A 61,846-nucleotide genomic window follows, 5' to 3' on the forward strand; every position below is an offset into this window, starting at 1 on the left:
TCAACATCATCGATCTGTGAGCCAGAAGGCCCTAAGACTCGCCAACTTCTACGTACTACTAATATATATAGAGAGATTACGATGTCCTCAAATATATCCTATTCAAAGCTTAGGCTCGATCTGGCTACCAGTTCGTAAAACAAACTCTTTCCAAGAGTGCCATCAGTACTCTGCACCGATTACAACAAGATCTCCTGGGACGATTCCGCACTTCACCTTCCGGCTCCTCCGCCGCTAAACCGGCCGAGACGAACGGATGCCTCAGCAACATCCTCGCCGTCCACCGCTTCGCCGGCTCGTCTTCCAGACACTTGCTCAAGAAGTCTTTCCCCTCCTCCGACACCGTCTCCGGTATCTTCACCACCAGATCGCCACGGCTGAGCATGAGGAACATGGAGGGCAAGTCTACCTTGGCCGGCAGACTCCTCGCAGGCACTCCGGTCAGCATCTCGATTACTGTGCAACCAAGCGCCCATATATCGCAAGGCTCCTCATACTCGTTGTGGTCAAGGGCCTCCGGCGCAACGTAGAGCGGCGTGCCTCTGAGCGACATACGCGACCTCTCCCCCAACCTCTTCGCCAGACCGAAGTCGGTTATCTTCACCTCCTCCGAGTTCCATATCAATACGTTATGCGGCTTGATGTCGCAGTGGACGTAGCCCTTGCTGTGTATGTGCACTAAACCCTTGAGCATGGATAGGGTGAAGCGTCTCACTTGGCTCTCCGAGAAGGCGGCCTTGGTGGACTTCATGTAGTCGAAGAGGCTGCCGGAAGGGGCGTACTCGAGGAAGATGCTGTACGTTTCTCTGCCGCACTCGTCGGCGGTGATATGGTCGCCGTAGCAGTGGATGATTTGAGAGCAGCCCTCGAGGTCTTCCAAGATTTGCTTCTCTCGCTTCAGCGCGTAAGAACAACTAGGAGATGTTGGGGTCTTCATGGCCATAAGCTTGGCCGGGATTGGCTCCTCCTCATCGTCGTCGTCGTCGAACATGGCCAGTCTCACCGTTGAACTGCCTCCCTTTCCTAGCACTGCTCCTATCTTCCACTTTCGCGAAATGACCATAGCTAAAACTAATCAACTCTTCGCCGCACTTAATCTCTTAAACTGCTATGCATTATCATATACATATACATATATATATATAGGCCGGCTCAATCCCAATCCTAATGCGATTCGCACGAGCTTAGGAAGATCCCAATCCTATTCCAATACGTACGTGCGATCTTATTAAATTAGTTTTTAGAAATTTTATGGAATAAGAAGAGAGATAATGAATTATAATACTAGAGTAAATTATTGCTTAGTTACTACAACAGTGTAAGAATACTTATTCGAGAATAAGACTATTTTTATTCTAAAAATGAAACGGGGTTAACTTATCAAATAGATTGACTTGTATAGTCCCATTTAATTTCATATTTCTTGCTAATATACTATATTTGTGTTGAAAATGCTTAATTAATAACATACTGTTTTGTTACTAGTCAGAAATCAATCAATATGATGTTAGTTGTGATATGAAAAACCATAAGTTTTAGAAAATTTAGTGTTGTTAAACATAAAGATTAGTTATAAGTAATTAAAGACATACGTTAGATTGCTTTTATAGAATTTTATTCTAGTTTTTAGGATTATTTAGAACTATATATATATTATTTAAATATCTTTTTAAAAAAACCAGCGATCATATATTACATTGCTTTGATAACTAGGTGAACCATCAATCGATGACCCAACGAATTGACCTTTAACTGGGTTAGCGCTTTAGTTCTATTGTCATAACTATAGTTATTTCATAAGCAACTATACGGTGAAACTAAACTTCCAACCAATTAATTTTGGTAGAGTTAGTAGATATTTTCTCCATGACTAAGAATGTTATAGATTCGATTTTAATCTTAAATAATTATTATGAAAAAAAAAATTATTTGGTGATTTAGTACTCGGTTGATGACTTGATGATGCAGTTAGCTTTGAGAAGCAGTTAGGTAGCACAACACACATAATTTGAAGCATAGACTAAGCAATTTACTATATTGGCTATAGTTTGATGGGATCTAAGTATCTTTGTATCTAGATAGGGTTAGCCTCCCGTATCTAGTCTTCAGGCTCATGAATGATAAAACATATACTTCTAAAGCAATATCTATGAGCTAATATAATATTAGTATTTTGACTCATGACACTACTACAAATAGACTTATAGTGGCATTACTAAATGCAACCTAACATATCATTTAAATTTTATAGGTATTTCTTGCTTTTGCGTCTATATGTCATCTGTAGGTGTAGGCAGGGGTGTCAAAATAAACGGGCTGCTTAGGCTCGGCTCAGTTAAAGCTCAAGCTCGACTTGGTTTGGCTTGAGCTAAGCCGAGCCCGAGCCTTATTTTAAGGCTCGATTTGAATTTTGAATTGAGTAGCTGGAACCAACTCACTTAGGCTTAGCTTAAGTTTAATATATATTATATATGAATTAACCATTAGATTTTTGAATTAAAGATTAGATCTTTAAAATTAACCATTATATCTTTATCCAATGGCTACCATTAGATCTATAATTATATTAACCCTAATCTTAAATCTAATAAAAATATCACAACAAAGCCACCCAATCTCCTCCTCCTTTTCTCTTCCTCTTTCTTCTCCTCTTCCTTCTCTTTTATCAATCGGCTACTTCGACCTTCTCCGATGACCTCCTCCTCCATCGACATCAACCTCAACCTCGGCGTCAACATCCTCATCTTCCTCCTCCTCCTCCTTCACCTCATCCGACCTCCTCGTTCTCTATCGACAAGCCATTGCCGCGTTCTCCTTTTCGTTGGGCTCACCTCCTCCTCCGGCCTCAGCAAGACGTTGCCTTCTCCTCTCCATCAGCCTCTTCCTCTTCATCCGGCCTCCTCATCCTCCTTTAGCCTTGTTGATTGTCACTTCATGATTAAATGAGAAACTTACTTCACCTTCATAAGAGTACTCTTAATTGGAGACGGGGCTCAGCGCTCCTAGTTGAGGGTTGGGCCCTCCGGTTCAGATTAGTCCTTGCAAGAAGGCTGAACTTTGTTGAGATCGAGACTAACTCTCTCAAATTACTGAGGATCATGAAGGCAAAGAATTGCTTACCAAGGAAATTATGCGGTCTAGTTACTAAGTGCATGCTGCTACTTAGCTCTTTTTCGAATTATTATTTGTTACATGTATTAAGAGAAGAAAATCATGCAGCTCATTGGGCGGCCAATTACCTTTTCATCCTAGAAAATAAGTTTTAATTCTATTACCTTTTCATCATTGAGAGGTTGCTTGGTACACCATTTTCATCCGACATATGTACTCTAAAAGATTTTTTTTCCTTTTCTTCTAGCCATGCCATCGTACTTACAATTTTATACGATCTCATACTTATGTTTCATATCATTTAATTCCTTCTGCATTATACCCTCTCCTTCTCATTTTATTTTTCAGTCTATGAGATCATCAGAAAACATTCTTTGATTTGGTTTTAGGCCCCACATCCGAATGAGATGGACCCAACCTATAGCAAAGAACGTTACCACAACGATCTTCCCCCGCTGCTGTATCAAAAATGTCATTTTCGGAGGCATAACTTTTAGCTATGTCAGGATAGAAAAATGCAATTTATTCTACCATTTTCCTTATGACAAACACATCCTTGTCTAACCTACAAGAAAATTTGTTGCTTTAACCAGACAAAAATCCATACGCAAAGTTGTCTCTCTAGAATTTTTACCTTAATCCTTTCTTAATCCATATATAAAGTTGCCTCTCTTCTTCTCTGCTAGCACGTTTTTGTGCATATAAATTAATGACTACTATCTATTATCATAGATCCTACTTAGGGGTGAAAATATGTCCGATTAACTCCGATCTGATCCGCTATCCGATCCGATTCGGATCGGGATTCGGATACGGATATAATTTTTAAAAAAACTTCGGATACGGATACGGATATCGAATATCCGTTTACCCGCATATTTTTTTAAATGATTTACAGTTTTTAGTTTGCTTATTTAAATAATAAATATTAATATTGTTACTAATAAAACTTTATATATTATTTATAGAGATTAATTTCTCTAATTTTATATATTTGACATACAAAACAATTATTTATTATAAAACTCTTAATAATTTTGTGTTAATTATATCTAAATAAAATATTATAATTATTTTAAATTCAATCAATATCCGTTGATATCCGTCTAATTAGAATATAATTTTAAATTTTAACTAAAATTATGGATTCGGATAGATCCGAATCCGATCAGTTTTTAGTCCTACTTCCTTTGTGTGATCTCAATAGATTCTCTAAATTAGAAACATTCATAACCCAAATTCTCTATCTCACTACTCTTCCCCTAGGTTCCCCACCTTTCTCTTTCGTCTCCAAAAGCTACCCAAGAAGAACAAAACTCGCTGCATCAAAGAAAGAGATCTTCCACCAGACAATACCACATCATACCCTCTCTCGATCTCTCTATCTAGATCTCTTCATGGGAACGAAGAGTACACCTCCAATCCCGAGACCATCTCTTCCTTATTAACTACCACCACCAGTACCACTACCTCCCCCTTGTGTTCCTTCTTAAACTGCCTCAGCTCCTTATCAAAGAATAGAATGGATTAAACAACCAAAGTGTGAGAAAATGAGTCAATATTTTTGACAAATCCCAAAAGAACAATCTCTGCTGAAGTAGTAGAAACATTGAATCTATCGAGAGATCTCATCACTTCTTTTATCCCAAGAAACAAGAAAAAGTAAAAAAAAAAAACTGTATATACAAAAGAAATCAACAGATCCTTCGATCCTCACCGTTCTCGGCCGCGGATACAAGACTGCGCGCCGTCGTCGCTGGTTAGGGCTTGCCGCACCCACTCCCTTTCCACCGTCCCGAGCAAGGTTTGAGAAGAAATAGTGGTTTGGGAATTAGGAAGAGAATTATTAGGGGTTTAGGTCAAAAAAAAGATTATTTTGTTGGTTTTTTCTTTAATTTCTTTGGGTGAGTAGATCTGGCAAATTTTTGCCTGGCCGCGCAAAGTTGGTGGTGATTAGTTTAGTGGCATTTCTCTAATACAACTCGAAATTTATATTTAATATATTAAATAATAAATATAGATAACGAAGATATTTTACATAGTAAGTTATCTGTGATATATATGCTGGTATTTCACATTTTTTGTTACTAAAATAATATATTCACAGTATTAATAAGAAAATATTTTTGAATCCGTCCGAGCTTATCCGGTCTTCGAATCTAAGGGAGTTGATTTATAAAAAAATACTTACTTTTACTTATAAAAATCAGGTGCCTGCTAATCAGGAGTTAATTTACCTATATAAAATAATACCAAAGAAAGAGAAGGGAAATTTTCATTTAACACCCTATCTTTATATATATGTTTATATTTTACATTCCTGTATTTTTGATATTTATAAATCGCACCCTATAATTTATTCTAATATTAGAGGTTCCTCTCTACTCTATATGACCCAAAAATGTATATGCAAATCAAGCTTAGACATAAACAAAGATTAGCAGTTTCCCAAATTAGCAAACTATATGTAGATGTATAAATGCATCAACTTTTGTGTATACACATGCATATAAGCAGCATATAAGCAGTGAATTTTTTTCATGACCGAAAAATAAGTGTGTACATCTTTATAGAACATCTTGAATAAGAGTGTTAATCACATCAACCCGGTGGTGCCATATTAATTCACCGCACTATTTGACAAACTCAATTACATCTATATGATTTTATATTATATACCAACAGCAATGTCCTCAAATATATCCTATTCAAAGATTAAGCTCGGTCGGGGTGGAAGGTAATGCAACTGAGATGCCACCATAAACTAATTATCTTGATGACAACCCATTAGTAGCTATGCCTACACCGCGTCCAACATGACCGCTCGCCAGGAGGAGGGATGCACGGCGACGGCGACGGCGACGGCTGCGGCGACGGCGACGGCTGCAGCGACGGCGACGGCTGCAGCGACGGCGACGGCGACGGCGGCGGCGACGGCGGCAGCGACCTCTGCGCTGCTGAGCCTGAGGAGACGAAGGGATGATTCAACAACATCTCCGCTGTCCACCGTCTCTCCGGCTCCGTCAACAGACACATCCTCAAGAAGTCCTTCCCCTCCTTCGATATCGTCTCCGGTATGCTCCTCATCAAACCACCACACCCGATTTGAAGCAACAACGTCGGCATATCTGCATTGTCTGGCACGCACCTCGCAGGATTTCCGGTCAGCATCTCGAAGACGGTGCACCCGAGAGACCATATATCCGAGGGTTTCTCATACACGTTGCGAGCTGGACCCTCCGGAGCAACGTAGAGTGGCGTGCCTCTGATCGTCGACGTGCCAAGCGATCTCTTCCCCGACCTCTTCGCCCACCCGAAGTCTATAATCTTCACCTCATCAGAGCTCCATAACAGGATGTTTTGCGGCTTGATGTCGCAGTGGACGTAGCCCTTGCTGTGTATGTGCACCAAACCTTTGAGCATGGAGAGGGTGAGGCGTCTCACTTGGCTCTCCGGGAAAGCAGACTTGGAGGACTTCATGCAGTCGAAGAGGCTCTGCAAAGGGGCGTACTCGAGGAAGATGCTGTACACTGGTTTGCCGTATTTGTTCACGCTGAGATCATCGCCGTAGCAGTGAACGATTTGAGAGCAGCCATCAAGTTCTTTCAAGATTTGCTTCTCTTGCTTCAGCATGGAAGAATAACTAGATTTTGCGGACTTCACGGCAATCAACTTGGTTGGGATTGACTCGTCGCTGCCGCCGTATATGGCGAGTCTCACCGTTGCGCAGGTTCCCCTCCCTAGCACTGCGCCTATCTTCCACTCGGTCGAAGCCATAACTAACTCCTCTGCCTACTACGATCTCTCCTTAGAACCTATGTAGATTCTTTAAATAGGCACGAATCCCAAATCCGATCCTAATCTGATTCGTATTCGAATTGCAACAGCGAAGACATGATTAGTTGCCTATCTTTATCCACATTATATATACGTAAATAACTAAAATCTGCTTAATTAGTTGCTTATCTTTATCCACATTATATATAATTACAGCGGAGACATGATTGAATAAAATTGCTATGCTTCAACCAGCTAAAGAGTACGGAGTCATCATACGTGAAGTTAAGCAGAATATCCCAAGATTACTTTATCACATACAAAGAACGAATAATTTGTAGAATTTCTTCAAACACGAAGCCCTAATCAGCATTTGATTATAGAACGATGTCTCCAACAAAGAATTGGATCAAACTTCTCATGCAGGCCTTTCTAATTAATTGAATATTGGAAGAACTTCACAGGTATTTAATTGAATGCTGGAAGAACTTCACAGGTATTGTTGGTGGGCAGTGTTTCTTTGCCACAGATTTATACTGCGGAAGAGATTAAGATGAACTCTTAAGCCCATATCATAAGCACTAAAAGAGTAGCAAGGAAAATAACTCAATTAATTACCTTGTGCTGACTATATATACTTCTCTCTGGTTGCCTTCAGGTTACTCATATGGCTGTTAGAGAAAACCCAATGCAGCGCCTTCACGCAGTCACATAGTTGAGAAGGTTTATACGAAGTATAATGACAGAGTGTAGTATTCTGCACTCAGTATTGCAAGGGAAAGAATAATCAGCATCATATAGTACTGTAAATTGTAAAATATAACTTAAGAAGTCTTTTTAGCTTGGAATAACTAATTTGCATTGTGGCAACAAATCGTGCTTCCTACTAATAGCTAAACGTATAATTTGGTTTAATTAGAGAACAATTTGCTAGTCTACACCCAAGGATTCTTTGTTGGCTGAAGTATGAATTTGCCAGGAAGATGAGAATGTTGCTAATATAATGAAGGAGAATAGGAAAGTAAACTGTACTCAAGAAGTGATAGCTCTGCAACATAGTTTGCTAAGAACTCAAACTGTAAGCAACCAGAAAACAAAGGCCACAAATAAAATGCAATGCGAACATAGTAATGCTTCAAAGTTGAAATACCTCATCACATACTTGAGCAGCACCAATAAATCTCCTTTTGCAAACAAGCAAAGAAAATCAGAAATTATAACAGTAAAAAATGATTACTAGAAAATAAACTGATGGTCAATCAAAGAAACATTACCACCTCAAAAAATATTTACTTGTCACTACTTTCTCGTTCATCTTGGATCACGTGATAATTATTGTCTGAGAATCTTTGACTCTGATACTAATATTATGAATCAAATTTGAATCGATTTGGACGTAAGAAATTTATAAAAGTTTATATGACAGTATCCTCGGAAATTAGGGTTATAATAGTTTTGGCTTCATACAAATCGGAGGTCAGGATGAAAAGATATAAATAATATAGTTGAGAAATATCAAAATGAGATAAATCAGTAATATCCGACATTACAGGAATCATTGGAGCGTGGCGGGCGGCCAAGATGGTGGTACACGGCCATATAGTAAGATGGCACATGATGGAGGATGATGGCTAAGATTTTGAATCTTAAAAGAAATTCTATGATTAAGATTTATTCCTATGAAAATAAAAATAATCTAACGGCTACAATAAAATAATAAATACGATAATAATTAATTGGCTAAACTCAATAATTTTTCAAGACTTGGATACTTAAACAAAAAAACTAATTTATCTATTTATAGAGATTGAGTACAATGAGTTCTATTTAGATCAGCCCTAAAAGCTTATACAACTCGAACTAGGACTTATCTTTGAGGCTTACATGACTTAATTAGACTTATCTTAATTGCTTACATGACTTAACTAGACTTACTTTAAGGGATTATATCATGAATTAATTAAAAGATAAATAGATTCAATCCATCGAGCCCAATGTCCCTAGGATGCAATCTTATCAGTCCCAAATCGTATTAGGTTGAGATCATGGAGGAGAGTAAGGCCGCAACTTTATCATGAATTTGTACCTTTTGGTGCTGTAAAGAGCGAATATTTTACTCAGCACTCAGTGGTTGTAGACCTTGGAACCAGTTATCTTTGACTTCTGAAGTACGTGGATGAAGTTTAAACAAGAACGTTGAGCGGTGTTGTTTAATGGAGTTTGCGTGCAACCAAGCTCGACGTTATAGCCAATGATGGGGCTGTAGTGCACGAAGGATCTCTCATGCTTTCTTCAGCTGAGATCAACGAAGAACGAGCCTAGTGCATGTCCAGTATCATAATAAATTTATCTAAGTATTGGATCATGTCTTCACTAAAGGCTTTTGGATAGAGTTTTTTAGATTGTAGGACATAATTGGACCTCAATTCAGCCCATCTTTTCCAAACTGCTAGCCAAACCTAGGTGGTTAATCATGACATCAAACAATACTTTTGATACTTCATGGACGAGCACCTGATGCGCTGATTGGAGTTCTTATCATGGGTGTAGTGGTCCTACAACATCGCCCAACACAGTATCATTGGCATAACACCTTTCGAGGTACGGATAGGTGGCACCAACATTACACACTTATAATCTGGTAGCTTCATTAGATTGGAAAGAGGCGGACTTAGCATTGATGGATCAAGATGAGACCTTGAGGAGGTTGTATGCACACTTGAAGCTTGCTCAGACCGCATGAAGCAAGTTTTCGATGCACCCATCGAGAGAACGAGTTTGGGGTGGGTGACATGGTGTTCATCCGATTGCAACGATATCAGCATGTGACGCTGTGCTCAGTACAAAATTAAAAGCTCATACACCACTAATTTGGGCCATTCCAAGTCTTGGAGAAGATTAGGTCAATGGCATATCATTTGGAGCTACCAAGGGGATCGAGGGTGCACTCGGTGTTTCACATCTTCTTGCTTAAGGAGAAAATTGGCTTGGATTAAATAGTAGGGACAACATTGCCTAAACTCTTTGATGCTATAGATACCGTGGAGTAGGCCTATGTGCTGGCTAGACGACGACGCCAGTATGGGGCCAGATTGGAGATTGAAGTATTAATTGAGTGGCTTGGCAAACCATCTAATGAGACAATATGGGAGCTGGAGACCAACATGATGAAGCGATTTTGTGACTTCACACCTTGAGGATAAAGAGGAGGAAGCATGGTGAGCTGATATGGAATAGTTTCTTAGTTAAATTAATTTTCTTATTTTGGAGTTGAAGTAGTTATTTGCTTATTTGCTGAAGAATAAGATTCCATATTAGTTAACAATTCAAGTCTCAAGTAGTGATAAAATTAAGGGGGTTTTGGCATTCGAACACCTACTCGAGAGCAAAATGAGGGTAATTTTTTCTAGCCTTTTATTAGGTAGGTTAATCAGATGTAGGTTACTTGAACTCGAGCATGTTCGATTCAGCTAGTCAAGTCAAATTAGGGATCCACAAATAAATAGATGTGGTGCACACTTGATTAGTCACTTTGGAATTAATCGACTCTTCTTCTTTTTCTCTTTTCTCTTTTTCCCTCAGCCTTCCCTCAATCTAGCCAATCACCATTGTTAGCCGAGCTCCTACCCCTTCCATTTGGCCACCCATCTTATCCCGAAAAAATGACCGGCTCACTCCCTTCTCTTCTCTGTCTTGTGCAACAACTTTATCGTACACACACCACCATTACTCCACCTCCACCGACTCTAGCTGAGTTCCACCTCGTCCACCTCCACCTACACACAAATCATTCAATTAATGATGTAGTAGCTAGATATTTGAGGGCTAATTTTAATTCAAGAAAAAATTATATTTTAAAGAAACATTCTTTTATGTGTGATGTTGTGCCTACGTTCTTAATTTGATAGTATAAAATGGATTGAAAGATATTTAGGTAGTGATAAATAATATTAGAAGGACCGTGAAATATTTGAACAAGCTTCTTAATCATTTATTTAAATTTAATTGCTAGACAACTTTGCTTAAATACAAGAAGAAAATTATGTACTAATGTTTCTATCAAATAGAACTTTACATATGATATATTTAATTCTGCTTTCACATATATAGCTTTTAAATAGATAAAGATCTTGATTATATGTTTAATTATAGGTGATTTTTTGCTGAGGATGGCTGTTGCAAGTTTGAAAAAAATCAAATGATATTAACAGTCATAAATTATATGACTAATTTATTTTCTAGATGGAATATTCTTTCATTCAATTAATTCCTTCCAGAAATTTATAATATTAAAAAATTAATGGAGTCAAATTATTCTTGATGAATACATAAAGTCAATGACAATAATGAGAAGTAAGTGTGATAAATATTGAGGCAACTGTAATATATTGATGACAATAACATTTATTTTAGATACAAGATATAAAATAACCTTTGTTGAATCATTTTCCTCAAAATTTATTCCACATATACAAGTGAGGTTGTTTGTATTATTGCTTTAATTCAAATTACTTTGGAGAATCTTTACTCTGTGTGCTAATTATTACTCAGCTACCAACAACATGGTTTAAATGCATCAAATATGGCTACAAATATAGGCTTCACCATTGTCAAGTAACAAGATACATATTATAATAATCACTTCAGAATTTGATGACTTCCTAAGGTCTACTAATAGGTGCTATCAAATCCCTTAAAATTAGAGTTAGAGATATATCTGTAGGAGCCAAATAAAACATATGATCTCAACACTTTTAATATATTAAATTGGTGTAAAATAAATACATTGAATTTCCTATTATATCTAAGTTGTCATATTTTTTCTATATTAATTACTACTATTGCATTCAAATCTATCTACCGTGCTACCGGATGGAAGGTATTATATGATTATCGAAGTTCTTTACTCCAAAGGTAGTAAAAGATTTGGTTTGCACTAAAAAATAGATTAGAACTATTTAAAAGATAATGAAATGTCTATATATAAGTTATTAAATTAGTACTTCTATTTTCTTTACTTTTTAATATTAAATAAAAGCTAAATCGTTCCACTTTCAGGAAGAAAATATTAAAGAAAAGGATATCTATTAACTTCCAAATGGTTCATCACATATCTAAGAATAATATTTTTAGTATATTTTCTTATTTTAAGATAATTTATATAATATATTCATATCGATAGTGCGAAACATAATTTTGTATGCATATTAATTTTTTTTTTTGACTAACTTTTTTCTAATTGCTCGTAGAGCAAAGATGAAACTAGTGACCAAGATTTATTGTTGGCAAGCATGGAGTGTATCAATTGCTTAAACATTTTATAACCAATTGCTTAAAGATAGAATGAAATCGACCATAATGAAATGTTCCTCTTCCAAGCTGACCTCCAGCAGTCTATGTGAGCAATCAAAATTCTCAACACAAATGATCATTTGCTTCTGCAAATGATCAAGTTTCTTTGCCCAATTGCTTGAACATTTATTGTAAGAACATAAATTAATTGCTAATCTTGTAACCATTGTGAGGATTTTTGTTAGCATTACATCTTATAATCAAGTGAATATTCAATTGCTTGAACATATGTAGTTGATTTTAACTTGCTGGTTTTGACAACAAGTAATTGACGATTCTTTATGTTGTAAGCATGTATAATTTTATGTGATCACATATTTGTTTCTTATTAGTTTCGGCAGCAAACACTTGGATGCATTATCTTGTATATGTTAACATGGTCTTGGCTTTTAGTATATTTTTGTTAATTAGTATCAGTGTATCACTCTATGTGATAAATTTTCTTTTTTGGATTTATATTTTTCAATTGCTTGGCTTTCGAGATATTTTATTATGCCTATCAAGCTTTATCCTATTAAGCTCATTGAGCTGTTGAATCGAGTTCGAGCTTATTTGAGCTAGAGATGAGCTAAGCTAAGCTAGATAGTATTTTCTAGCTCAATTCGAGCTCGAGCTAAGGTGACCCAAGAATAATCTACAATTAAGCTCGAGTTAGGTCAAGCTTGCTCAAACTTGACTCATTTACACACCGTGATCTCTGGTAAGCACATTAACCTTTTCTATATATTAGGGCTAATATGGTATGAATATCTCTCATGTTCATGCTTTCCTCTCAAATACCAATATTCCTCCCATATATTTCTTATTTTGCCATGAATATTTATGAATATCTAAGTTGCATTAAATGGATATAAATGTATTAAAATTTTAAATATGTTTTAACATAATGTTTGTGGTGTAATTATTTTACCTCTACTATATTAAACTAGAAACACTTTCCTCCTGAATTTTTTTTTATTGTTAATATTTCTTCCTATATTTTTAATTAAACTGTAAATAGGAGTAATGTTAATAGAGACAAATTATGCTTCTATTAATTAAATAAGTTTGGGATGGTATAATTTTTAATCAAGCCAAGCTGGTAATTATGTTTAAATTAAAAAGACATGAACACAGTTAACATTGGATTAATAAGAACTAACAGGTACAACTTAATTAAAAAATACAAAGAGGTATAGCGATAACAAATTATAAAACCAAGTTAAGAGAGATCATATAATTTTAGTTCAAAGTACGAAGTAAACTGATCAATTGAATGAGCCAAGCTTGATCACAAGCAAGAAAATTGATCAATTTTGCATTTAGTTTTTCGATTTGATTAGGTTTAATTTAGTTATATATTTAATTTGATTTTATAAAGTATAGACCAGCTATATTTTATTCCCGAATTTGGTTCGAGTTTAAAATAGACTCTAATTGAAATTAATCAATTCATCTTTGATCCTTACTTTGAAATTAATTTTAACCGGTATTTTTATGGGAGTCATACGAGAAAAGTAACAAAAACTTTCTTTATGATCTCTCGGTTATAGCTAGGGTTAACCGGAGATGCTTCGATGAATACCAGGAGATGCTTCGATGAATAATTGGGATCGTGTCGTATTATTCGTATAATAATCGGATTGTATTCATGTCTACCAAATATGACCTGTTTATTAATCGTATTGTGTTCATGTTAAAATGAAGCTGACCCCATTTGAACCCGCTTAACCCAACTCGATCGCCATCTAGAGATATTTTTGACGAATAAGAGCTCTAAAATATAAATATTAAAGAGACAGGGTGTGAATTATAAATTCATGGTAAGGTAAGGTGTGATATGCCAATATCTCTACTAATTTATTTATTTACATTTTTATCCCTGATTAGTGGAGGCCCAATCCTTGGTCTACGGCCGAGCTATAATTCGCTCCCGCCACGCCTCCTAAACCTTCCAACCGTCCGTTCGCTTTGCCCCCTTCTTCTCCTCGCGACCATTTCCATCGTCTCCGTTCCCCCTCCCACGTCTTCTCTTTCTTCCTCCCTTCTCCCCCTCCGCTTGAATATTATTCTCTATTTCTGTGTCCTTTTCTTAAATTTAGCAATGAGCTCAAGGGTTCCATCCATTGGTTTATTTGCGGTTTATCTCGTCTCAACACGCCCCTCTCCTTTTCTCTCCTCTCGTCTCCACGCTTTCCTCTCCCAGCCCCATAATTTCCACCGAGTTCCTAAAAACCATTGTTGGGTTCGCGGGAGGGGGATTTGGCTGTCCAGACCCAGATGGGATTTTCCGATTTGGTCTTCTTGGGCACAGATTTCTAGCAGCGACAATTTAGCCAAATCTATTTAGGACTGAATGAAATCTCAGCTTTTGAAGACATTTTAGGAGGGATTTCTAGTTTTATCGGTAGGTCGTGATGAAAGTTTTGTCTTTTTTGTCAATTGTGGTGATGGAACTAGACTCACTGTTAAGCTCACAGCTTGGTGTTTTTGATGTTTGGTGGCTCTTTACTAGCATTTAATTACTTTACGTTTCTGCAGTATGATATAGATGTGTTTTTATCTTTCTGGCTGCAGGTAATTGATTTACTCCCTTTTTATATGATGTGATCAATTGTTATGCCAAGTTCTACAATTTCTTTCTATTTGTTTATATATATATATATATATATATATATATATATATATTTGGAAACTGCTCTATGGATACTATGCTACATATTTATGTGCTTTTAGCTTATTAACAAAGAGATTATATGGGTACTAGTTATAGATATAATTTCTCTTATATGGGTGGCACTCGCCTTTTCTGTTTCTGATTTCATGTTAGCTTCTTAACAGCGGTACGTTATAATTCTAGTATACTTTACTCTTTTAAATGGGAGATTAACCTAATTTCTCCTTTTATTGGGAAAGTGTGGGCGTCTGCATTGTTGGGAACATCATGGTCAACAGTGATAATTCTGTGCAAGTTGATACGGAGTTGTTTTCAACTACCTCTTTTGTGACAATTATTATTGGCCTTTTCTGGTAGAGAGCAGTCTGTGGATAATGAGTATAATCTTTTTCCAGCTGAATCATAGTGAATTTTACCAAAACAGAAGTATGAGGTTTATAATAATTCATACCTTTACTTTAAATCTTGTTGCACACATTATGAGTTTAGGAGGATTCTTATGCCTTTATCAGCTGGTATTGGGTTTTGAAGATAGTTAAATTGTTCATTAAACATCATTCCGCGGAGGAAATAAAGTAATATTTCAATTACCATGGTGAAATATAAGATATTCATGGAACAATTAGCTGAATGAGTATTGTCATAAGAGTTATTTCACGTCATTAATTTAAATATTTTCTTTTAAACTTGTTTCACATTCTCTTGAGTTTGATATGCTGTGTGCCAATCTAATTTTTTTGATACATTCTGATCAGCTATCATATGATGTTTCAGATGAATTCTATGTCCTCAGATATACCACCATTCAATGGTAATAAAATGGATATGGCTACCATTAGCAGTATGGAACCTGCAAGAAGCTATGAAGTTGGTCCTGCCTCTGGCATGTTTATCAGTCCATGTCCAATCTCCAAACCTTTTGCAAATACAGAATCTACATCAGAGAAGCCATCTTGCCACAAGAAAAAAATGGATCCGATTGACAAAAATGGTATGTATTCAACTAAGAATTCATCCCCAAACACAAGCCACTACTCAAGCCCATGCCCAAGTCCAAAATTACCAACAATCTCAGAAATAACTTCAACTTCACCATCTTCTGCAAACTTTCTGGGAGAAAGTACAACAACCATAAGCACAAAGACTAGCGATGCAAAACTTAGCGATACTCAATGCGGTTATGACAGTGCCAGGAGCGACAGCATAGACAGTGACACTTCTATGCCCATCAAGCGGCATACTGGAGGTGATTGTCGCTGGGAGGCCATTCAACTTGCAACTTCAAGAGATTCACCCCTTACCCTAACACATTTTAGGCTCCTTAAACGACTGGGCTATGGTGATATCGGTAGTGTGTATCTTGTCGAACTCAGAGGTACTGGTGCATTTTTTGCAGTGAAAGTGATGGACAAGGCTTCCATTGTCAGTAGAAATAAGCTAATCAGGGCTCAGACAGAACGGGAGATTCTTGGCCTTCTTGATCATCCCTTCTTGCCAACCTTATATTCTCACTTTGAGACAGAGAAATTTTACTGCTTGGTCATGGAATATTGCAGTGGTGGAAACCTCCATTCTCTTAGACAGAAGCAGCCTAATAAGTACTTCAATGAGCAAGCTGCTAGGTGAGTTCCTTTTAGCATGTACTAGATGTTGTCCAAATAAAATGCAAATATCTTCACTTTATTTGTATATAATATATCACTTAATTCAATATTAGTATTTTGCATTTTGTGCCTTAGATTTAATTAATTTTCTTATTTGCTTGTTTGATATAGTCATTATTTCTGCATGTTTGTTTTTTAAATTTTGCTGCAATATCTAGATTATGTTAAATGCATATATTATTGGAACAATGTCAAATTTTGCAAGATTTGGTAGCAAAATATTTCCGTCTTTATTGCCAATCAAATCTCTTTACTTGAATGATAAACAATAATATGCACAATATTGCTAATTTCAAAGCGAGAAGTTTGAATTTTATTTGTTATAAGTCCTATAAAAAAATCAAATTGTTCTTTTAGTAAGAGAGGGCTTATATGTTAAGCCTCTTAATTTCTCTTTCTTGAAAGGGCATTGCAATATCATGTGAAATAAACAGAATAAGTGCCATAAAATGTATCAAAGTGTAGATATTTAGTGATTGATGATGAATGTACAAACAAAAAGGTGTCGAGAATAAAAGTTTCATATGTAAGATGGTAAAACAAATTAGTGTCTTTGGAGGAGCAAGCATAGATATCAAGCACTTGCAGATGCTTTATAGAATCAGGTTAACTGCAATACATTTGAGTTAAACATAGCCACTTACATAACAAATTATGCCTCCATGAACAGTGAGATAATCATATTGTCTTACTATGTGGTACTGATAACCACTCCAGTCCACATTATGCATCAATTTGTCAGATGGACATTTGCACATCTGTTTACTCTTAGGTATGCTAACAGGCACCATCCCTATGAGATTACAATGTAGATGAATCTTTGATTCAATTTTGGGTGTTTGGCTTCCACCTGAACTATAACCTTACTAGATAAAAAAAAAAAAAAAAAAAAAGGTCAGGCCAAACTATTGTGCTTATACATTATATTCGCAGATTAAGATCTTCTCTATATGTGTGGTGCGTGCGTATTAAATGATGCTCTGTAGCCATCAAGTCTGGCTTTTATCACCAGCCGTGAGCTTTCATCTTCTACACCAACTTTGGCCTGTGAAGATTTAACTTGGTTGCTCCTAACTTCCTTTATGGTTGTCTAGCATGAGTGTTTTGCTAATGTCAGCTGGTCTCTGATTCTTTGATTGGGAGTCTTAATTATATTATATTAAAGTTGTAGTACTTTTTCAAATTCATGTATAATTATTTTAAATTTGAATAGCATGTTATATATATCACACAATGGTTAAAGTCTTAAAGAAGTTAATCTGTCCAAACATATGCTAACTCCATAGTTACGTGCAGTGAGTATGATAACTATAGTTCTTTAAATTAGCACAATTAGCTATGTCCAGAATTAATCAAGATATTCAGCTTCTGCAAAAGTTAATGAATGGCAAGCTCTAAAATAGATTAGCCATTTACAGTGTACTGTATATTATATGGAAGAACTTTGAATTAATATTTCTTAATCATAATTTACAAATTCAAATCTAAATAACATTTTATACACATCACACTAAGGCTAAAGAATTTAATTTGTCCATACACACACTAACACTATAATTATGTTCAGTGATTACAAGAATTATAGTTCTAGTAACTAGTAACAACACTAATAAATTACATGATATTATTTCTTGAAATTATTTGTAGATAGTCATGTATAAGTGAGCACAATTACCTACATCCAAAATTAATCAAGATATTCAGTGGCGCATGAGTTAGCAGAAGTTAATAAAAATCCCAAGTACTAAACTAGATTAGCAATTTACCATGTAATGTACATTATATGCCTAAATCCCTTCCTAAAGCTCCTTCATCAAGATATTGTCTTCCAGAACCATTTCACCCATAGAAGCATTCCTTGAGGACAGAATTATCAACTAGTTTTTTCAGTTGTCTAGAATCAGTTCTTTTCTTTCTTTTTTTTAAATTTTAAATTTCCTACTCTTTTGGTGTATACAATTTGTGGGAGGAGGTGGGCTTATCATAACAGATTGGACAAATATATTGGAATAGAGTATTGTCTTCCAGACCCATTTCCTTTTATGATCTAGAATAACAGAATATATAAAGTGAGCGAGTGATCTTCTGGAAAATTGTTTCAGTTACCCAATTTGTCATATATGTCATATGTGTCTTCCAGATAAATCTCCCATAATGTTCTGTACATATAACTCAATTTTGTCCATCTATATTTGGATGATTTTGATTGGCTATGGAAGTTCAGACTTGATACCCCAAGTCCCAACACAACTCTTTGGCGTGTTGAATTTTTTGTGTGTTAACTTAACTTTTGGGATCCTTGTTCATGTTACATTTTGTATGTGTAGATTTTATGCCTCCGAGGTGTTGCTTGCTCTTGAGTACTTGCACATGCTTGGCGTCGTGTATAGGGACTTGAAACCAGAAAATGTACTGGTTAGGGAGGAGGGCCATATTATGCTGTCTGATTTTGATTTGTCATTACGATGTTCTGTAAGCCCAACGCTTGTCAAATCCTCATCAGTTCATGCTGGCAGCAATGGAAGTAGTAAAGGGATACTTGACAATGAGAGTAATATCCAGGGTTGCATGCAACCATCGACATTCTTTCCTCGTATACTTCCCAAGAGAAATCGCAAGTCAAAATCAGATTTTGGGCTCGGCAATGCGTCATCCTTGGAATTCATGGCAGAACCAACAAATGCTCGATCAATGTCATTTGTGGGAACTCATGAATATCTTGCCCCAGAAATCATTAGGGGGGAGGGACATGGAAGCGCAGTGGACTGGTGGACATTTGGCATCTTCTTGTATGAGCTGCTGCATGGGACAACGCCTTTCAAGGGATCAGGTAATCGCGCCACCCTTTTCAATGTCGTAGGGCAACCATTGAGGTTCCCTGATATTCCATCTGTCAGCAATGCTGCCCGAGACCTCATTCGTGGCCTACTTGTAAAGGATCCTCAAAAGAGAATTGCATATCGAAGGGGTGCCACTGAAATTAAGCAACATCCTTTCTTTGAGGGCGTAAATTGGGCATTAGTGAGGAGTGCCAACCCACCACATGTCCCTGATCCTGTGGATTTTGGACAGTTTGCTAGCAAGGAGAAGAAGGCAACTGAAGGTGGTGATGCTGGAGGAACTGGAGGCCAAAGCAATGCCAATGATTCTTCTTACCTCGACTTTGAGTATTTTTAGGAACAGTTACTATCATTTTTGCTGCTTTATATGTTCTCTGAGATATTTGGACAACTATTTCACGAAAAGGAGATCTGAACAAGGAATCTTCTCCTGAGCAACAGAGAAACAAATGTTGCATTTGAAGTGATAGATTTACCAAGAGGCTTGTCTTGTCCATGTTCAACAAAATGAGTAGCTTACCTGATTTTGGCCTTGGTCACTTGCAGAATCATCCTACTTTTTCTTGAGAAAGGCAGGATCATTGTCTTGTTGCTCTTAAGTCACAGAATGTTGGAGTTTCCTCTCTCCTATGAAAACCAGCATATTGTTTTCTTGTAAATAGTGGTTTCTTATTTTACAATTCTTTTTTTTTTTGTGGACATTATTCAAATGTGACGACCACTTAAATGATGACTTTTTTTGCTATGTCTCGACTCTAGGCCCATACCATCAAATTATATATCATGTTTCAGTTTTCCTCTTTCACCTCTATTCTCACTGTGTACTACAGTCGTGATATAGTTATCATTACTGAACATCAACAAATAGAGAAGAAGTCATCAACTTATCCTTCTCTTAGAAAGAAAAGGCCCTTGATGACCTTAATTTTTCGAATTACTCTACAGGTCTCTCAAAGAGAAATATTTATTCAGAAGTATGCCATTTGCAGGCTAGACAAGGCTTTCTTTTTATATTGCTTGCTAATTGCAATTGCTGTAGATGATTCTGGAGAATCCTCTTATGCCTAACTGATGCAATGAAAGTTTTATCTTTTCCTGATAGTATGGGGCTTACCAGCTTGATGAGGGTTCACTTTTATAGCCTACATGTCCAAGAAGTGTATTAGCAATACAATTTTGGATGTTTCAGCTGATCTGTTTTAGATATTATCATCTTTTCCTCAAGTTATGAGTGGATTCTATGATTATAAATTCTTGAGCTCATGGTTGGGTATTATCATTATGGTTTTGGTTCCTCCTATGGATACAATGGTTGATATTTGATAGATTTTTTTTATATCAGAGTTATTATATCCGTATTGTTTCAGTTTATTATGGTATGCTTTTTAGAAGAATTGATCTAGTTGTCTAATATATATATTAGGGATGGTTAGCCTCTTTGTTTAGCATGATACTTATCGATTAAAGAAAGAGAAAAAAGAAAAAAAAAATTGTGGCAGATAGTGTCTTATTAGTTAGAAAAAAGTTGTTCACTCAGAGTAATAATTAGAAAAAAAAAATTGTGGTAATCACTGTTGATGGAGAGGCATCAATATTGTTTAGAATACAATGCTTCCAAAATTTTTTGGCAGTGTATTATTTATGAGAGAAGAAAATTCAAAAAGAGAGGAAGGAAGTTCCATCAATGCTCTCAAGTTGTATACTTGTCAATAATTGATAGAGATTTCTTTGGTAGAATAATAAGATTCTTCTTGTTTCTTTTCTTTTCTCCATAAATACAAAGAATTGTATGATCAAAAAGAGTATAGTTTTATTAGCTAGTATGAAAGTTCATCAATCTTGGGCAAACTTCTATCCTAGTTAATATGAAATTTAGGATATAACATGATAATATGCAGTAGTCCTTGGGGAGAATCCTTCAACTATGTCTCTTTGACACATCTCCCATTTCCTCACATCTGAAAATTATAATTAAAACTTCTCATTAATGGAAAACGAGCTTGAAAAGACAATAAAACCCTCTCATTCACAACATTTGACAAGTGTTCAGTCCATCACATTATATACCATTTTGCTACTCATTTTGACACCTAAATTGTTAAAACTGGAACTCACAGATGCAATCTTTACTTGTAGAAAAGAATACGTGTGTTGAATAAGAACCACGTCAGGGGAATCTGCTTCAAATTAATGTTGCAATGGCGTGCTCAACTTGACTTCAGACAAGAGGGGCAATAATTTGCTAGAGTCGTTGCACATTTGCACACCTCACACCCCAAAAAATACTATGATTCATAGTGAATGTTGATCTTTTATTTCATTTTATTTTATTTTCCTTTCTTCTTCTTCTTCTTCTTTGTTATTGTTGTTGTTGAGCCAAAGATGTAAATATTGTATTTTCTGGATGTCAGAAGTGAAAAATGTAATGCAGATGTCCAGTTCTGCAAATCATACGAAGTGACAAGTTGCTTCTTAAGATATAGTATCACTCTATTTTTAATTGGCAAGTTGGGTGTTGGATGGCATCATTTCATTAGAATTAGAGGTCAAGATTGTGTCTCAAAGAAAATTTAATCATCTATATTCTCTCTAACCTTTTCCAATAAACTATCCAAGTATTAGGCGTTACGTGTGACCACTTTGAGAGTTGTCACCAAATTTTACAGCTCCGATGAATTAATCCAAATAGAATTTCTTTTTCCAAAAATGATCATGCAATTTTGCATGACAGATGAACATTTTAGCTAGGAAAAAGAATTAATTAAACAATCATGCTTCCTTCAAAAAATTTAATTTTACTATTATTAAAATCTAAGGACATTTTGGTGCAAATAGCTTGTTTTATATCATTGTAAAAGCTAGGGCATAGAGTTACTATCAGACATATCTCTCTTATACAGTTGCCCCTAGAAATCATTCTCATGGGATGCTACAGCTTGCTTGTCACCTTTGCCTGGAATCTTTGCTCTTTGCTTACATGTTACTCCATTAGTTCATCATATCAGTGTTCAATGCACCCAGTCAAATTTGGTTTATGTCAAAAAGGAATCTATCACCATAGACAAATCCAGATTAACATGCAACAAGCCTGTGCTCAGACCCCACAAACAATCCTGAAGAAAACAATGAAGATTTTATTTACAACAAAGAAAACCACCAGTAGCAGCAAATTCTGTAGATAGATATCTTAGGATACTTTGCATCATCTGCATAATTTTATGCTGAAATTCCTGCTTTACTAAATCATACCCAGTATACAATGAAGCAGAAAGAGTACATTTTGATTACACCTTTCTTGAGCTTCTCATCTGATCCCCTTTTATCCTTTTATAACACTGAATACACAAGCCCTAGAGCTCTTAATTGGAAAGCCCTTGGCTGCAACCCACAAAAGACTACCTAACCTACTTCAGCCACCAGACAGAGAATACAAGAGGGCATCACTTTTAGGACATCCCCACCCACCAGGAGACCGCCGACAAAAGAGGTGCCACCAAAATATTGGAACAAAAGACCCCCCTTTGGAGGAAAAAAAAACGATAGGGGGGAATCAAGAGAAATAAGAGAAAGAAATTACATGATCAATTCTGCAGATCCTACCACATCAAGCTTTCTCCGGGCTCTCTCTCTCAAAGATAAAAAAAAGAAAGAAAAAAGAACCACATCAGGCAGCATTACATGTAATACCCCGGAAATCACTATCCATTCCTCATGCAAACACTGCTCATGGGTGATCCTATGATGAAGCTTCCTCCAGTTTTTGCTTTCTTATACATCTTCAACAAGAAGTAACGTTTCTGATACTTTCAAGGTTGTGCACTTGTGCTAACTGATGGAAGCTTCTGTATCCGAGCAGATAATCATAGTGATTTCTCAGCCACATCATCAGTGGAGAGATCTTTCATGGCCTTAATGACTCCCACGTCAGTTGATTGTAGACCAGAAACAGTGTGGTCATCCAAACCACCAGACATTGCAACCTCAGTTACTTCAGTAGATTTTAGCTGGTCAAACATACCAAGACAAAAAAATTAGGATATTCCATTTCAGGCAAAAAATCTTACAATATGAAGAATGTAAGGATGAAATAAATGTCTTTATATATAGCAAAATGATCTGCTTCTATCTTCTGCAAATTGAGGCAGCAAAATGAAACATAATACTGACACATCAAGAATGTAAAGTTGGCATCAGCACAAAAGTACAATTATCTGTCTTAGTGAAGTTGGATCAACAAGTTTATCACTTGGAAAACATGAAAATTCTCATAGTCAAAATACTAAACCAACATGACCTCTGCATATCAGTATAACACGGCAGACATGGAAAGCATGAAGTATAGGGAACTATCAAAGTCTTTTATTATCATATACAGAAATTGCAAAAGTATCTCAGCAATAGATAAATAACTTTGGTATGTTCATAGAAAGTCCTTAATCCACAGTACTAGCCACAGAGAAGGAAAACATGCCTGCATAAATATCCTACCAGCTGACTGCATTAACACCAGTATAAACTTACATTTGAATGCTCCAAATTTGAAACAGCAAACTTGCTCTTCTTGTCTTGCAATGCTTTCTGTCGATTGTCATAAAAATCAAAATCGTCCAATATAGAGGTTTTTGGACAGTAGCTCTTAAAAATACCCAACATCTCTGTACCTTGGGGAAATTTAACCTGCATAGTATTTAGATTCATGATTAGCAAACAAAACAGAGAAATCAATGTTGAAATTAGATTGCATAATCTTCAATCAGAAGAAAATGATATTGGAATCCCAAGAAAGTTTCCAAAAGAGTATGGTCATATAGGTTAATCCAAGGCCTAGAGGAAGAAAATAAAGTACTCCACATAAAATTAGAATTTTACTTAATCAAACCTGAACCAGTTAATGAACCGTAGAAATGGATGATCAAGAATATATGATAGATCCAGCAGCTCAGTTAGATGAACAGCTAATTATAAAATCGAAAACCAAAAAAAGGAGAATAAATTATGTTTCGCAAGACTTTCAAATAACTGTTATCTTTGCCTTAAGGTCTTACATAGATACCTACAAAAGATGCAACTGCAAATGGATATTTCAAATTCTCTTTTTCAGTTTCATTTTCAGGAAGGACATTTGTAATGCCAATGCAACAGAAAATGTGAACCAAAACTCTACATACTGTTGAAAATACTATCAAACAACTTAAAGAAAAATCCAAGTATTTCCAGTTCCCTAGAATCCGACTATTCCCCTTCTATACTTAAATTTCGTAACACTACAATAAATATAGACAATATCATCTGCAATAAGACCTGAAATCAGTACCATCCTTATGAAACGTACCTCCTGTGTGTCCCTGCTATTTGTTACAGGCTTGTTGTCATTGTTCTCCAATATTATATGACGAAACTGTGGATTGGGTATGTCTTTGATTATGTGCCACTTAACAGGGAAGTAACCATTCCACTTGTCTTGTTGCCAAAAATCCATGTTCTTGCTGAAATCTACTCGACCTATCATCTCAGCTAGACCACAGAATTGGCCACTTGCATTTACCTAATAAAGGAAGAAAGAGATGATAAGAATGTATGAACATAGCATATGCCTAGGCTGAGTAAGCAAGAATCTCAAATCTTTTTTACAACCTATAGTAAATATATTAACAAAGATCTTATGACAAGCCTATCTCAAGTTCCACACAAGAGAATGAGTCAATATAAATATGAAAAGGGAGAATAAATGGTTCAACCAATGATTCTGCTCATATTTTATCCAAGGAAAAGCATAAACCCATAAGAGTGAGAAGATGCAGACTTACAGAAAAGAAGAGAAAGACATGACACTTGCTTCCTTTCTCTGTAGACTTCTCTTGTGCAACCTGAAAAGCATTGTCAAGTCTCTTGTTTCCATTTGGAGTGCTCGACCAAACATTATATTTTATACTCTTGTGGATATCATCTTCACTGTATGACTTGATTACAAAGAACAAAGCATGATCATATTTGAGTGGAAAATCAGGCAAGTTGTATGCATCCTTGTTAATATCTGTGGTACTGTTTTCATTCTTTGCAGGATCCTGTGGAAGAACTGAAACAACCTCAGACTTCAAAAAGGTTGTCCTTGGACCGCGATTTTGAGTCCCAACACAATTCTTGCTACCTTCCCTGACATTAGTAGGTCTGTCTGGAAACAGGAGGGAACTTTTTCCTTGGTCAGAACAGGGAGAAATCTTATTTATTGGAAGGAATGCTTTGGAGATGGGAGTCACCTGAAAACCGTGTAATGTCAAGAGAGTTGCATCTCCATACACCTTAAAAAAGATAGTGACAGAGAAACTATTACTTATAAGACATTGCAGTACCTTATTCATAGGCTTGAGATATTGGTTATAAACAGCATGATCTGGTAATGCATCCAATTTTGCTGGCAAAGCTCCTTTCTTTTCATGAGAAGTAGACTTTGTAGACTTTGATGGAAACGGAATTTTTGAAGAACGTGTATGACTGTGGGAAGATGTATTATTTCTGGAGAATGTAACTGTTCTATCTCCACTATATCCACTTCCATGAAGTCCATCAACAAAGAAAGCAGATGAATCAAGAGGGTATGCAGGAACCACTTCTGGTGCATAAGTAATTGGATGAGGAACAAAGCCTGAAGACACTAAGGGTGGAAGGAACATTGGACTCTGGAAGAGGAGTTGTTGACCCATGTACTGTCCATCAAGACCAGTCATAGCTCCATGAAAAAATGGACTGTAATTGGTGTAACCAAGTTGCATACTAGGAAGATAGTACATATGAGAGCCATTATCCCCCTGGTTGGCCTGCAATAATGAGAAGCACATCACTAAGTAGAATGACTACCTTCCTGCTTAGTACAATGATGATAATAAGCATATATAAATAGATCATCAATTGCCAATTCAATAGGATAGAGGAACCAAAATACACATAAATAAAGTGCCTTCTCAGTGTTCACAATTTTCCCTATCTACTCAACCACCTTTCCCACAGCAAGCCGTTGGTTTGTTGGCATAGCTCAGTTAATGGTACATTGCTCACCTATTCAAATAATCTTGCGAGGAAGATACAGTTGTTTTACAATAAATGTTAGGAAAATAAAAAATTAGAAATCATGTCAGTCCACAAAATAAACTAAGAGAGCTATAGTATCAGGAATGAGGTAGAACTAAGAGAAAGTCGGACATAATGGATAACAAGAATGTGGAAATTAAGTGGGGTCCTCAACTTGATGGCTTCTCCTATTCTGCAACCATATAAAAGTTATAAACTATTAATTTCGACAAAAAGATACTTACAGAACGGTGAACTTCCGAGCCTTCAGTTCCTCCCAGAAAAGTCCGGCCATCCCATTCCCCATATGAGCCATCAAAACCTATATGCAGAACACTATCAGAAGGGAGGAGGGAGACATACACCATTATGTTATTGAAATGTAGAGTATTCCAACTTCCAATTGCTTTTCTTTTATTCCAGGCACCTGGGTAATAGTAACCATATAATCCATTCACCGGATAATAGCCACTATTCTCCAGCGGCAGAGCCTCTTGGTCAACCTCGCTTTCTTTGATACTGCTAGCTGCATCAGTCGAGATGCACGACACTGCATCAGATGTGCTCCCGTCTTTTGTCCCAGACTAAAGAGAAAGATAATAAGATGGACACGGAGATTAAACTTTGACTACGAACTGCAAAATCGATTCCATGGAAAGCAAGGAAATATGTAATAATTGCAGGAAAATAAACGGCCATTCAGGAATAGACAAAATACTATAGCATACCAAATCGCCACTGCCCGCCTTAGAACCTGAATCCAATTTTGAACTTGTGGCATCTTTTGCATCTGGATCAACAAGGAAATGTAAATTACTCATAAATTCGTAACACGCATAAGATGCAATACCATCACAGGTCATAAAATGATAGCTGAATCACGCTTCGTGCAATAATCACACCAAAAATTTCTAAGAGAACAAATCCCAACCAAAAGAAACAATCAAAACCAAAGGACAAAAGAGGAACTTTATACTTCTCCTTGTACCAAATAAGGACATCGCATAAGGATCAATTCATAAACGGCCCATAACCAATCAAAATCAAAGGACAAAAAAGGAACTTTCTACTTCTCCTTCTACCAGTAAGAGCTATACATCACATAAGGATCAATTCAGAATCAAGCAAAAAAAAAATCCAGCTGCTTGCTGAATCGAAATCAAACAGATGTACCCATAAATAACAATCAATAATGGGGGAAATTTCGGATCGCTATTCCAATCAGTTAGCGATAAAAATAAAAAACAAAAAAAAAACCTGACGAAACTAAAAAAAATACAATAATTCCAGAAAATTCGAAATTTAGGGGGAAGTTATACCCTTCTCCTTCTCCTTCTGGATCTCCGTAGCCATAATATTTCACTACCAAGTTCCTCTTCTTAAACCCTAAGCCGACACCGTCACGATCCCGATACGGAGCAACGATAATGATATTACAACACCGGAATTGAAAAACGAAAACCGTTACGGAACGTATCGGAGAGCGCGCTATGAACTACGAATCGCTCGAGGACTCAGGAGAAGAGAGGAGGAAGGAAGAACAGAGAGGCGAGGGAAAATAGAGGTGGGATGGGAATTACACAAAACACACCACCACCTTTTGCTGCGGAGCTTGAAAGTGACAGCCGAAAGTCAAAATTAACGGACGGGAGAGCACCACGTCATCTGAAGCGACCGAATCTTACAGCGAGCCGCTCTCCGCTCGCGAACGAGGCCGCGAGTATCTAGGTCGGCCACTCGCCGCTCGACAAGTAACCCGGATGCAGGAAGTTCGTGCAAAACTCGGAATCAGACATGCGTGATGTATTATGATGGAGGTGCCATCCACATGACATGACGAGAAGGGAATTATGGCATCTTGTGGGGACCTAACTGCACTATGGGGATACATGAAACCAGAACAGGATGCCCATGCGGTGCCATCAATTGCATGCCATCCATAGTGCATTTTTCTTTTTCTTTTTCTTTTTATTTATTTTTTTATTTTTTTATTTTTTTGAGATTCCAGAATAAGTTAATGACTTGATGGAAAATATTATTAGAAAGAAAAATAATGGACACCTAAGTCATGTTATTAGGTGATCAATTATTGACTTATGATGTGATTAGCTTGTCGAGTGTATATTTTATTAGATCTAATGTAAGATGATAAAGTATGTCCCACCCCCCCCTTTAGTTTAACTTTAATTTTGGTTAGTCTTTGTGAATGGAAACTAAGGATAGCATGGTAAAAAGACATGGGTAGATTTGGAAGGGTAAAATTGGAAGAGTGGTTCAAATGAAGATAATGCAAAAGTGAGGGGCTAAATGAAATTTTCTCTAGCATTATTGATATTATTTTATTCTATACAATATCTTAATATGGCTAGTCTACTAATAGTGTATGCTGCTTCTATTGATATCATTATAAAATCTTTATTATTAAAGCATATTATAAAAAAGAGTTGTTTTGAGGATCAACAATAGAAATTATTTTGTGATGCTACTTTCTTGATACACTAACACATCTTGATCTCTCTAAATAAACATGATTGTCTTTATAATCATGAATGGTCTTGTATCAATAAGAGTGTAAGATTGTTATTGTTTAGAAATAATGATTATATTGGATCAGATTGTATTTAAAATATTATCTTTTAATCTCAGTTTTCAAGGTTGTTTAACCTGACATTTTTTTAAAAAAATTTAATAGTATTAGAAATTTTGGTTCTATTAATTGATTTAAATATAAATTTGGAAAATATGGTAATAAAGGAAAGAGATTTATTATTAAAATGCTTGTGGGGAAAGAGAGGAGAGAATGATTAAAATGACACTTGATTGAAGTAAAATCTTATCAAGGGCGAAATGATTAATTAACTTTGCTGTTAAACTGATTAAAGTTGATACTCTAAGCCAAGTTTGGAGAGAAGTAGGTATTGGGTTACCATATTTTGTGAAAAAATAGTGTTTAATGTCGAAATTATGTTAGTGGAACTCTAACTAGTTTGAAGAAACCCTTATACTTAATGTATTCAATTTTTCAAAAGATAAAATTAATGTTGTTTTGAATATTTGCTAGATTTCTATCAATATGAATCCAACTGAAGGGGACAATTACCTTGAATAAAATTGATGTTGAGAATAATAGTTAACCATATTATTAGGTGATCTATTATTGGGCTTAAGAGTACTTTATTATGGTTAACCAATTTAAGCCTTATTCAACCTAATGCAAGTCCACAATAAGTAGGCCTAATAGTTCATTGTAAATATTTCAGAGTCTCTCTCTACTTCATCAAGCTAATTTGTTTGCTCCATTCAGAGCCATCAGTTGAAAGCGAAAAGAATAAGAAAACCTACCCACTTGCTTGCTGTCATTGGAAACCTTTTAAAGACATAAAATACCTAAATAATACAATCAATGTCTTCTAAATATCATGAAAGCAACATTTACCTTTTTAATTTGAAAATAAAAACTACTACTACAACTAAAGGTGCAAATATATAAAATTCTAAGTGGAGATAGAGTCTCGGAGCCTATGTTCATTCGCCACGTTGTCCAGCATCTGAAATATAAAGAGTTTAGCTCAGTGAGTGAACTCGCTCAAATGCAAGAAAATTATTTTTTCTCTAATATGAGATATTAATAAAAGCTCAATAGTTAAAAACAAGAACCAGTAAACTTATAATATTAATAATAAATATAAGCCATAAAGATACAACTAACAAGTTAATGTTATGCTCTATTTCATTATGCAATCCTTTTCAATCTTTATAGTGCCAACTATCTCAACTTGGGACTATCCGCATAGATCCAGACCAACTAAAAGTCACATAGATGTAATTAAGTCTTTTCCTCATAGCTGATTCAAGAGGTATTACTATGTAATAAACATAGTCTATCTTTTTTATTAACCATAAAGAAGTATTAGAGTCATCTTAGAGATTTTTGGTCTAGTCTACGACTATTCTCTAATTACGTTAGAGTTACCTAAATAGATCGTATGCTAATCAGGTATAGGTATATTATCTAAAATTTAAGGTAGATTTAAATATCTAGCTTGGGTCTGTTCTCAAGTCCCACCTACTTATAACTCATGCTAAGCAAGCTACTCATGACGAATGTATTAACTACTTGCATTAAGAATAATATTTTATGAATTAATATACGGCTTGAAGCATAATACATCATGAAAATAATAATGATCCACGAAGTAAGAAAACAAAATAATAAAATTTTGATATGAAACATAAGAAGATAAACACTTGAGTAAACCCCTCATCTATGCTCAACAATCTAGATGAGTGCAAATTTTTACCTTTATCCATTAATAAACTCTTATTTTAACAATCTAGAAAGAGATGGAGATGTCACCGGCAGTTGCACCGCGGCAGATTCCGCTGATCACCTAAGAAGGAGAAAAGTCCCTAATGACATCTAATGGTTCTATTCCACGACAACAACAATCTGAGCCATGATGACTCAAAAGAAAGGCACCCGCAGCACGAGGTCAACAACATGAAGCTCCTAGAGCAGGAACGGCGGCAACCCAAAGTTGTCGACCAGCAAGCTTCACTGAAATCGTAAATGTCCAGATAATTATGTATTTATTTTTCACCCTATAAAACTTAAATTAATTACATGATATGAGAGAGCACTCATTGGCAATGCTTTTGGTGTTCTCTCACCCGTCAACTTTTTAATGTCCATTCTGATGATAGTAGCTCTAATGAGATAAGGATGTAGAAATACAAAGATTAAAAAGGGGAAGTGGGAAATGATAACTCTTCTAGAGAGTAATAAACCTTGATTTTATAGGGAAGAGTTTAAAGGGTGTATGACATCTTTTCCCGATGAAATCATCAAAGAGAAGGTGTTCCTTCCATCTCTGAAAGGGAGAAGGAAGTGAACAGTGCCGCATGTGTGGCTTTTTTTTTAGTGTTACATTGGTGCTCTTTTGTAATTCTTTATATAACTCTTGCAAGTTTAATATTTATTATTTGAGAATTTAGGTTTTGATAATATATTTATAGTTAACTTAATTTAAAAGTTTAGTTAAGTTTAATTTATGAATCTAATGGCAAATGTCTTCTCCAAATAGGACTAAGAAATAACAATAAAGAATATAGCGCACTAAGGCCTATATAGTAGAGACGACTAGAGGTGTTAAAGTAAACTAATGGCTCTAGCTCAACTCGCCTCAATTTAAGTTGAGCCAGGCTTGAGCTTATTTTGAGCCTCAATTTAAAATTCAAGCCGAGCCTAAGTCAAGGCTGGCTAGGTTAGACTCAACTTGGTAGGCTTATTTAAACCATTAGATTCAATGATCACATGTAAACCGCATATAGTTTCTATACAGTAAATCCTATATCCAGCCTCCATTTAAATATTTAAGTAAATCAAATGGTATATTTCAATCTCATAGAACTAATTATGGAAATTATAATCATGAATAGTGGCAATAGTAGGCTTAATTATAGATTGAGTGGCAGTAGTAGACTTCTGTAGACAAGCTATAAGTTATTATTTCCTAGTGAGCTAGTTAGCTATTTTTCCAAAGAGAGATCTCTCTCTTCTACTTAAGTGGGTTGAAAGTGTCAAGTGTAATACCGTGCACCTCTATATCATTCATGAGTTATCTATATTTTTAATATGTTGTATTATAAGAAAAGGCTACCTAACTCGTACGTTATGACATTTCGGTTTGGTTTGCTATGAATTGCTTAATTTATTTTTATAGTCTCACATGCATTTCACTTGGTATGAATATTGAAGTTGTGCATGATTTTTTTATATCAAATAAAACTTGTGATATGTTCTATTAGGATGTGTATATTGTTATAGATAGACACTCTGTATTTTAAGAAATTATGTTTTGTCACATATTGCTAAATTAGAAGATTGTTAGGTTTATTTATACTTATATAATTGGCAAATTATATTTGAAAATATAATTTATATTTATATAATATGTCTAAATTTTTATGTATAAGCATATGCACAATGTATAAGATATTTGATAAAGAATATTAAAGTGAAATATTAATTTTAAAGTCAAAGTATTTGAAACGATTTTATATTGAAGTGCATAAACGGTGTCATAATGGTTGAATATGTATAAAATTTTATCAAAAGACGCAAGAATAAACACTCTACAGTCAATTGTTTAGTCTGCTATTTGAACAGGGTGTTCGAACGCACTCCGGGCCTATTCGAACGCCCCCTCTAGGCGTTCACACTGCGTTCGCACATATAGAGAGCTTGTTTTGGCCATTCAAATGCACCTTGTAGGCATTCACACATATAGAGGTTCATATTTGACTATTCACACTTCAAGTCACCATGTTCAAAATACAATCTGGCCCCGTTTAAACTCACCGGTGTAATTTGAAATTTTTGGAGTCACGTAAGATCTGATTTGACTTAGATTTGGCTTTTTTACTAATAGATATTTATCTTATCTCTAAGAGAATCCGTGGAGAATCTTTAAAGAGATATTTATCTTATTTTTAAGAGATACTTATATTATCTCTAAGAGATATTTACTCTATCTCTAAGAATGTAAAATGATTTAATCTAAACCTAAAATGGTAATCAAGAGATCATTTTTTGAAGGCCACTAGAGATTAATTCTCAGCTTTAGACAAAACATGCTGAATCGTTCTCATCTCAATGTATCTACATTCGATTTGGAAGAAGTACATCTCAAGAGTCACTAAGACAGAATGATCAACTTTGAGGGTCATTAAAGTTTGAAAACCTATCACGAGAAGCAGTATGTTGCGGGGTCTAACAAGCAAGGTTGGTACATATTGAGTCATAGGGATCGACGGGTGATCTATAAGCTTCTTGTTAATTGCTACAAATTTTAGTGATTAGTTTTAATCCAATTTTGGATTCGTAGTAATTGGTTTCCACGTAAAAACTTTTATGTTTGCAATCGTTTTTATCACACTTTATTTTCCACATATTATTATCGATAGCTTGTGATATATTTTATCTCCTTAGGCGTTTCTTATGTTTTTCAATTAGTATAAGAGCATACCTAAGTATTCACATAAGTTTTAATTTTTTCAATTGGTATCAAAGCTAATTGTTTCCCAATTTATGGATGCTCCACCGCTTGGATTCTACGCCACGTCATCTATTCTTCATCAGATCAATCGTCCCAAAAACAGCGGAGCGCTACGAGGTCCATCGCCTAACAACATCAAGATCTGGATGCGAGCTACACGAGAAAATCACCCTCAACGAGGAAAACAATAAACCATTACTATCGCCAAATCTCCACATAAAATTAGGAGATCATCAAAAGTAAGCTTTATTTAGTAGATCTTCTTTTTCTCCTTATAGATAAAAAAAAGAACGTCTCTTTTGAAAAAAAAAAATCAAATTTTGAAATTTAGTTTATTTGTTTCCTCTTTTATCTCTAATTTTGAAGTTCAAAATTTGAAATTTGAAATTTGGAAGATTAATTTCTCCTTATTTATCTTAATTAATTTCTATAATATTAGGAAATTAGTTTTCATAATTTTGGGGATTAATACCTATCTTCTAGTAACTTCCTAACTTTTCTAACTTCTCAATAGCCTATTCTGAGCTACTTTTCCAACTAAGCCCACCAACCCAAACTAGCCTTTCTTCTAACCAAAGTGGATCAGTATTCCTACCCAAAACCCGATCTATTTACCCATAATCCACATCCATTTAACTGAATTTATTCTCTACCAAATCTCCTCCAACTGATCCCAAACCCATCGCCACGAATGACGTTGCTATCAATATCCACAGGCAACACCATCGCCCTCTATCAAGACAAATAATCACTGTTTGCTTGAAGAAAAGATATTTTCATTGGAGTAAGGCAGCAAATAAGACTTTTGAAGAAATTAAGAGAAAAATGACAATGGCGCCTGTAATGCGTCTTCCTAACTTTTCTAAAGCCTTCAAGGTGGAATGTGATGCCTCAGGCATCGGGATCGACGATGTTCTTAGCCAGGAGCGCCATCTTATTATCTATTTCAACAAAATACTAAATGATGTCAAACAAAAGTACTCTATTTACGATAAGAAATTCTATGCGATTATTCAAGCTTCATGTTATTGGTGTCATTATTTACTCTCGCATGAATTTGTGCTTTACTTCGACCACGAAGCTTTTCGATTCCTAAATTCTTAGAAGAAACTAAATTTGAGACATGCTCATTAGATCAAGTTCTTATAGGAGTACGCTTTTGTATTTAAACATAGAGCTAAAGTTGAGAATAAGGTGGCTGATGTGCTTAGCTGATTGGTTAGCCTTCTTTCTGTCATTAGCATCAAAGTCACTAGATTTGATAAAATAAAGGAAGACTATACGACTTGCTCAGACTTTGAAAAAATTGTTCTCACCTTACTAACTGATCTAAACATAGCTTTAGATAGTTATTCTCTCCAAGATAGTTATTTGTTTAAGACTAACAAGCTCTATGTTCCCCGTACGTTTGTATGTGACTTCTTAGTGTGGGAGATCTATGCTGATGGCCTATGGGATCCTTTTGGATATGATAAGACCATCGAAGAAATTGAACACCAATTCTATTAGCCAAGTCTCAAATGTAACGTCGCAAAATTAGTTAGTCAATGTAAGACTTGTCAATTAGTAAAGTACAGAAAACAAAACACTAGAATTTATACCCTGTTACTAGTGCCTGGTCACCCGTGGTAGGACTTAAGTATAGATTTTGTCCTAGGATTGCCTCGCACTTTTGGAAAACATAACTCAATCCTCATGGTTGTGGATCGCTTCTTTTAGATGGCTTATTTTATTCCTTGTGCTAAGAACTTTGATACGTCACATGTGGCTAAATTGTATTTTACCTATATAGTCAATTTATATGGTATTCTCAAAACTATTGCATCTAATCGAGATATTCACTTTATGAACTACTTTTAGAGAACCTTATGGCACATAGTTGGCACAAAGTTAAAGTTCTCTATAACTTATCATTAATCGTAGTCTTAAAAATCTTTTGTGATGTCTTGTGAGTAATCATAACAAAAACTAGGATGTCATTCTTCTTATAACCCAATTTGCATATAATAACTCCATCAATGGGTCTATAGGCATGAGTCTATTTGATATTATTTATAGTTTTAAAGCACACAAACCTCTGGATTTGTTTCCTATGCCATCTCATGCTAGAGTCTCTGAGTCTGCTGAAGCATTTGCATATCATGTTCATTTTTTGCATTAGGAGATTACTAAGCAAATTGAGATAAGTAATCACTAGTATAAAATACATGCCGATTTGCACAAACGTACCAAGGAGTTCAATGTTGGAGATCATGTTATGATTCATGTTAGATCTGAACAATTACCTTCAGGATTTGTTTGGAAATTGTATGCTCATAGTGCAAGGCCTTTCCAAGTTCTAAAATATGTAGGCACTAATGTTTATGTCATTGATATTTCCCTTGAATACAATATTAGTTACACTTTTAATATTGAGAATCTAGTAGCCTATCAACCACCTATACACATCCCGACTAAATCCTATGCTACATCCACTATTATTTCAAATATTCCTGCTATGCCATATACCACTTCTCCTTTCCCATCCTTATCACAAGAAAAGATGAACACTATTTTAGATGATTAAATAACATCTATTACAGATAAAATGGTTCACTGTTTTCTCGTTTAGTGGACGCTATTTTAGATGTATGTGGATCACTCGTAAGGAGTTACAACAGCTTAACCTTGACATCTTGGAGCATCATTAGAGTTACTCAATTGGGTCGAGTTTCTTCCACCCCAAGAGAGTTGGTGGGGACACCAATATTCATCGCGTTTATTCTCGTAGGTATAAAAGAGCTACACCTATTGCCCTTTGGCTTAATGAGAGTTGTGATTAGCCACCTTCTAGGGCTATTCTCATTTTTTTTATCTTTTACTTTGTTTTGCTTATATAAAGGCGTGTAATCCTCTTTTATTAATTAATGAATATTTTAAGAGTTTTTCATATTGAGTATTTATTGGTGGATTCCAATGTCGATGGATTCTAACATCTCGGTTGGTAGATTCTCCGAGTTTGATTAATTTTCTTATTTCTTCTTCTCAAATCTACAATCGAGAAATCGTCCTGCATCATCTATCTTGAAGCTTTCTAAAATAGACACAATAATCATAATGACTTCTCCTATACTATTGCTTATATATAAACTAATCAAAATGTTTATACCATTGCTTTGTAGACTACTTTATGCCATATATGAGCTTCTTTAATTTGCAAATCATATTTTTCTTTCCACTGACTTTGATTTATTCCTGCTAAAATATATATATATATATATCCTCCAAGTTGCCATGTAGGAAAGTAGTATTCACATCTATCTAAGCTAACGCTAGGTCAAATTATGTAAACAAAACTAGTAAAATCTAAATTGAGGAATATTTCACAACTAGATAAAATACTTCATTATAATCAATGCATTGTTTCTATGCCTATCTCTTTGCCACCAATCTAGCTTTGTATCTAGTATTGCCTTTCAATTGAAGATCTTTCTTCTTAGTATATACCCATTTATGTCTAATTACTTTATTTTCTTTTAGGAAGCTGCACTAAGTCCTATGTCCTCATGGCATCTTTGAAAGTAGTACAAGAATTTTTGTCAACTACTGGAAATGCATAAGCCAACATATTTGAATAATGTTTTGGCCTTCTAAACTCTCTTCTTAGGCTTCTAACTATTCTGAAGTCATGTTCATCTGTCTCCTGCTTTAAGGTATCATCCTCATACAAAATTATCCTTATAAATTAAATCTTCTTCTTACTGACTGCATCTGAAGAGGTATTCCTCATTGAACCATTATTTTTTGTTTCAAACTCCACCTATTGTGGAACCTCTCCCATACTGCCATCATCTGGACAATCCTCTTTTTGACTCTACTCCAACATTAATGACCCATCAAATTTAATGTCCCTACTGATGATTATTTTCCCCCAATTAATCTATTTGTAAGCATGATTTGATGGAGAAGAAAATTCTTGGAGCATTCAAACACTTGAAGACACATTTGAACATCTTGAAACATCAATTCATAATGCAAATGAGTGTTCGAATACTTCTAGGACCCATTCAAGTGCCTACAATATGCAAATACCTCCAATTCTTCTAGGGCTCGGGCATTCAAATGCCAACAGATCCAGTTCAAATGCTCTAGAACATGAAATCTAAAATGTTGATCTACAACAAAGCATTTGAACATGATGAGGTCTATTCAAACACATCTTCTAATTTGAGCAAATCTTCAAAAAAAAGGACTAACTCTCCTTAATATATAAATTGAAAAATTAGCCTATCATTCTTAAGAAACAAACTATAAGGAATTCAAGTCATACATGAACGACATCTATATAAAATTTTTACTATAAATCACTTCTACACTTAAGGTGAGATGTGAATTTATGACTTGTTTGTGGTGTAAGGTAAGGCCCAAGTTGTTGGACCTATGTGAAAAACAAATTTACTTAGGTTAGACCCAATAAATATACAAATATAGGAGGGTTGTTTGGTTAAGAGCTTTTCTAAATGATGCATTGATAGATGTAGTATCTAATCCAAAAATTATTATTTGATTTGGTGCACCAAATCTAAAAATTAGTATTTAAAAAATTAATTAGATCAAATAGATACCAAAAGGCAGCATCTAGCCATCCCAACTTATTCATCTTTTTCCTCTCGTTTCTATTCTAACCTAACTTCAACCCATCTCCCTCCTCTCATTTTGATCCCAGTAGAATCCCAACTCATCTATCTCCTCCCCTCTCCTCTCATTTTTATGCTCAACCCTAACTTATTTTTTTTCTACTTTGTTCTATGCTTATCTAAGTAAACACTTATTTAATAAATATGTTATTATGAAATATAACTAATCAAATATGTGTTTAATAAATACAGCGTTATGAAATACATTCAACCAAATAAGTCATTTGTTTCTCTAAATACAATATCTAGAAAAATATGTATATCTTAATACATATGTATTTCTAAATACAATTAACCAAACGACCCTAGAGATTCTTCTAACGAAAATTTGGTCATAAAAGAATTAGATTCTTTAAAAGTGAAATAATAGCTTACCTTGACAACTCGGCTTTATTTCTTTCATATTCGTTGCATATTATTTTGAAATATAACTAATCAAATATCTGTTTAATAATATTGTATGTGTTTAATAAATACAGCGTTATGAAATACATTCAACTAAATAAGTCATTTGTTTCTTTAAATACAATATCTAGAAAAATATGTATATCCTAATATATATGTATTCTAAATACAAGTAACCAAACGACCCTAGAGATTCTTTTGACGAGAATTTGGTCATAAAAGAATTAGATTCTTTAAAAGTGAAATAATAGCTAACCTTGCCGACTCGGTTTTATTTTTTTCATATTCGTTGCATATCATTTTGAAAGAATTATTGGTAAACTTTTATGAGCACCAGAAGCTGCTAATCCTCTGCAATTTTTTTGCATGCGTTAGGGCATAATACATATAGCTAGTCCATGAATTTAAGCTTTAATAAGTCAATATGTGATATGAAAACTAGAATTTTAGGAGGTTATTAGTTCAAACTTCTCTAATAATATGGAGGCGGAATCAAAAATTCCATTAGCTGCTGTGCTTATGAACTATTATCTGTTATCCGAAGGCTTCTTGATCTTGATTATCCTCTTACATTGTTTAGATTTTAGTACTAAAATATATTTATTTAGAAACAAAAGAGTACGTGGAAAGATTTTTAGACTCAAAAGGTGGCAACTAGTGCTATTTATATAAAGTTATTAAAAGATTTTTGAAAATTTAATTGGAGAGATAAAGATTTCTAGTTGGACTAGTTTTAGAGATACAAAAAATAAATTCCAAGTCAAAGTTAAAAATTATATCTGAATTGATATAGAAAATTGGAGTAAAAGTATAAAACTAAAGCTGCGTAAGAGTAAAAAAAAGAAACACAATAAATACACTACGATATGTTATTTTAATATGCAAAACCTCTTTTGTTTAGAGAGGAAAAAATTAAAGATCCATCCAAACCAGATTAATATATATCATATCATATTGTTTATAAAATAAAAAGTATCTATAACCCTCTAAATAATTTGTTGTCTTAAGTACTAAAGTTTGCTTCTCTTGTTACAAATTGGTTTTGTTTAAATATTTTATGATTAGATTGCCTTTACGTCTAGTTTGCAGTATGTCGTTGGGGATCGCTATTCAAACTCTTGGTAGGGTAGTAGTAGATGTCAATATAAACTCAGTTTAGTTCCACCGGTGCTCAACGATCAATCTATGATATAGGCTAGCACTCGAATATATGTAGATAATTCTTGTCACAATTGATAGGAAATATGCTCCATGAAATATTCTAGAACTCAATGAATTTACATAATGTTTTCTTGAGTTAGATAACTTCCTTTAAATCTCTAGATCACTTATATTGATGTAATGAACATCTCTAATTTATAATAAGGAGAATCCACCAAATGAATCTCTAAATGTAAATATGATTCTAAATTTTTCTTCTCTTTTTTATTATCGGTGCGCACCAAATTTAAAATCCTTCTACATGAAATTTTAAATCCTTCCGCAAGTCTATCTTAGATTATTTCAAAGTGTTTTATATCCGCAAACTTACTATTACATAAAATCTCAATAATAGTTTTTATACCAAATTAAAAATCCAAATCTAGGAAGGGGTCATGCCTTCTCTTGGTTGTACATGGCTTTTAACCCGTATAAAAAACCCTAATAATGAAGGTTGCAACCTGATCGTGTCTAAGCATCTAAACAGAGTTTGATGGGGGGAATATAAATTAATTAAAAGATTGTGTTAGAATCCGAAGGGTATCATAAAGCAAGCAGCCAACTATTTTATTCGTTGCCAGCAACTTAGTGGAAAAATGATACTCTTAAGAGTGGAATTAACAATCATATCATTTAATTAGTGGGACTAATGCACTAAATTACTAACTAAGCATTACATAAGCCAATTAATCATTGAGTTATGGAGCTGTAGTCATGTTTATTGGGAATATTGTGGATATGTGTATGGAGTCTAATGAGGATTGGTAGACTGTTTAGGGGTTTACGAGCCGAGCTTAAACCAGCTTGAATCAACTCAGGCTTCGAACTTGGCTCGGCTCAACTGCGTGACGGGCTCATCTGGGCTTAATGGGCTAAACGCTTATATTGATAAAAGAAAATTCTGAAAGGCAAACAATTAAAAAGTAATGTAAGGTAAAATTAGCTCATACAAACATACAGTGATACAAGTAAGTAAGTAATTAACATAAAAATGCTAAAATTCTGGAGCTCCAGAGAGTCGAGCTCACAGGTCTTGGGAGCCCTGGTTATATATATCCTACAAATACTCAAACTATTAGGCTTAAGTTTTATGATGTCATTGCTGCAATAGCAGCCATGCAAAATTATTTGATTGAAGACTGTAAGACGTCAAAAAGGATAATTATTTGCACAAGACAACATGATTCAAAAAGGATAATTATTTACCCATATTTGGTTTAGTTTGATTTTAATTTATATTTATATTTTAAAAGTCCACATTGAGCCGCAATTATTATATTTTCTATTCAAAACTAACGGTGCAAATGCCATAATCAATGGGCAAATCCATGGACGAGAGTTAAATGCTTAAGTTTAATGGATGAGTATAATGGGAAATTAAGTGAGACTATATATGATTGAAAGAATTAATCCCGAATGATGCATATATATTCATGATGAGAGGGACAGGTCAAGCCAATACCATTGTGTATACATATCAATCACTTTCTGGAGAGCTCTATCCGATTACATCAAAAATAGAATAATCTAAATGCACCTTTTACTCTAGTCTATGTCGTGAACAAGAAAAACACTATTTTAAATATAACAGTATGCAACCCCTAAGGCAGAGGTTGCAGTGCTCTAAACAGTTCAAGATTGTTTTGTTCTATTTAGTGTTTGATAATGTGCTTACTTGTTCGTTAGTCTGCTTGTCAATCAAGCATAAGACTTATTAAAGATGAATGTTATTGTACCCTTCTTTCTATCTATCGGTGTGTATCGAAGTTATAATAATTTATAAGATAAATGAAATAGTAGTTTATGAACTTTCTTTAAAAAAAATAAAAATTTAATTATAGTAAAAATAAAAAAAAATTCTCCTCTTTTCAAATCTATCGAAATATGCAGACGGCCGTTAAATTTGAGAAGAGTTAACGGAAGATATAGTAAAAATAGTAAATTCAAATGCAAAAATTGGAAATTAATTTACTTTTTTGCCAAAGTTTACTAAATTTTTTTGTGTTGTAGTTTTCAAATTCTCTTTTGTTTTTTGTCAAATTAGAGAGAGAGAGAGAGAGAGAGGGGGGTAAGAGGAAAAGAGGGGGCCAATATATATTGAAAACAGACAGGAGGAAGCCACCGCCACCGCGGCTTTGTCTTCCCCCCACGGCCAGCGAAGCCATGTGTTGCTGGGAACACCAACAAGGCTCCGTGGGGTCCTCCTCCCACTAACCTCCCCTATTGGGCCGTTACAAACAATAACTCGTTTCCCCATTTAACAAATATTTCAAAATTCCCGGACTCGTTTAACGTTTCCCCTCCAGTTCGACGACGTGGCGCACCCAGGTATATGCTTCTCTCTCTCTCTCTCTCTCGTCTACAGCGGGACAAAACCTCCTCGAGTGGGACCCACCAATTGGGAGAGCGCCAGCTGTCAAACGGCTCGCGCCCCGGTCCCCGCCCCTCCTCCAGGGGGGAATTTACGTGCATGCCACCCGTCCGTGCGAAAAGACCGGAGTGTCCTTTTACGTGCTGTCTCTATTGCCGAGCCCAACTGGTGGGCCCCAGCGGTTCTCGTGGGATGGGACGATCGGGACCGTCCGTGGCGTCATCGTGCGGTCGCTGCGGCTCTCCGAGCTGGCATCGTGCCTGGCCTCTCCGTCCAAAAGTTGCATCCACGTATCGACCAGCTCAAATTTAATCATTTTTGGGAGGTCTTGGCATGGTCGTAATTTCGTGCAAGTTTGAGGAGCTTTCCGTGGCAATGCCTTCTATATCTCCCACACGAAGCTAATTTGATCCCGGCCCCTAACATTAGCCTTCTGTACTAAAAAGGAGAGAGAGAGAGAAAGAATAGAGGAGGAGGAGGAAATTGATCGCTGTGTAAGTTTTCCTCCTCTCTAGTTCTTCGTCTTTAGGCATGAAGTTTTCTCTTTAATTTGTTTAAAGAGTTTTGTAGGATTAAATCTTGATAATATCTTTGGTTATTTATCTTTGATTACCAGAAACAAGAAGAAAGAGAGAGGGAGAGAGATGGGTTACTGGAAAACTAAGGTTGTTCCTCAGGTCAAGAAGTTATTTGGCCCCAGCGGCAAGAAGGCTGCTGCAGTGGAGTTCTCCAAGGCCTTTGATGGATCTAAGGTTGTTCCTTTTTCTTCTATGTTGCTCTATTGTCTAGTTCTGAACTTATTCTTATGTGTTAATTAGTATCTAATAATATATTCCCCCTCCTATGTATGTATACAGGAGGAGATCAACAAGGAATTTGAGGAGAAAAAGTCTGAGCTCCAGCCTAAAGTTCTAGAGATCTATGAAGCTTCTCCTGCTAATATCAAGGTTATATTAAATTCCTCTTCCATTTATGATGTATATATACATAAACAGAGTTAAGTAATACGTAGATACATATACATATACATATATATCTCCAGACTCTGGTTAAGGAACGCAAAACGAGCGCGGTCAAGAAACACCCAGCAGAAGTCACCAAGTTCCTCGAGGAATTAGTCAAGATTGGTAATTATTTTACACAACATCTAGTTAATTACTTCCTCATAATATGTTAGTACCTATGGCAATTAATCTAATCCGAAGGTTAATTAATTCCAACCATAGATTTCCCCGGCTCCAAGCAAGTTAGCGAGGTCATCGAAAAGACCGGCCCGGCGCTCGTCTCGGGCCCCATCTTCTTCCTCTTCGAGAAGGTCGCCACCTTCCTCCCCGCGGAAGAGACCCCGAAGGAAGCCCCCGTCGCCGAGCCAGCTCCTGTGGCGGCGGTTGAGGAGGCCACGAGGGAAGTCGTTGTGGAGGAGGAGAAGAAGAAGGGGGAGGAGGAGGAGAAGGAGGAGATCAAAGAGAAGGTGGAGGCGAGTACCTCCACAGATGCTCCTACCGGCACCGACCCACCTCCTACACAACCTCCGGCCGAGCCGGCCGCTGAGCCGGCTAAGTCCGAGGAGCCACCCAAGCCTTGATTAATCATTAAGACTACTGTTACGAGTGTTTTTACATAATTTCTTATTCTTTTCTCTTCCAGATCTTTCTATTTATTTTTCTTTTTCCATAATGTATCTATGTTGGAATATTATTTTGGTGTACGAAGAGTGTGGGGCTAAGTTTGAGCTTTTTCTTTCTCATTTTTGAGATGGTATTGGGGGCCGGGGTTAATTTGAATAATTGTCATCGTCGTTATTTCCATCGATCTTTTATAAATATATTCTTCGTGTTGTGCTCATCAACCGGCTAGCTATACCTGCATGCATGTGATTGTGTCTGGGTTAATTATGCGATGATGCTCTTTGAGCCCCATCTTTTGTCCTACTTCACGTACGCACAGCTAGATATGCATGCTGAGGAAGAGGAGGAGGAGGAGGAGGAGGAGCAGGAGGAGCAGGATAACCAGGCTGGGGGTGGTGGGGATGAGAATACCGTGATGACGTACGTACGCAGGAAAAGGGACGGGAGCTTAATCTCATTCCATGGAGATCTCCCGCACGTAACCCTTTGAAGGGGTGATTTGATGGTTTAAGTTTTTTAGAACTAATGAGTAATTATTAGAGCTTTATTTGTTGTTAATCGTTTTGATTCATTTCAAATCACCACAAAGGACTCCTTTATCGAATCAAACGCCAACTTGTATTTTTCTTCTTAGTTTATTTCTTTAGGTTAGGATGGGAACTATTGAATGTGGCTGGGCCTATATACGATGGTGAGAGAATGGCAGGGGATTGGATCGAGCTAGGAGACATCTACATCCTTCCTAATTAGAACAGTATTTTCTAATACACACTCTTGTTTAATTTTTCATCTAAAACAATCCGCGATCAATAATCAAACCGTAGATAAAGAGATACTACTTATGAAATCCTCACGTACGTACGTCCTATCATGCAATCATCAGTGCTTATCATTTACGACATGTAGACGTAGCCCTCGCATGCATGCGTTGGTCGATGGAGTAAGAGAGCTTAGAGTAGTAAATAATAATGATCAGGAGGGCACTTCAGAGCAACTTCAAATAATTATATGGAGCAGTGGAAGCTATAATTGAGAATTATTTCCAGCCTCAGGACCACAGCTTTCCCTTGCAGTTGAAGCTCGCATAATTTAATCTCAATTATTAATTACACCTACGTACGATTTGCATGTCCTTTCTTTTTATTTTTTACGATTTGCATGTCCTTGAGATAGCAACTGTACATGTATAAAAAGACCCCCTTTTTTAAAATTTAGTACAACTAGTACAATCGATCAAATTTACCCAGTTTATAAGGTTAGTTCTATAGTTGGATAGATCACCAAGTTAACCTATACTACTGCAAGGAGTTCAGTAGTTGTATTGCATACTTGCATGCACGGCTTGGTATCTAATTGATAGAGGTCTAGCCTCTCCAAGTACATTCTAGCTAGGAACTCCTACTTCTAGACTTGTACGGAATCTACTACTCAAACAGATATGTGAGAGAAAATTAGCTATAAACCCTTATATTCTGACTATAGTATAAATAAAAACACATTTATTATTATTTACAAAATGAATCATATGGTAAGTTAAATTTAATTTAATGAAATAGAAAGTAGGGCATCTTATCTATTTCAAATGATATTTTCCAAATAACAGTAGTTTTAAATTCACTTATCTTGTAAAATTTGATACTGTGATTGTGATTTTTTAAGTACAATTTGTATTTTGGTTTGTCTCAAAGCTGTCTTATAGGCTTAATTTGGTTCTATAACTTAGTTAACACGATAATATGGTTTTATTTTATATAAGAAAATTTTAAAAGAGGGTTTTATTTTATAATATAGTTAAAAGGCATGGTGTGATATATAACTTTCTCTATGACTTTATAATGGACTGCATTAATATAGCATAGTCATACCACTTGGCGTTATGAATGTAAGGAGAGATTAGATTGGAGCAGCTTCATTTTATGAGCATTTTCAAAACTTAAAATGGACCACCTTCTTCAATAATTGAAGTTCCTGTGACTTTGACACATTGCCTAACGAACAACCTGGCCAATAGGAACCCTCAAATGCATTGCCACCTAGAGTGTATATATATATATAGGAGAAGAAATTAAGAAAGATAAAAGGAATTAAGTTTCTGGAGTTGTAGATATAAATAATGAAATGACCCATGTGACTAAGTTAGTTGGTGGCTTTGATAAAATTAAAGCTAAAACGAGCAGGAATAATACGATATCTCGAAGCCAGCTGCACCCCCGAGGATTGCGGCGGCAATCTATCAGCAGACCAGAAGGAAGAAATTGAGTGCCATTCTATTCTCTGGTTGGCAAATGAGACCTTTGGCAATTTATATGTAATGTATGTAACACAGCATTCTCCCTCTCAGAAAAGTGATTTATAAATCGCTATTAGGAAAAGCTACTCATTAATCACTTCTCCAGCTGCTGATGGTTTAGTGATTTGACTTGCTGAGTTTGTAAAAATTATAGTAGGTTTAGAAAATAGTTTGGAAAGTGTAAGAATTCTTTTTCTTTTTCTTTTTTGTTCTCCTTGAGCACTAATACTTTGGTTAGCAACAAGGACTTATCTGTATCTTTTAAACAGTAGCTACATGAACAACATCATATGCATGGCTAGACACCACTCAAGATTTCCACTACCTCGGTGTTGTCCAAACTTGAGACAGTGAGAGAGAGAGAGAGAGAGAGAGAGAGGGGCTCTATAATTTAAGGGGAATTATGAATGCACCTAAAGAGTGCATTAATATCAATGTAATATTCTTGAATAAAAGTGCTTGTTTCTTATTCTTATTTGGGCTAGCTATAGAAAGTTAAATCTGTTTTGAGTTATTTATTTCTTTAGTGCAATCACAACTTTAAATTAAGAGGGAAAATTCTTAAATATTCTACATTATTTATTTATTGAATTTATTTGAATTTTGCGTTTTATTTTAATGCCTTACTAACACTAAGCATTAGTTCTTTTTAATAGACAGTAATTATATAGATAAGCTAAATTAACTATGGACATAAAATAAAGAGTAGGTAAGAAATTTAATATTCTTTTAAGTTAAATGAGGGAAATTTTAGATACTTTAATTATAAAATTTTAAAAGTAAGATAATATTATTTATTTTTTTATCAGCTATTGTTATATTAAAATTAACTCACGGTATTTTTCATACATTATAAGTAAAATGTAGATGCCTAATGATAAATATATATTGAGTAGGATGTGAATAATATAAAAGCATTAGTTAGAATGATTTTAATAAATTGCCCTAAATTAAACAAGCATACACTTTATGCTTTAATGGTCCTCTACTTTAACAACTGTAGAAGTACTTTTGTCAGTTTGAAGAAATTGCTTAATCAATTATGTTTATTTGCATCAATCTTTACTATCAGAACAAGAAAAAGAGAACTTATGTATCACCAAAGTTTTTAATTTGATAATGTATCACTGTTGTTATAATTCTTAAGTCATCATTGAACACATTACTTGCAGGTAAAATATTTTGACAACTTGGTTAGGTGCCATAATTAGCAAGTTTGTGATCAAATAAAATTATATATAATATATCTTTCCTTAGTTAATTAAGTGTAAGTATAAGTTGTGGCATAATATCCGATGAAGAGTACATAAATATAACCTAAGTTGTCAAAGTATTCAAAAGATTAATTGAATAAGTGAAGTATCACTATTCGCCTTTAAAAGTCGTTAGATCAGATTCTTGACTGTTCAAATGCACTGATGAATCTTTGATTTATTATGTTCGGATTTGAGATGAAATAGGGCAAAGCTCTTTTTTTTTGTGTGTCATATATGGAAGGGAGAAATTAGGAGAGAAGTTGATGAAGACTCTTACAAATGTTATCATACATTTTTGGAAGATCAAAAGAGGAGTCCTTATTTTTTGTGAAAGTAGAGATGTTACCTTAAGATTTCGTCTTGGTGGAGTTCTAAGTGAATCATTGTTTATGATTATTATTGTCTCAAGGATTACAGAGGTAGATTACTAATCTCGAGAGTTGCAAAATAAAATTGAGAATCAATTAAATGAAGGGGAGTCTAAGTAATTACAAATATAATTTGTTAGAATTTTGTATTGGTAATTCATGTAAAAAAAATCTATTCAGATGTATTTAGAGTGTTTCGTAAGAGCATGACTTTTAAATTTTTATATATTACAATTTTACAAGAGTTAGAATGAGTTTAAACATCTTTTGGATTAATGGAAGGGCATTTTAATAGTTCTATATCATTTCAAAGGCCGTCTTTGTAATGTTCGAATGGTTTTATGATATTCGAAGTAGTATGAGAAAAAGCCCTTGGGGGTTCAAACAACCACTCTTCATTCAAATAAAATCTAGCGGTTAAATGCCCGAGCTATAAAGGCTGAGTCCTTACCTGACTTACTCTACACCAATATAAATCAAAATAACCCTATCTTCAGGGTTAACATTAATTGAAGAGATTTAGAGTCCTAGAAAGTTTCCCTGAAGTGTTCTTAGTGATTAGAAGATTTTATAGAGGCATAATTTATTAGTGATTCTTTTTATCATTGTTGTTGTTGTTTTTTTTTTCTTTAGAGAAGTTTTTGTCTCAAGGTTACTAAGATATGTTCTTTGATTTTGATGATCATTAAGATCAATTAACCAACCATTTGAAACATCCCCCCACTTTAGCAAGCAAGAATATTTCATTGTAAAGTTATAAGATTCAGCGAATAGTTTATAAGTTCTTGTATTTGCTTGTTATTAGTAGTTGATTTATTTCTACGAAAAAAGATTCATGGTTTTTACCTATAGATTTTATAGAGTTTTTCATGTCAAAATCTCACATGTTTGTATTACTTTTGATTTGTGGTTAATGTCTTTGTGTGCATATTATTGAGTATTAATTTAGTAGATATTCATCTCTTAGATTAGAGTTAGCATAGATTTTCTAGTAGTAGATAATAATGGGCGATCGGTAAGTCATCTTTTATTTATTTTTAACTCTTATTAATAAAGAGTTGTTTTAGACACAATTTTATATATCATGTGTTTGAATGGTTTACTTGCTGCGTCTTTACGTATCATCAATGAATTCAATTTGAAAACCATCTTCTAAATTGATTTATAAAATGCCAAACTTAAACTTAAAGGAAAAGACAACAAGCTCTTAATGTCTAATATTGATTATTGGAAATAAATCAATAGACGTTTATTAACTTGTCAAGCAAATAAAACTAAAGAAAAATGCATGAGTCTTGGATAAGTTTTGGGTCATTATCAGTTCATCACATTGTCAAAATATTGACATTAAAATTTCTAGTCAAGCACAAGAATATCCTAAAGACAATTAAAGAAACTTCAAGCATTTACTTGCTAAGCACGTATGCTAGTACTAATTGACTATGGAATATAACAGACAACTTGGATAATGGAAATTATATTTAACAAGTCTTTGCCTAGGGGTTTGATTCCCACACAAAGAAAATTGTTTAAAAAAAATAGACACTATAATGTTATAATACATCCAGTAGTTACTAGGTTATAGAGACTTGGCATTGGCACAATTATTTTTAGTTTTTGAGATAGTAGAAAAAATCTTCCAGCATAGTTTATATATATATATATATATGTACCTAATATAAAGAATGAAATCATTCAGTTTTAAAAGCCTAATTTTGTTATTACCAAAGCCTATTAGAGATTTTTTTTTCCTGCAAATAGTACCTAGAGAGATACTAAGCAAGTTATCCTAATGACTATTTACTATTTCAAATATCCAAATTAATCGACCAAGAGATAGTTTCAAAAGATAAAGAGATTAACTGCACCATTCTAACTCTACAAATTAAGTTTTCAGCATATATAACTAGAGAATTGACATAGTATTGAAATCAAAGATCTTGAGTTTAAATTTGACTAGACTCATATTTGTTTAGATTTGGTATCATACTTCTTTATCTTGACAGCTTTGGTTGAAACATTATATACACATGATTTAAGTTGTTATTGCCATTGAGTTAGTAATACTTGATCACTGTGTTATAGTGGTGGTTTAAGTAGTTGCACCCTTAAAACACTAAGTGATTGAGATGATTTACTTGACATGCAATTCAAATTTGAACAAGCATTTAATATGTACCAACTAATTACTAGATTAAGATTATATCTTTAGATCTGTTAAGTATTAAAATTGATATTTTATGTGTGCTGCTTGCTCAGCCAATTAGCTAGCTCATGCAATTTAAGTGAGAGATAATTAATTGAGGAAAAAAAATAATTAAGACTATTACCCTTAATAGTGGTAATCTTATAATTAAGTATCAAGCAATTTCAGCAGTTGGTATTAGAGATAATTATTAACTGGATTATCTCCAATTTTACATATATGAATAGTGACAGCAATAATAATATTTCTCCTATCCTAAATTGATACTGAAACAATTGGTATCAAAACACTAGCATGAATAGTAGCCAGTAAATATTATCTAGTTATTAATGTTGCAATATTAGGTTATAGAGTTAGAAATTGGTATCTTAGTGGGTTCTTCTCAACACTAGAAAAAAAAAAAAAGAGGAAGAAGAAGGAAACCAAGAACACCATTTGGGACCCATTGCTAAGATTTGATTCTCAGTAGAAGATATTGTGCTTCATGAGCTCAAACCATCATCTATATTTGTATCAGATGATCTTTTCCTCTATGCCAACCTCTCATTGCATTATAGCAATATTGAGAATAGCCTTAGTACTGCTCCTGCTGATTCCACTTGGCTTATGAAGGACCCATTAGAATTTAATTTAACCACATTCAGACTAGGTGTGCTAAGTGTGATTGTGTGAGCATTCCCTAATCCAGAATATTATAGGATCACTGTCATTTTCAAATAGTTTCATATTTATATTTTCTGATTAGATGAAAGAAGGTGGCAATTAATACGACTTTTCATGTAGTATTCCAGCAAAACAAATTTAATTATTTATCAAAAACCTCATAGCAAACAAATTTATAGACATTTTTTGAGTGGGCAACATAATACTATATAAATTTATGCTTAGTGAATAGTGAGATAAAAACCATCGACCGGCTCTAGTAAAGTTAATAGATATCGATTCTAATTTTAAATAATTATTATAGAAAAAATTATTTAATGATTTAATACGTCTTAATAGCTTGGTTGATAACTCAGCGATACACTTAGATTAATATTTTGCAGTGTTTAGTTTAGAATAATAACTTGATTATGTATATAACATAAAGTCTATATTAGTTTGATGAAAGTATAAGTGTCTTTCTTAAATTGTATTTAAGAAGTATTAGTATTATGTTCTTATATTCGAGTCCTTTGACGGCCCATCAAAGGCCTATTAGGGTTCCCTCGTGTTTGGACGCTGCCACCGGACTCCAGTTCGGCAGTTGAAACTAAACACCAACGGAGCTTAAGCTTTCTGTGACTCTTCTACTTACACCCAACCCAATCCGACGGATCCGACCCGACCCGACCCGACGCTACCCGCTAATCCAACTTAAACCCTCGAACCCGACTCCCAAATCTCTCTCCCTCTCTCTATCTCCGTTCTCCATCTTTCCAAGCCGTCGCTCGTCGACCGTCGCCTCTGGTTGTCCTCCTTGTGGGACCGGTGGTGGCCCTGGTGATTCATGGAGATGAGGAGGTGAGCCGGCTTCGGCTCCTCGCTGCGGCGGACGACGGGAGGATCGAGTTAGAGGCGGCTGATTTGGCGACCGCTGGTGTCGCTGGTCTTGCCTATGCTGCGCTGGTGGCACCGCCGCCCGTGGGCGCCGTGTGCTTTTACCCGACCAGCACGAGGTGCTCCGGATGCAGGGCTGTCAAATACTGGTCGGTGGATTTAAACTTTATGTTTTTGATGGCTGTTGTAGTTAATCTATGGTTTCAAAATTGGATCATGGGCCAAAAGATGATTATCCATAAAGTCATATATTTATAATTGTGACTTTTAGTTGATTTTCGTTGAGTGATATCATATACATAGGTTAAGTAATTTATTATTGGTTCTAATCTTACATTGTGATTAAGAATTTATCAGCATTAATTGCCGGTTTTGCTCCTCTCTGTTTAGCTTTTAAATTAATGTTTATATTACATTATTCCTGGCATATTAACTGTTTGAGCTGGAACATCTTTAGAAAGATGGTAGGTAGGATAATAAGGCGTAATGCTGCTTTTTCACAATTCAATTATATCTTGTAATTAGATTTTGGATTGTGGGTGTCATTAGAGACCAAATACTGTACTCTTAAATTCATAGATAGTGAATTTCTAATTTTGTCTGAAAGTGATGCATGATCCTGATGCCTGTGGCCTCTCATAGGTGATTGCTTAGGCTATATCATTCCACCTGTTTACAGTGTTATGAGATCTGCATTTGCTGTTGACAGATTCTTTCTTTTCCTTTTTCTTCTTCTAATAAGATAATAGAGTAGCTTTATTGTAATTGCATGGCCAACATTTGTTTGGGTAAGAGAAGATGTAACTTAGATCATGTCTATTGTTTTTGTGTGAACACATACTGATATCGAGGTGCTTAAGGCTACTACTATTTGAGAGTATATTGTGTTTCTTTTTTTTTTTCTTAAATGATATACTGAGTATATCATGCTTAAGGCTACTTTTTTTTTTTTTGGTCCAAATATTTGGTTAGGTGTTTTTGTCTCGTTTAAATTTGTTCTACGTTTAGATTCACCCAAATTTGAATTTACCTAAATTCCATCTCTTTTTTATTTATATTTCTACTCCTAATTAGTTTTGAACTTGGATATCGGTCGAAGTCACAAATCAAGTCTTAGATAGGTGGATCAGGTTTCAAATTCAAATCGGGTCAGGTGTGTACAGAATAAGTTTTGAGTAAACTATATAAAATAAGCTTTAGTAAACAAAACTAGTTCAGGTTAGATTTTAAATGGGTATGACCAAGTTGCTTGACCGCCAGCGTGACAGAGTGCATTATCGCAGTTGCGGCGAGAGCCATTCATTGATTTCTTGATTTTTTTAAAGAAATATTCTTTGGAGATAAATTCTTAGGGCAGTGATCACAGCTTATAATTGGATTCAAATAAGGCTTTTAGTTGGTGATCTGAGGGGAGTTGTGATTAGAGATTAAATATTTAATTATTTATGCTCTACAATTGTTTGATAGTATGCCTCTATCTTAAAAAAAGAAGTGAATCCTATCATTAGTCTGAAGAAACTGATTAGATATGCTTAATTTGGTCAAAGTTTGATCTCACATTTTTTTAGATTGTTGTTGATATTGATCTAAATAGTGAGAATTACATATCAAATTAAATAGACCAGTATATACTTCTCACTCAGGAACTGCTATTATGCTGATTACTGAACATGTGTTTTCCTTGTTCCATTTCAGATAGTAGGCATCTCACCAGACAAACTTGTTTTTTTTGCACGTTGTATACTCAAGTTGAGGTTTTGCACCATCGACCAAGAATGGAAGAGATGCAGTGCTTCATTCGAAATATTCGTTTTAGTGGCTATAGTCTCTCTCAGAATTTATTTGCAGAAAATTTTGCAAAATCTTGGCAACATTCAAGACTCTGTCATATTAACTCCATTCGTCAAGTTGAAAGTTTTTCTACATCCGCTTTTGATTGCCCTACACCTGGAGATGACTTGATCATTTCTAATGTTGACATGATTCAGCAAATTCTGAAGTCTCATGAGGACAGTGGTGATCTAGAGTCAGCACTTGATAGGTGTTCAATTGAGATAAATGAAGACATCGTCATAAAGGTTCTCCAGAGGAATCGCTCATATTGGAAGAATGCCTTGACATTCTTCAATTGGGCCAATAAGCAGCCAGGCTATGCTCATGGATCAAGGACATACAATGAGATGCTTGATATTCTTGGAAGGATGAAGCAGATCAAATTAATGCGACAATTTTTTGAGGAAATTCCTAAAGAGAGAGCTGGCTCAGTAATAAATGAGAAAATGTTTGCCATTTTACTGAATAGATATGCAGGTGCCCACAAGGTCCAAGATGCTATAGATTTGTTTTACAAGAGAAAGGACTACGGTTTTGAGCTTGATATGGTGGCTTTTCAGACACTTTTGATGTCCCTCTGCAGATATAAGCATGTTGAAGAGGCAGAAGCTCTCTTTCTCCAAAAGCAAGATGAGTTTCCTCCTGTTATAAAGAGCAGAAATATAATTCTTAATGGTTGGTGTGTCTTAGGAAGCTATCGTGATGCTAAAAGGTTTTGGAATGACATAATTTCTTCTAAATGCAAACCAGATTTGTTCACATATGGCATTTTTATCAACTCCTTGACCAAGGTGGGAAAGCTTGGTACTGCAGTTAAACTGTTCAGTGCAATGTGGGATAAAGGAATCAATCCAGATGTGGCCATCTGTAATTGCATAATTGATGCATTATGCTTTAAGAAGAAAATACCACAAGCACTTGAGATTTTCAAGGAGATGAATGAGCGAGGTTGTCTCCCAGATGTTGCAACTTATAACTCTCTCATAAAGCACCTTTGTAAGATAAAGAGGATGGAAAAAGTATACGAACTTTTGGATGAGATGGAAGAGAAGGGCTGCTCCCCAAATACTAGAACTTACTCTTATATTTTAAAGGTGATGAAGAGGCCTGATGATGTTGGTCATCTGTTGCAAAGAATGGAAAGAACTGGTTGCAAAATTGATAGTGATACATATAACTTAATATTAAACCTGTATGTGGAATGGAAGTATCACAAAGGCATTGAGTTCGTGTGGGCTGAGATGGAGAGGAGTGGATTAGGTCCTGATCAAAGATCATACACCATTATCATTCATGGACTTCACGCACAAGGAAAGTTATATGAGGCATTGCAATACTACAATAAGATGAAGTCAAAAGGAATGATTCCAGAACCAAGGACCAAGATATTAGTAAAAGCAATTCATTTAAGAAGAGAAGAGAGAAGTGATACATCAAATCAGTAGAAAAGTGAAGACTTGCAATTTGAATGCCAATTCGTCACAAGATTCATGTAGCTAGAAAGCATAGTTAAAGTGTTGGTTGATTCAGGAAATAGATGGACATATATGTACTGCGATTTCTGATCTTTATCCTCCAATATCATCTGGTGAGTGTCATATCTTAATGATATGTATCAATTTTTTTTCATCTTTTTCTTGAAACCTATATATATTTCAATAGTTTTGCTCTATACTAGGAAGAATATGTATCATTTCCTCACGAATGATTAGGTATTATTTTCTGCTGTAATATTTGCTGTATTTATTCAGTACTACAGTCCGAGATAAATATTTGGCTTCATCCAGTGAACATTTCTCTTCTCTAGTGTTTTCATCTGCTCTATTAATCATATAAAATTGCCAAAACTCTGATATCCTAGAGGCTCGCATCTTGTAATTAGAGCTGATACTCTGGTAGTGTAAATTCCTCTATGGTGTCTTGTTCTTTCTATTTATTTACATCCTAGGAAGCATTCCCCTGTATCCGCCGTATCCCATATGTATTTGGCCCGGATATGGCTGAGATATGTATCCGATACATTTTTGGAACGTCCTATATTAAAATAAACCATTTTAATTACCGGTTACAACTGGGATACTGCAGGATATGGTAGGGGCTATGTTTTCAATGTTATTGGTAAGAACGAGTTTGGTATTAGGTCAATTAAGTGGTTTAAATCCATTAAGATTATTTATTTAACCTGCTAATCTTATTAAGTGATGGAATAGGACAGATTGACCTAATTCCTCTTTTTTCCTGCACATGCCCTAGCTGCCTTCACCCTCTCTCGACAGTCTTCGACGAGCTCCAATGTTCAACGGAGTGTTCTCTTTTATTTATTCTTTATCTCGCATGACTAGAGCATTCTTCATCTATTTTCTCTCTCTTAAGTATCTTTCCCACTCTCTGTTCTTTCCTTCCCTCTCATCTCTCTTTCTCTCTTTTGGTCTCATCTCTTTTTAAACTTTAAATCCCAAACTCTAGTGTTTGTTTTTTCCTTTACCCTCTCCACCTTGTTTTGAATATATGTGGTTGTCATCTCTCTCTCTCTCTCTCTCTCGTTTTCTCTCTTATCTCTCTTTTTTCTAGTTTTCCCCTTTCCTATAAATCTCTCTGTTTGACTGTTACTCTGTTAGATATACTTAATTTGGTCTAATTTGATCTCTCATTCCTTTAGATTGTTGTTGATATTGATCTAAATAGTGAGAAGTACATAGAAAATAAAATAGCCGAGTATATACTTATCACTCAGAAACTGCTAGTATGGTGATTGCTGAATATGTGTTTCCTTGTTTCATTACAGATCGTAGGCATCTCACCAGACAAACTTGCTTTGTTTGCACTGTATACTCAAGTTGAGGTTTTGCACCATCAACCGAGAATGGAAGAGATGCAGTGCTTCATTCAAAATATTTGTATTAGTGGCTATAGTCTCTCTCAGAATTTATTTGCTGAAAATTTTGCAAGATCTTGGCAACATTCAAGACTGTCATATTGACTATAGTTGTCAAGTTGAAAGTTTTTTGACATCTGCTTTTGATTGCCCTACACCAGGAGATGACTTGATCATTTATAATGTTGACATGATTGAGCAAATTCTGAGGTCTCATGAGGACAGTGCTGATCTAGAGTCAGCACTTGATAGGTGTTCAATTGAGATGAATGAAGACCTCGTCAGAGGAATCGCTCATATTGGAAGAACGCCTTGACATTCTTCAATTGGGCCAATAAGCAGCCAGGCTATGCTCAAGGATTAAGGACATACAATGAGATGCTTGATATTCTTGGAAGGATGAAGCAGATCAAATTAATGCGACAATTTTATGATGAAATTCCTAAAGAGAGAGCTGGCTCAGTAATAAATGAGAAAATGTTTGCCATTTTACTGAATAGATATGCAGGTGCCCACAAGGTCCAAGAAGCTATAGATTTGTTTTACAAGAGAAAGGACTACGGTTTTGTGCTTGATACGGTGGCTTTTCAGACACTTTTGATGTCCCTCTGCAGATATAAGCATATCCCCCTCACTCTTTACACTGTCATCTTTTCCTTCCCATCTAGACCCTGTCTACACCTTACCGTTGGTTTTTAAAGAGGTCCAATGAGCTGTGGTGTAGGGAGGGTGGGGCGCCCCCATTTCGGTAGGTGCTTGAGATCTGCACTCTCTTGTACTTGGTTTCGACCATTGGGAGATAAATTGGGAGAGGGTGAGGTGGTGGTTCGAAGGCTTTCAATATTCTTATTATCATTCTCATTAGGATTTGACGGTGGAGGCTTTTTGTGCCCCCGGCTTGTTGTTTTCTTTTCTGACCATGCTTGTTTGTAGTTTATTTATCTTTCATTTCACGGGCTGAATGTTGGTGATGATAACTTGCATTCACATCACTAGCATCCTCTTGATGTTCTGCAAAGTTTTGCATGTCTAAGTCTGTAATGGTTGTGACAGAGTTGTTGGACGCAAAACTCATTGTGCATGTGATGCCGTCTGGAGTCAGGTAGGCTATATGCCTTATAATATCTTTTATGTGCCCTCTGAGCTTGATACAATGTATTTATTTGTAGTATTATAGATGATTACTCCCGATCTCCCCTTTTTTCCACTATGTATGAAAAAATATGTTTTATTTTTTATAAAATTATCATGAATATTTTTTGATTTAAAATAAAGTAGATTGATCAGATAGATACCAATAGTAAATTAGTAATTGAGTCAGTGTGTGGTATAAGATGTAATATTAATAAATGGTGTTTGATAGTGAGATTATTTGCTGCTTTTATGATGCGATTCGGTTCTAATTATTTTATTTATTTTTCTTAGGTAGTTTAGTTAGAGTTTAAGTAGGTTAGAGTTTATTTAATTAGTTAAGTTTAGTTCAGTTAACTTCTGCGCAGTTTCAGGAAATTTTTTTGTAGATATATGTTAACAAAATATTATGAAACCACGTGGAGAAGATCGAAGACGTTTTGATTTACAATTTTTGTATTCAAGGTTTCTCTAGAGTAGGACTCTATCTGTGGTAGAACGAAGAAATATTTCAAGAAAGATAAGAAAAACTAATTTAGCTAAGTCATGTTTATCTATAAGTTATATTTATCTGTAATGTAAGCACTTAAGGCAAGTTATGTAAGTCACTAAAGCAAGTTCAATTAAGTTATGTAAGCTTTTAAAGCAAGTCCTATATCGAATCGTATAAGCCTTCAGGGCTATTTCGAGTAGGATTCGTTGTACCCCACCTCTATATACAAAGAGGTAGGACTTTTTTGTTATTCGTCCAATAATCTAAGTATATGTAAGCATTGGGAATTAATTGAGTTTACTTATTTTCTTATTACCACATTTATCGTTTTATCGTAGCTGTTAGATTGTCTTTATCTTTCTAGGAGTAGATTATAACCGTAGAACCTTCAAAGTTTTAAAACTCTAGCCACCACCTTCCTCCAGCAACCATCCTACCCTACGAGTCATTTACTGCCACCCTCCGACGACCGCCGTAACGTCGGATATTTACTATTCTATTCCATTTTGATCTTGCTCCACTATTTTAATTATATCTTTTTATCCAGACATCCGATTGACGTGAAATTAAAGCTCATTAGAACTATATCTCCTAAGGCTACTATTATCTAAATTTTCATAATTTTTTTATGTTCAGATCGATCCAAATCTGGTCTGTAACATTTTATAGAATAAGGAGTTGTATTTCATATTAGAAAAAAATTATTCTTAAAGTGAAGGGAGCTAAGATAAAGGAGTATGTAATTGTAATAAGTTGATAACATATGAAGTAGGTTTTAAAGTGAAAAATATTCTATAAAAATATCTTAGACGGTATAGTGACCCTAGAAGCAAAGCAACATCAAAGGTTTGAAGTTCCTTACCGCAATTAATTAAACCTATTCCCTTATCCATAATGTTGCTTAGTTCCACCACAATAACCGGCATGTTTACTATGCTATGAAGGCAATTCTTATCCTCTATCAAGCTTTGCTCGTCGATCTCCGTCATTTCTATCCTTATTTCATACTCAAATCTCTCCATGCATCGCTCTTATCCGACTGTTAAGTCGCTATTTCTCATGACTATTTTCTCTCACATGTATGTGTGCATGGCCCGGCGAATCCCACACCTACAGCTCGCGATGGAGGATTTCAATTTTGAATCCGAACCCAACATCAAGGATGAGGAGCATGAGGTAGGTCTTGATGGTGATGAAGGTGATGAGTCGGAAGAGTGGGAGAGGTTTATTCTCGATTTTGAAGAGTTGTAGAAGTTGAAGTATGAAGGCGAAGGGAAAAAAGAGTAATAATCTTTGTTGCTCTAATATTACCTTCTTGCCCATAAGATGTTTGTGAAAATTCTAATGTTATTTTACTCGTGGATTAGTAATGGATGACAATTGTGGATTCATTATAAATGCTTATTCTATGATACGATCTCCCCTTAGGCTAAGGTTCGATCTCTTCCAATTCTCTGATTTGGACTAGATTTAGTATAGAATTGGAAGAGATCGTATCATAGTGGCCTGTTTAGGATTAGTGAAAAAAGATCATGGTGGCCTGTTTAGGATCCTTTGGATGGAGGCACGTGATCCTAGGTGATGGTGGTTAGTGGAGGACCGACGTTAATGGTGTGGAACCGGTGAAAAGTGGTGGAGGAAGGGTTAAGGTAAGTGTTGGATAGATTGGAAGAAGGGGGAGGAGAGTGCTGAGGGACTAGGGTGATTGGCCGGTCGAGGGAGGTTAGAAGCGACGTCGCTGGGGATTGAGAGAATGGGAGCGAAAAAGACGAAGGAAGCAAGACAAAACTCAATTCTCAATAATCAATAATGATCTCTGGTTGCTATCCACATCCTTTTAGAGACTAACCAATAACTCAAAATTAACCTTAAACAATACAATTTCGCTGACTGCGTTCGAACACACCGAGTCGCTCTTATCTAGAATTGCGAACGCGATGCAGGCGTTCAAACGCGCCTGTTTCTCACTTCTCTAGATTTGCGAACGTAATGCAGGCGTTCACAGTGCGTTCGAACGAGGCGTTCGAACGCACAATGCACACTCTTCGCCCATGTTCACAAACCCGTTCACAATCGCGTTTGAACTCACTTCACCCGTGTTCGAATGTGACTTACAGAAAACTTATTTTCATAGAAATTAAACACTAAAATAAGAAACAAAAATACTCCTAAAGTGAATCCATGTTCGAGACGATATTGGTGAAGCCCGAATCGTATCATTTTATAATAAGTCAATATGTGTATATTTATTGAGAAATGTAATGCAAGCAACAAAGCAACTGCTAGCAAAGTAAATGAAGAAGAAAAATAACGTAGAATCGTTCTGCTTTCAATGCTAATTCTTACATCCTTAAGGCAATAAAGACAAGTTAGATTCTTATATCTATAAGAAAATTAATGTGAACACATCCTTTCTCTGATATGTTGATAATTAATTGATTTCATAGTTTTCCCACAACAGTTGCTTGTTAAGAGGAAATCTTGCTTTGGTTTTAAATCTCAGTATTCAGCAAGAAGGATTGTGTTATGATATCGAAGTTCATACTAGTGGGTGTTGCTTCAATACCCTAGCATTGAAAGCAAGCAATCGTCTCCTTCTCTCTCCTTCTCCTAGGCGATTTTATTTTAAATATGTATTTTTTTTGCCTCTCGCCTTCTATTACTCCCCTATCCTGAGGGGATCTCAAGCCTTGGTTCTTATCTTCTTCTTGGTTTCGACCATGGAAAGGTAGACTCCTGGGGAGAATGAGGTTTTGGTAGTTCGAGGGCTTAAAAGGATGTTTTTATTTTTGCTGTCATTCTTATTAGGATCTAACTGGTTAGAAGCTTTTTGTGCCCTCTCAAGTTTGTTATTGCTTTCTTTTCTTAACTCTCCTTATTTCTAGTTTGTCTACAAGCTGGTTGTTAGTAATGAAAAGTGGTGTATGCATTGCTAGTTCTCTCCACAATTTTCTCTTGGTGTTCTGCAAGGTTGTGCATGTCTGGGCTTGCAATTGTCAAGACAGAGCCGTTGGAGACTAAGCCTCATTTAGGTGGTATGTCTTTTAATATATTTTTATGTGCCCTCTTAGCTTGATACAATGTATTTTTTCTTTTTTGGTAGCATTAGAGATGATTACTAAGTTATAAAGATTGTTCAAGAATCGTGTAAAGACTGATTTATCCTAAACTTACATCAATTTGTCTATGAAAATTAAATCGTTCTCCTAAATTGAAGTCAATAGCTATTTTATGTTGCAAAATTACAATTTTATAATAAAGATTTGAAATAATACTCATCAAAATATCCTGCTTGCCAATGAAATCATTAAACTCTTTTAATACTATTATTTCGCCATTGAAATCTAATTAATCACTATGAAAACTAAACTCTGGTGCAACATGGCCGATATTTTTGTAGTGATATCCATAAATGAAAGAGATTATTACCTCTTGAAGCCACTAACCTAATAGTTCAACTTTTAAGCATGATCGATCTGCTTGGTGGACATGTAAATATAGATTCTCAGCTTTTCTTTGATAATTGAGTAAAATATTGTTATTTAGTTGTAGAGGAAGTTATTCAATGGAAGATAGATTCTTCTTCAATTTTGGCTTCAAGCACAAGTGATTGAACACATGGCCAAAAACGTTCAAATGGTCAAACATAAGAGTAGTTCTCATTGAAGAGTTTAAACGCTCGGCTAACGGCAATGAATGCCCTAATATGAGAGCAACAGAATGTCTGTGTATTCAAAACATTCAACTAACGACGTCCTAATTTGAGAGTAGTCTTTGTCAAGATATTCAAATGCTTGGCCAATGATATTAGAATGCCTAAACACAAGAATAGCCTTTGTTCGTCTGAGCGTTCGAACTAGGGTTAATTTAATTCTTTGTTTGACTGAGTTCTTAATTAGTTTTGAGTCATTACTAATAACCTTCAAAAAAATATAGAGGGCAGCCACTTTTAAAGGATTGCAAAGATAATTAGCGTTCTCAACTTTCACCTACCTCCTAGAAGCGAAGCAACATCAAGGGTTTGAAGTTCATTACCACAATTAATCAAACCC

At 35.2% G+C, this 61,846-nt stretch overlaps 6 protein-coding genes across 7 annotated transcripts; 3 read left to right on the forward strand and 3 right to left on the reverse strand.

Moving 5' to 3' along the window:
- Positions 1-124: 124 nt before the first annotated feature.
- On the reverse strand, positions 125-1,063 carry LOC140765033 (mitogen-activated protein kinase kinase kinase 20-like). The gene has a single exon (XM_073103949.1). The coding sequence runs from the start codon at positions 1,061-1,063 to the stop codon at positions 125-127; it is 939 nt and encodes a 312-aa protein (XP_072960050.1).
- A 4,614-nt stretch (positions 1,064-5,677) lies between these two features.
- Positions 5,678-6,888, reverse strand: LOC140765034 (mitogen-activated protein kinase kinase kinase 20-like). The gene has a single exon (XM_073103950.1). The coding sequence runs from the start codon at positions 6,886-6,888 to the stop codon at positions 5,899-5,901; it is 990 nt and encodes a 329-aa protein (XP_072960051.1). The 3' UTR covers positions 5,678-5,898.
- A 7,274-nt stretch (positions 6,889-14,162) lies between these two features.
- LOC140765845 (serine/threonine-protein kinase RHS3-like) lies at positions 14,163-20,217 on the forward strand. The gene is made up of 3 exons (XM_073105118.1): positions 14,163-14,626; positions 15,671-16,518; positions 18,888-20,217. The coding sequence occupies exons 2-3, from the start codon at positions 15,671-15,673 to the stop codon at positions 19,735-19,737; spliced, it is 1,698 nt and encodes a 565-aa protein (XP_072961219.1). The 5' UTR covers positions 14,163-14,626; the 3' UTR covers positions 19,738-20,217.
- A 2,711-nt stretch (positions 20,218-22,928) lies between these two features.
- On the reverse strand, positions 22,929-28,047 carry LOC140765743 (uncharacterized). Its single transcript, XM_073104965.1, has 9 exons — positions 27,785-28,047; positions 27,194-27,255; positions 26,893-27,049; positions 26,711-26,787; positions 25,751-26,215; positions 25,208-25,657; positions 24,733-24,945; positions 23,922-24,077; positions 22,929-23,404 (listed from the first exon to the last, which is right to left on the reverse strand). The coding sequence occupies exons 1-9, from the start codon at positions 27,816-27,818 to the stop codon at positions 23,261-23,263; spliced, it is 1,758 nt and encodes a 585-aa protein (XP_072961066.1). The 5' UTR covers positions 27,819-28,047; the 3' UTR covers positions 22,929-23,260.
- A 14,488-nt stretch (positions 28,048-42,535) lies between these two features.
- Positions 42,536-44,024, forward strand: LOC140765251 (plasma membrane-associated cation-binding protein 1-like). Its single transcript, XM_073104232.1, has 5 exons — positions 42,536-42,669; positions 42,792-42,927; positions 43,033-43,122; positions 43,218-43,302; positions 43,402-44,024. The coding sequence occupies exons 2-5, from the start codon at positions 42,820-42,822 to the stop codon at positions 43,758-43,760; spliced, it is 642 nt and encodes a 213-aa protein (XP_072960333.1). The 5' UTR covers positions 42,536-42,669; positions 42,792-42,819; the 3' UTR covers positions 43,761-44,024.
- A 7,291-nt stretch (positions 44,025-51,315) lies between these two features.
- On the forward strand, positions 51,316-57,369 carry LOC140765576 (putative pentatricopeptide repeat-containing protein At3g15200). 2 transcript variants are annotated; one of them, XM_073104724.1, is made up of 3 exons: positions 51,316-51,611; positions 53,158-54,883; positions 56,081-57,369. In XM_073104724.1, the coding sequence occupies exons 1-2, from the start codon at positions 51,521-51,523 to the stop codon at positions 54,738-54,740; spliced, it is 1,674 nt and encodes a 557-aa protein (XP_072960825.1). In that variant the 5' UTR covers positions 51,316-51,520; the 3' UTR covers positions 54,741-54,883; positions 56,081-57,369. The 2 variants fall into 2 exon arrangements, with proteins under 2 accessions (XP_072960825.1, XP_072960826.1); XM_073104725.1 differs by having other exon boundaries at positions 56,332-57,369.
- Positions 57,370-61,846: the final 4,477 nt, after the last annotated feature.

Source organism: Typha angustifolia, chromosome 8 (genome assembly GCF_048772165.1).
Source record: "Typha angustifolia cultivar Huaian chromosome 8, ASM4877216v1, whole genome shotgun sequence".
Lineage (NCBI taxonomy): Eukaryota > Viridiplantae > Streptophyta > Magnoliopsida > Poales > Typhaceae > Typha > Typha angustifolia.

Coding starts and splice junctions, on each gene's coding strand:
- LOC140765033 (XM_073103949.1), bottom strand. CDS start 1,063: ATGGTCATTTCGCGAAAGTGGAAGATAGGAGCAGTGCTAGGAAAGGGA.
- LOC140765034 (XM_073103950.1), bottom strand. CDS start 6,888: ATGGCTTCGACCGAGTGGAAGATAGGCGCAGTGCTAGGGAGGGGAACC.
- LOC140765845 (XM_073105118.1), top strand. CDS start 15,671: ATGAATTCTATGTCCTCAGATATACCACCATTCAATGGTAATAAAATG. Junction 16,519..18,887: donor TTCAATGAGCAAGCTGCTAG/GTGAGTTCCTTT, acceptor TTGTATGTGTAG/ATTTTATGCCTCCGAGGTGT.
- LOC140765743 (XM_073104965.1), bottom strand. CDS start 27,818: ATGGCTACGGAGATCCAGAAGGAGAAGGAGAAGG. Junction 27,256..27,784: donor CCAGAAGGAGAAGGAGAAGG/GTATAACTTCCC, acceptor TTGTTGATCCAG/ATGCAAAAGATGCCACAAGT. Junction 26,216..26,710: donor GCTCGGAAGTTCACCGTTCT/GTAAGTATCTTT, acceptor TCATTATTGCAG/GCCAACCAGGGGGATAATGG.
- LOC140765251 (XM_073104232.1), top strand. CDS start 42,820: ATGGGTTACTGGAAAACTAAGGTTGTTCCTCAGGTCAAGAAGTTATTT. Junction 42,928..43,032: donor AGGCCTTTGATGGATCTAAG/GTTGTTCCTTTT, acceptor GTATGTATACAG/GAGGAGATCAACAAGGAATT. Junction 43,303..43,401: donor CGAGGAATTAGTCAAGATTG/GTAATTATTTTA, acceptor TTCCAACCATAG/ATTTCCCCGGCTCCAAGCAA.
- LOC140765576 (XM_073104724.1), top strand. CDS start 51,521: ATGCTGCGCTGGTGGCACCGCCGCCCGTGGGCGCCGTGTGCTTTTACC. Junction 51,612..53,157: donor TGCAGGGCTGTCAAATACTG/GTCGGTGGATTT, acceptor GTTCCATTTCAG/ATAGTAGGCATCTCACCAGA.